This window comes from Phoenix dactylifera, chromosome 2, assembly GCF_051530095.1.
Source record: "Phoenix dactylifera cultivar Ajwa chromosome 2, Ajwa_hap1_PhDact_Kaust_v1.1, whole genome shotgun sequence".
NCBI classification, from domain to species: Eukaryota; Viridiplantae; Streptophyta; class Magnoliopsida; order Arecales; family Arecaceae; genus Phoenix; species Phoenix dactylifera.
The window spans coordinates 34,696,173-34,766,301 of NC_143191.1; the positions used below are offsets into that span (position 1 = coordinate 34,696,173).

The 70,129-nt window shown below is 37.8% G+C and overlaps 5 protein-coding genes and 3 non-coding genes across 12 annotated transcripts in view; 6 read left to right on the forward strand and 2 right to left on the reverse strand.

The window, feature by feature from the left end:
* LOC103701637 (putative DEAD-box ATP-dependent RNA helicase 29) overlaps window positions 1–13,809 on the reverse strand; it is an 18,676-nt gene extending 4,867 nt beyond the window's left edge. The window contains exons 1-7 of one of the 2 annotated variants that reach the window (XR_015975370.2): window positions 13,260–13,791; window positions 10,733–11,894; window positions 10,471–10,528; window positions 7,636–7,737; window positions 6,656–6,701; window positions 856–932; window positions 551–603 (exon numbers count right to left, since the gene is read on the reverse strand). Coding sequence is in view for 1 of the 2 variants with exons in the window: in XM_088716146.1 (XP_088572272.1) it covers window positions 551–603; window positions 856–932; window positions 6,656–6,701; window positions 7,636–7,737; window positions 10,471–10,528; window positions 10,733–11,894; window positions 13,260–13,749 (1,988 nt within the window). In the remaining variant the exon portion in view is untranslated. Of the gene's footprint in view, window positions 1–550; window positions 604–855; window positions 933–6,655; window positions 6,702–7,635; window positions 7,738–10,470; window positions 10,529–10,732; window positions 11,895–13,259 lie in introns of both variants that reach the window. The other variant, XM_088716146.1, reaches the window with a different exon arrangement.
* Window positions 13,810–26,308: 12,499 nt separating this feature from the next.
* LOC103701668 (RNA-binding motif protein 25) lies at window positions 26,309–40,984 on the reverse strand. Its single transcript, XM_008783820.5, has 7 exons — window positions 40,277–40,984; window positions 38,739–38,995; window positions 38,490–38,642; window positions 29,211–29,637; window positions 28,431–29,114; window positions 27,771–28,348; window positions 26,309–27,387 (listed from the first exon to the last, which is right to left on the reverse strand). The coding sequence occupies exons 1-7, from the start codon at window positions 40,827–40,829 to the stop codon at window positions 27,136–27,138; spliced, it is 2,904 nt and encodes a 967-aa protein (XP_008782042.1). The 5' UTR covers window positions 40,830–40,984; the 3' UTR covers window positions 26,309–27,135.
* A 5,104-nt stretch (window positions 40,985–46,088) lies between these two features.
* LOC103701669 (uncharacterized) lies at window positions 46,089–60,567 on the forward strand. Of its 4 annotated transcripts, none has more exons than XM_088716147.2 (2): window positions 46,089–52,288; window positions 52,436–60,567. In XM_088716147.2, the coding sequence occupies exon 2, from the start codon at window positions 56,211–56,213 to the stop codon at window positions 57,150–57,152; it is 942 nt and encodes a 313-aa protein (XP_088572273.1). In that variant the 5' UTR covers window positions 46,089–52,288; window positions 52,436–56,210; the 3' UTR covers window positions 57,153–60,567. The 4 variants fall into 4 exon arrangements, with proteins under 4 accessions (XP_088572273.1, XP_089785054.1, XP_008782044.2 ...); XM_089928928.1 differs by having other exon boundaries at window positions 46,089–52,076; window positions 52,171–60,567; XM_008783822.5 differs by having other exon boundaries at window positions 46,089–46,190; window positions 48,840–60,567.
* Window positions 46,278–46,399, forward strand: LOC113462374 (small nucleolar RNA SNORD14). Its single transcript, XR_003384632.1, has one exon. It is a non-coding gene; the product is annotated as a small nucleolar RNA SNORD14 (small nucleolar RNA).
* Window positions 46,543–46,668, forward strand: LOC113462375 (small nucleolar RNA SNORD14). The gene has a single exon (XR_003384633.1). It is a non-coding gene; the product is annotated as a small nucleolar RNA SNORD14 (small nucleolar RNA).
* LOC113462373 (small nucleolar RNA SNORD14) lies at window positions 47,270–47,392 on the forward strand. Its single transcript, XR_003384631.1, has one exon. It is a non-coding gene; the product is annotated as a small nucleolar RNA SNORD14 (small nucleolar RNA).
* Window positions 48,970–49,713, forward strand: LOC148714773 (uncharacterized). The gene has a single exon (XM_088714668.1). The coding sequence runs from the start codon at window positions 48,970–48,972 to the stop codon at window positions 49,711–49,713; it is 744 nt and encodes a 247-aa protein (XP_088570794.1).
* On the forward strand, window positions 58,307–58,672 carry LOC148714774 (uncharacterized). The gene has a single exon (XM_088714669.1). The coding sequence runs from the start codon at window positions 58,307–58,309 to the stop codon at window positions 58,670–58,672; it is 366 nt and encodes a 121-aa protein (XP_088570795.1).
* Window positions 60,568–70,129: the final 9,562 nt, after the last annotated feature.

A 70,129-nucleotide genomic window follows, 5' to 3' on the forward strand; every position in this document is an offset into this window, starting at 1 on the left:
CTATCAACTTGGCTGTTCAGTGCATCTCATTGCAGGATTCCATTGTTTAAATTACTTTTTCTTCGCATACTTGGAAATGCATTCATCTATTAATTCCTCAGTGGGACGACCTTTATTTTTTCACTCTCTTTAAATATTTTTTTCTAGAAAATGAGAAAGGAAAATATTGCTAGTTACCAATATAGGCATTTTAGGAGAAAAATATGTATGTGAAAAAAGGGGCAATAGTCTTTGCAACATTGGCTCAGTTATCTGAAGCAGGACCAAAGTGTGAGAGTGAACTTGGGTGCAGGAACATGGAAGTCAAGCCCTCAAAAACATTAACAAGGATGAGCCTTAGTAGCAGGTGCTGGATCCAGAATCCAAAGAGATTTCATAGCAGATGTAACTTCCTTGGTAGGAGGTTCTGTCTGCTAAGCTTTAATATCTGTTAGCAGCACATATTTAGTTGAATAGCTACTCTGTGTGATCTACTTCAATAACAAGCCAAAGGATATTGAAACTGATGAGTCCAAAAGGAAATATTTATTTATAAACAACTAAATTTTACCTGTTTGAACCAAAGCCCTCATTTCCCTTCACTGATAGCCCAGCCTCCATATGCTAAAACAACAGCAAAACTTAATCACTGTTACTCGATTCACAAGGCATACATTTGTATACAACATAGGAAGCAAACTCAAAAACTAACTAGAGGGACTATGTTCCTTGTAATGATGATTTGTGCATAAAATATAATTATTATTGTCAAGCATAAGAGAGAATTATTGTCATGAATGAACAGGTTGAGGGGCACAAAATTGCAATTATCAAGTGAACTGCAAGAACAACCAATATGAGTAAAAGTAAACATACTTGATTGGTGGGAACCGAACTTATATAGAATTCCTCATCCTTAAAACTTCCTGCCTTTCTTTTCACGCCGCAAATTTCTGGAGTGGGCGCAAAACATCAGTGAGGCAGAGTTGAAAAATGAGATTGGACTATAAAAATATGTTTTAATGTGAGTAAAGACATGTTGTATAGGTACTTTGAGTCCACTATAGAACAAAGCATGAAATTAGCGATGTTAAAATATACTGCATCTCTCTCTCTCTCTCTCATGCAAACACACAAAAGACACACACACAAAAAAAAAGAGAAAAAACTAAGTGATATTTAGCCATTCACACATAAGCAGATGAATCATGCAACTACGAATTGGATTTACATAATATTATGAGAATAAGAAACAAAAAACCACATCTAAATCATATTTAGCCACTGACAGATAAGTATGGGAATCATGTAACTATGAAATGGATTTAAGTAGCATTTATAGAACAAGATCTGCTTAATACACTATCCAACACTACATTCTCCAAAATGACACCACCATAATAAATCTATACTTCCTATATGAAAAAGAAAGTCAGTGGTCCTTTAGGTCTATCAATTTGCCCATGGATAGCATGTTATTTGATTGACAAACAAAACCTTATTATACCGGAAAAAAATCATTAACATCGATAGTTTCGAAAAGAAAAATAATTGATTAGCTAATTTCGATCCTGTCTCTTGCATTCAAATCCCACATCCTATAAGATCTCTTAATGTTCCAAAATTCCTCTTTATCTCTATCTTAACGAACTTCTTTTTCTCTATCCAACAAAATTATCCCTTCTATCTCTGTCTCTCTCTAACAAACTTATCACCCTGATCTTTATCTCCTATTTCAATCCCAATCTTCGATATCTAATCATCCCTCTCTAATCTTTCTTTTCAAAGTTTGAAATTTAATTTATTATTATTCTCTTCTATAAATTTATATGAATGATTAGGGAAAATACTTATTCAAGAATGAGATATATAATATATATATTTTAGACCCGGTTTGGGATTGATGTTGGTAGTAGAGCTTTTGTAAGCAGAGCTTTGGCTAGTAGAGCTTTTACCAAAAATTGTTTGCTCTTTAGTAACTACATTTCTAAAGTGACGTTGAACTTATACATATGTTTGGTAAGGAAATTAAGAAGGTGCTTTTATTATTACAAAATGACAAAGTGCATTGCATAATATTGTATAGTATCACATATTATTACATAGTATAATGTCATTATAACATAATATAATATCATAATATAATGTAATATAATATTATATAGTATAATAAAATAATATATGATATGATATGATATAATATGACATAGTAATGTATCATTACATATTAAAATATTGTTATGTTGTTTAATATTATTGTAATGTAATATAATATTGTAATATAATGTACTATTATATTATATTATAATACAATTGTAATATAATGTAATATATACAAATATTATATAGCATAGTAAAATAATATAATAAGAAATGATATAATATGATACAACATAATATAATATAATATAATATAGATGCAATACAATACAATATGTTAGCATAAGTACTTTGGGTATTATGAAAATTTAATTAAACCAAAAACAGCTTCCCAATGTCAGCCAAGTAGAGCTTTTGCGGGGTTCCATTAAATGGAGCTTCTCCCAAACAGATGTTTTTTAGCTTTTTGGGGATCCAGAAAGCACTTTCATTTTTTTTTATCAAACTGGCTCAAAAATATTTTGGAAGAGCCAAAAAGTAGTTGCTGGCCCTCCAAAAGTGTTTCCAAACAAGCCCATAAGCAGAGTTGATCAAACATCGAACCGGGCTGAGCTCTACAATACAAGTTAGGCCCGATGCATATGCCCAAGCCTAGCTTGACTCGAACATTGGGCTTCCATTTTTGCCCAAGCCCGGCCCAATCTTGAAGAAGCAATCTTAGGCCCAATTTCCTCTTACCCCCACTATTATGGGCTAAGTGCAATATAAGTTTGCAATGCAAATTAACATCTAAACAATACACTTTAGCCAAACAATAGAATTTTATTCCCTCAACCTTTTTTCATATTGCAATAATCAGTACATTTAAGCTAACCAAAAATTTAAGCCAACTAAAAAATGATTTGTACATTCAAGCCGATACAAAGAATATATATATATATACATATATATGCGTGTGTGTGTGTGTCGGACCGAGCCAAGCCATTTTTTAATTTTCATAGGCTCAGCCCAATTTTTAGATCGGGCCTACTTTTTTGCCCATGCCCGTTCCACGGGCCTAGTTTTAGCGCCCAAGCCCACTATATTCCGGGCTGGGCTAGGTGGACTAGGCAAGCCACCAAGCCCGTGATCAACTCTAGCCATAATGTATATTTTTCTTAGAATCATATATCCAAAATATAATTCCACTACATGCCAGTGTGCTAATTTAGACAAAATCATTAGCATGTTATCCAAGAGAATTAATTCCTCTTTTCTAATAAGTAGAATGTAACTTTTATGCATGCTAGGATGAGTAAAAACAACATAGAAGTTCATATTGTGGCACAGCAAAGGAGCATGTATGTACTAATTAGCAATGCATCACAAGAAGAATCAAAGGATAAAAAACCCATACCACAAAATCAAGAAAGATGCTCGAGCAATGATTTCACCATTCTATCAAGTATGTCACTGCAAATTAATTATGGATCCCACTTTGGGTATGTTGTTTTCATGGTAAGAAATCTACATTGTGTCAAACCCAGCTACTCCAAGGGAGCAAGAAGTAATATATTAGGACTCAATAAATAATCGAAATGGGATGCTAATGATTTATGTCTGCATTTTTTTTAAAAAAAAAATGTATAGGATAAAAGGTCAGAAAAACACTGTATAGACCAAGAATATGGTATATAAGGCCATCTATATAGTTCATGAATCCACTACAAAGGACTAGGAATTATATGAAAATTTATAATTTCGGTTACCAAAGAAAAGGCAGCAGATTAAAGTGTTTTAGCATAAAAAACAAGAAACAATAAGTAAAACGGACATGAACATTTATATGACCGCACATTAACATTCTTAATTTTCACTTGGAATATCCAAATAGGCATTATATAACTTAAAAATCATTTTCATATGGAAGCATCGTGATTTAGCAAAAAGCTAGTTGACAGCAAGATGAGTGAAGAGGTTTAGAATTTATTTGGATTATTTTCATATCCTCATTAAATTACAATGATAGTTTTGAAGGGCCATAACTTTAAGATCCAAATGTCCATTTCAACTAGATTACATAGTACCTTGAAGAAACTCATCTCATGGATGGAACTAATACACCTAGGGCTCTTTTAGACCAAGTGGCCTCAAAGTAGGGGTAGCAATTGTGTTGGTTCGGACAAGATACGGGTCAAGTCAGATACAAGATAGATCAAAAATCTGTCAACCCGAACCCGACCTATTTATTAAATTGGCCAAAAATCTAGAACCAAACATGATAATTTTATTAAATTACCAATAATCTAACCCAATCTACAACGAGTTGAAATAAGTTAAGCGGGTTCAACGGTTAAGCATTACCACCTATAATTGAAAGGGCTAAAATAAGATTAGAGATATAAGCACCTCCTTATTGTTTACTTTAGTCATAAAAATTGGTTTAAGCTTAAGAATAAGTTTGATAAAAATGGCTTAGATAAACTGTAAGTTGCACTATCTTAAAATCATACTTAACCATGGCTATGCATGTGGAAGTATGTTACCTGGACCCTTTGATAAAGCCCAAAGAACCAGCACACCTACTTAAATACGAACATGGGCATGGCACTTGGATGTGGCTTGATAAGAAGTTCTTAGATATTGAAAAGGATCTCACACCTAGACGCGCGTCAAGACCCAACATATAAAATTGCTACCCTGAGTCTGTATATCAAGGATGTAGAGCCAAGAGATTGAAGAATTAATTCTAGTTTTCTTTTTGCATTTTTTTCCAACCCTGTTCTTTTCTGTTGCTTGAAAAGTCACCTCCAAGATATCAATTTGTTCGGTCCCACAAACTTTCTACATAAACCTGAAATTATTTTATTTTTTCCTTGCTACAGCACAGAAATAAATGAGAGATCTCAACTTTGTGCAGATACTGTCAACCACCTTAACCTAACAGTGGACTGAAATTTATTCAAAACCTATCATACCTAAAAAGATCTAAACAATTTTAGATTTATGATAGAAAATTGTGTCACGGTGTCCACATTGAGCCAATTCCTTAAACAGAAAAAAAAAAAAGAGGGGAATGGAAGATAGAAATGAGTCAAATTTATAATATCTCCAACATGGCCTCTCCCTCAGCTTGTTAATGGAAACCCTGAGAAACCTAAACCTAAACTTCATTAAAAGGCTGATTTAAACTTCAGCAAGAGACTGATTTATCTAATCGTCGGTCTTAAATCAAACTAATGATTAAAGACAACTATGAAAAGGCATCTATATCCCTAATCCCCTTTTTTCCAAAGGATGGTTTTCCTTGAGACACTCCTAAATCATGCATAATTTAGTTGAAATGGGTGACCGGATCTCAAGTTACGACTTACACCCCCTACAAAGCATTGTAATTAAACCTGGATATAGAAAAAAAAAAAAATCTAAATACATGGGTTTACCTAAGCCTAAATTGCTAACCAACTCAAATGTACATCACGTAACCAACTCAAGTCTACATCACGTAACCAGCATATGTGTCAGTTAGCTTCAATCTCTTTTTTTTATTTTCTATTTTTAGAGCTTCCTGGCACCTAGATTCTTGTTTTGGTACAAATCCATCCCGGCAAGGACTTCAACCCAGCCAACGCCCCAGGAGTAGCAGGATGTCCAAACACCTAGTTTTATTATGGAGATCTAGTGGGATAATGTTTATGAAAATGGTATGATATATCTGCAACATGAATATTTAAGTTTTTCACCCTGCCTTAGGTTAATGATGAATCAACAACAGACTAAGCATAGGCTGGATTAAGAGCTCAATGTCGTATGCATCCAGTAGGTTAGTGTTTATGAAAATGGCAATGGTATATCTGCAATATGCAGATTCAAGTTCTTGATCCTACCTTAGGCTCAACAATGAATCAACATTAGACTAATAATATAGTTTAAATATTCTTGACTTCTTTGAAAAGACTTCAGTCTACCAGAACTACAAATTGACAATGAGAATAATTGGAAAAAAGTTTATCTGAATCTAATGAAGCTGTAGAAACCTTGTCAGTTTGTTTCCATTGCCGTTGCTGTCTCCTATTTAGATTCTTCTTGTGTCTTCGTGAGAAAGAATACATCTCAACTGGAACTCTGAGCCTTAGATAATTTTCATTGATTAAACTCTAGTTTTCATCAAACTAGATGTCAAACCAGCCTCTCTTTCTAATCTTTTTTCTCTTTTCATCATGAAATCATATCTGATATTTTTTAGGTTAATTCTGTCTGAGATGCAGTCCTAAAATTCCTAATGTAAACTGACTTATAACCCTAATGGTACATAAAACCTTATGTTCCCTCAAGCTTTATCAATTCTATACAAAAGGAGACTTCCATAGCGAAAATGTTGATTTATTGATCTGTCATATCAAGTTAATAGATGACAATGTAGAAATATCGATAAAATAGACTTCATTTTTATTGTACAAACATGAGAGGGGAAGCATTAAACTTGGTTTGATCACCTGACGTCATAGTTTCAGTGGTTTTCTAAACAGCGCAATGCTGGGAAACTGACAAACTGAAACAAGAGAATTAACGGGAATAAATCAAGAGAGGAGAAAACCTTTTTTATCCCAATCTGTTGAAAATGTGCTTTCTACCTCCACTTCCTGCATTAAAAGGAGCACCTAGTGATATTACAAAGAAACAACACACAAGGAAATAAAACATTTTCTCTACCATGCAGGTGGGTAGGTACATATCTACCAAAAAAGGACTTAGATATATGAATATATATCCAGCAATATTACAACAATATGTCTAAGAATTGAATGCACAATCATAATTTTATAAAGTTGACCTAATTAGTGATAAAGTTAATGGATCAACTTGTTTAGTTGCAAGATAAATAATAATAATAAAACAAATTTTATCACATCCAAATATGGCTTCTTGTTATCCAAATTATTAGGCCATTACCCAGTTATGTTCGCAAAATCTTGGGTCCTGGAGCGACAGGCTGGGGACAGACCCAAAGTGGCTGCTCCAAGATGGGGACTTGAACCTATGCCACACTATGCTTGTCAGCCCATGTCTTTACCACTGCATCAAGAAATGGCCCCCTCTTATTATCCAGATTATTAAACTAAATAAAACCATCCCTCAACTTGGACCATCAGGCTGCCAACCAAGTTGTTGTAGATGATGAAACTTCAAGGTACATACTTGCAATGCTTTTTCTGCAATTTTGGTGCAAATTATCTCTATAGGTTGCATACGAAGGCTCCATATTGCAACAGTCTGATTGGCAGGACTTAGCAGGTCATGCTGTTGTTGCATAAAACTTTTGCCAGTCACCGCCATTACACTATCTCATGACAGTGCAAAAGCACCTTACCAGTTTTACGAAAATACAATCTCGAAGTAAGATTTATTGCTTATCACTTGACTGTTGATTGTAGTCGTACTATGAAAAGTTGGTGTATGAAAAGAATTAGGTCAGATTATCTCTGTAACAGGAAAAACTCTTCACAATGACGTTATAAAAAGGTAATAAGTCAAAACATGTAGCCTCGTGGGCCACTCAACCAGTAGAAAGGTTACCTTTGGTGCCTGATCAACAGAACGCTTTTCGTGTACCAAATTGATCACTTCCTCATGAACAGCTCTTTTTTTCCTCATCACCTCAAGCCACTGATTTGTGCCCTATTATGCAAAAGCCAAATTCTGTACAAATTAGTATTGCTATATATCAAAAAGATTATTAGCAAGACACTTACGTAGCCTAACTTTGAGACCATGGATTGACTCCTGAAGGACCATTAATATCAATTGTAATGCCACAAACTCTTGAAGAGAACGTAAAAGAGAGACAGTGACAAAAAAAGGCAATGAAGAGATGCAGTTGTTCACTAATATACACATATGGAGCTCTCAATTGTTAATTCCTTTACAAATACTAGAGAATTTTAAGTTTTCAGACAACATGAAAAATCTAAAGAAAATTAAAAGAAAAAAGAAAGTAAAAGAAAAGAAAAGTTAGACAATCCACTGAAAAACTTAATTTGAAGGTTGCATCAGGACAATTGGAAAGACATGTAAAAAACAGAGCACGCCATTGAAAATTACATGTATTAATCTACATAATAAATTCAGCTAGAATAGCATGAATTTAAAGCAGAGAATCATACTGATGTTGTCTACTTTCAAGACACCATAGGATTGCAACTAACTTCAAAATATAACAAGGAATGACCTATTTGGAAACAAAAGTTGATTGACAAGATGATTATCAATATAACTCATGATCATTCTTGCATCAAAGTGGCCTATCATTGTTCCATATTGTGTTACAGTTATATTGCAAGGTGCAACCTCATGTGTGCACAAAAAACAGTGGAATATGCATTTGGTTGCAAGGATAATAACAGTTGCAGATCCATTTAGTCTCATAGCTTAACAAGTAGCATTTTATCTTTTTAGCTTTCTGAAGTACCATAGAGATACACACTAGATTACATGCATAAAGGAAGATGGAACCCTTAAGAAATGTTAATTCATAGAAAAAAGGTGATGTCAAGATTTGTTGAATGTGGACCAAACTTACGGTATGGAACGATTTAGATTTAAAATTGGAATAACATCAGATATGGGCCTAAATAAGATACTTGGTGAAAGAGGATCCATAAAGCCAGCCCTAGATAACTGGGAAAAAGGCTAGATGCTTATGGTAATGGTAAGGATTCACATAGAAGATTGATGGAAGGGAAAGAGGCTTAGGCAATGAAGATTGCTGAGATTTAGCAAGGATGAACATGATAAAGATTGAGGACAGGGGGTATTGAACATAGTTGTTTTAGTAAGATCCTGGAAATTATATTCATGACAAAGCTAAGTGAAAGAACAATGCAACTAATTAAAAATACCAGAGAATCGAAGCTGTATCATTCACCATAGAAGAAAACTTATAAATGATTTTACAGAATTCGAGATATCAAAAGTCAAAAAAAATCTGCATTAGATTGTTCTGGTCAATGGCCTCCTATTCTCCAGAATGAGGTTTCCAGGAAAAATATTCCATGCGTATGGGTGGACCCAGTAATTCTTGAGAGTATGGGACAATTTATTCCACAGAACTTTCTCGATTCTAGCATATTCCATCTTAAGGCAACCAAATACAATGCACAGTTATAACATGGCCAAGACCAATACTTAGAAATAGGAATAGTTATCCCAGGTTTTACTTTCCTAAAACCAATCAGGGTTAAGATATGTATCACGACTATAAAAGATACCAAGGTTCAATACTCCAAAGGAAATAGGTTGCTCATTATCACTTTGTCAGGAATTAGCAAGACAAGAGATTCAATTAATAGTGGTCTGGTGTAAGATTTGAACCATACTGAACCCATTTACTTCAGGTGGAGTTCTGTCGAATTTCATATATTTTTTTCAGGTGATCCATAAATTTATCAGCCAGAACCAAAACTGGAATCCCATCATCATCGCCATTATAATCCATAACAAAGGCACTCAGCATTACGTCCCATCTTAATGGAAACCCACATCTCATTTCTAATATATTCCATTGCTTTCTCTATCAAGAAACAAACCTGTGACTAACACCCATCCTTAAGCAGGTCCACTTCTCATCAGATCCTTGAGCAAGTTGCTCAATAAAGGTCTTGGTATAGGATTTGAACGATGATAGAACCATTTACTCCAAGTGGACCCTTATCTAATTTCATATCTGTGCTTAGGTGAGATCCAAATTTATCAGCTAGACCCAACATTATCCCATCATCATCACCATTGTTATATAAACAAAAGGAATTCACCATTATATTTCATCTTACTAGCACTCCACTTCACAAATTTCCAAGAAAATCCATTTCTTTCCTCATTATGTAACAAACTTGTGACTCTGGAACAGGATTTCTAATGTAATTTTTAAAAGATGTACATGTATCTCATTTAAAAACCAATGCCAGAACATGTTTCAACCTCAACCTACCACATTATTCCTGCTTTGAAAACCATGAGCATAAAGAGGCAGAGTGAACATATATTAGGCCCATGTAGGTATATATCACTTGTCATACATGATATTGCGCATGATGCACAAATGAAACTGCCAGAAAAATCACAAAGCATAGCTAGAGATGTGATTTTCCCAGGTAAATTAAAAACTAAATGAAAAATCTAGAAAGTTCTCAAGATCTCCGTACACTGACTACAGTTTGATTTTATAAAATTTACAATAATGATTATGACAAAATAATAACAGCATGAAACAGAAAATGGAACATAAGCAGTAACACCAAGTCTGCAAATATGGTACCACCATCCAAGTAGTACCATCTAAAATAAAGCAAAAGCAGCAGTTTTGAACAAGCAAATCTTTGATAATGCAAAAGCGATCAAAGAAAGTAGTGTTACTTGTGAATTTTTTGATTTTGCAGCTTCCCCTTCAGCCTCTAAAATGGTCTGCTTTGGTCTGTTATGCATTTACCCAGTATGAATAAAACAAGATTAGTCATTAACCCATAGAACAAGAAGCAATTTCATTTTTTTCACAATAAGATGTCAAATAGAGGAAAATAAAGCCAAGAATAAGCAACTTGGATGCCTGACACCATGCAATTAAACAAAAGAAGGCACAACCCAATGATAAAGCTCGGTAAACTCAAGTGGCACTGACCTATATGCTTTCAAACGTTCAGAAAATGCAAGTGCTGTCAGTTCATTGGACCCCAGTGAATTTATAAAAATTGGATGCAGACCTTCACGAGGTAAATCCTTTATTCTTCTAATAGATTCTCTTGAAGGTAAAGGCTTGGTCTTTGAATACAAGCGAAATGCATTAGCACATGTCTTTTGCAAACATATCAGTTCTGCGGATCCATTAATAATCTCACGAACTCTATCAGAAACGAGATCTAATACTGGCTGGGGAAAGCGCCCATATACAGTTTCGCCATTAGCAAGTGCTTGATCAATTCTTGTATGCACTCCCTCCATGTCATTAACTACTTCCTCCTCCGTTGGGGAAGGTCTAAGAGGCTTTGAAAGAAATAGATGAAGGTCTAACAGATAAGGCATATCCTCCGATGTGACAAATGAATAAGCAGTACCTGTTCGACCTGCCCGAGCTGCACGGCCCACTCTATGAACAAAAATTTTAGGCTTTGGAGGAAAGTCCCAGTTCACCACATTATCAAGCAAAGGAATATCTAAGCCCCTTGCAGCAACATCTGTCACAATCAGCAGCATGGTCTTCCTTGCTCTGAACTTTGAAAGATGAATTTTTCGAGCATCCTGATCCATATCACCATAAGAAATGGAAGGCTTAATACCCTCTTCTCTGAAAAGAACGTTTAGAAACTCCACATGATGCTTTGTTGAAACAAATATCAAAGTCTGCTGATCAGAACTTATCTGCTCTCTAATTAAATATAGCAAAGCAGCAAGCTTCTCTTCATGGCGCAATGTGAAGAAGATCGGCTTAAGATCTGGGCTAATCTTAGTCTCCAGATCCAGCCGCACTAGCTGTGGATCACGGAGACCAGCCTTGGCAAACTCAGCAAGGGCTTTTGGCAAGGTAGCACTAAAAAGCAAGGTTTGGCGAGTCTCACTTAGCTGTGAAAGAATTTTGTGCAACTGTTCAGCAAAGCCCATGCCAAATAGGCTGTCAGCTTCATCAAACACTACATATTCTACTGTACGTAGAGACATGCCCTCAACCTCTGACAAATGATGCATAAGTCGACCAGGCGTTGCAATTATAATATCAGGGCTTTGAGCTAATTCTTCAAATTGATTTTCCATGCTATCTCCGCCAACCAATAGACTAGTGCGGATGTCTGTAGAAATTTCATAGGTCAAAATATAATAGTAGATATAAAGAATATCCGAATAGGATTGCTCAAAATTGTAACTACAACCACAGGCATAAACCTTAGTACCTCATTAGTCTGAAGAAGTAGAAACCGCATGGTGGAATGTCAAGTTGAATTAAAGATTGTTGTAAACAAGGAAATGAAACATAGACTAGCAGATTTTCTGATTCTATTTCATGGTCTCAAATCATCAGATGGGAGATGGCTATGTAACTTTGAAACTAAAAAGTCTTTGATCAAATGAACTTTCTTCCTTTTGAGATAAATCAGTTGAAAAAAAATTCATCTCTAGTTTTTTTTGTAGCTCCAAAATTATTTTTAGAAGACTATATACATCTCAAGTCATGCTCTTATCGTATTAAATTTTAAATAGTCAGTCATATTAATTTAATATTTGAAAGAAAAACTAAATTTGCAAGGAGCTAGCTGAAACCAGCCATTTGTAGACAAACCAAGCACCTTAGAAGACTGTTATAGGTGACAGCTAGTTCTAAAACATTAAAAAAAAAAACAAGGTATAGATGAAACATGATCGGAGATGAAGAAGGAAAAGAATAATCCTTTGTCCCCTGATTGATATTAGAATCTTAATATGCACTGGAAATACTAATTATTGGTGCAGCACATGTACAGGAATCAAGACTAAGTGAAATAACAGCTTTACATTGAGTAATAAGATTTTGACATGCACTACATTTCCTTTTCAGTGTTTGATACTCTTTTCTTAGTACAATTCAAAGGGTTTCACGGGGCAACACAAAGCAAAATAACCTAAGAATATCCAATAACCTCTGGATTCATGCTGTGCAAATGTGTATATGAAATTAAAGGAATGTAAGAAACTTATAATACACTTGTCTAAGATGGGGAATGCAGTTTCAAGCAAGCTGTAGTCCAATTAATCAGTGGCGGACCAAAACCCGGAATAACGGGCATATTGAGGAAAGGAAAAAAGAGACGTAGAGAAGAAACTCCTGATGATCAAAGAACGATAACTCATAACAGCCACAGGCCACAACAACTCTCAGATCGAGTCTTTTGCACCGCCACAACCATCGAAGCCATCGTCAAAACTCAGGTCAAAGGTGTCTAAAAAGGCATCTTATTCAATACCCAGGAGCTCCCGGTTTGAAGAATTAGCAAAAAGATTAGATCTACTCAAATCATCTAATGGCTCAGGAATTATTTAGTTGGAATCCAGCCGCTTTTCTTCTTTCAATCTCAAATTATATTTCAGCAAGCAAACTTTACCTCATATTATATAACCACGCCAAAAAATATGACAGATAGAACTCATATCAAGAAAAAGCGAGAGATGGAAACCCTAACCGGTGTATCTGCCAAGTTCCTTGGTGAACTTTAGGGTTTGGAGGGCGAGGTCCCGGGTAGGAGAAAGGATGAGGGCGCGGATGCCAGCCTGGGGGACGTGCTGGCGGAGCTTCTGGAGCATAGGGATGAGGAAGGCGGCGGTCTTGCCGGATCCGGTGCGGGCCATAGCGACGACGTCAGCGCCCGAGAGGATAAGGGGCATCGTCTTGCGCTGGATCGGGGTGGGGACGCGGTAGCCCTTGCGCTTGACACCGCGGTAGACCTCCAGGCAGAGTCCCAGCGACTCGAACCCGCCGGACTTCGCCTTCTTGTTCTCCTTCTTCCGCCGCTTCAGCTCCGCCTTCGAGCTCACGCCCATCGGTACCTCCTCTTCGTCCTCCACCTCCTCTTCTCGGTCTTTTACTTCTTCTTTTTCGACCGGCCTCTTCTTCCCCATGGTGGGCTTGGGTTCCCTCCGTCTTCTTGGGGCTCTTTCCACCGCCTTCGCCATGGAAAAGTGATTAAAGGACGTGAGAAGCGGAGGTCAGGGCTTTTGGAGCCGTTCGCCCTTTAACTAGGGCGGCCGGATGGGATCCCCGGTTTAGGTCGCCGTCCAGATTTATCCCGGTTCGTCGATCGACCGGCTTTTGGTGCATTAGAACCCGGTTCGACAACCAGGCTCGATGAGGCTCTGTAATTAAATTTTGAGACCTCAACCTGGCCCAAAAGACAATCAAGTCCATTGGTGAGAAAAGGTGATATAGAATACCAAGGTGCTTCTCGGATGTTATCAGTAAACTTAACACTATATCTTTGAGGCAATACAGATACCAAATAAAGGCCAATGTAAACGTTACACAACTCATGCATATGGTAGTGTCCAAGTATTTAGGACTTAACCCATGCTTGCAACTCAAGTAGGTTTTTGTTTTACGAGTTTTTCACATGAATAACTTCCTAAATATCAAATTTTGCATAAATACCCTTCCAAATTAATATTTACATACATACCCTCGTCAAACTTTTATTTTGCCGTTCTACCTTTTTTATCCTTATTTTTGCATATGTACCCATACCATCTAATGCCATTAAAAACATTAATAGGTTCAAATTAAAATAACTAAAATATTCTTAATAGATAGATGTAAGAAAAAAAAAGCATTTATAAGATGATCGCGATGGAAAACAAAAAAGTAATTTCAAAATTTTATTTTATTTTTAATTAAAATAAATATGGTTTTTATTTCTATGCTATTGTGTTCACTAAATTTAAAATACTGAGTTAAATGGTGATATTATGGAATGTCTTGAGAATGGACAAAGGGCAACCTTTCATGGGGCCTCATGAATCATGGATGAATTTACTTTGAGCTATTACTCACTAGTATTTAGGATTTAACATGTCCATTTCACAAGGTTATTGAGGAGAGGAAACATTTAGCGGATAGCTATGATACCTTAAATTAACATATTAGACAGTATACTTCTTGTTTAATTACATGTTTTTCTACTCTCTTTTTATCATTTTAGAGTAGATACAAAAGATATATTATATTTGTTAATAGTTAATACAAAGGATAAATTTACTAAGAAAAGAGCGACTATAAAAGGTAGGGAAGCTCAATTACATATTGTAACTATCTCTGGAGAGTCAAAGTATAGACAAAAAAGACATCTAGGGAGGGGGTTATCATTATGTCTGGCTTGAGTTATTTTAATTCTTGAAGCAACTATGTGCTAAGAGAAATGTTAATTGTTTCCAACTAGTTTTGGATACTCCAAACAAAATAATATCTTTTAGCAGTGAGGAAAGAGAAATTGAATTGGGTGAAGCAGAGCCACCAAGATTGTTATTAAGCTAAAAGGTTTGCTTGGTAGATGAAGGGTTGGAGTAGATGAGATAGATATGATTGAGTGGATGGTGGAGATAGAGATTTGGCTAGGGCCAGCTAAGGTGGCCAAGGGTCTACCATGGACAGAGGAAGAAGTGGATGGAGGGAGGGAAGTCAAAGATCCTTGTTGCCCAATAGACAACCTAAGAGGAGGGGTGAATTAGGTTTTGAATGAAGACTTTGGTTTCTTTTCGAAATATCAAATAAGATTATGAAAGCTTTCTTGATTTTAATCTAAGAGATAAATCTTAACTATAAAGAAAGCAGTGGAAACGAGATACTCAAGGAACCACAACACAAACACAACAAGTTTTATAGTGGTTCAGAGCCAACCTTGCTCCTACGTCCACTCCCCAAATCCTTTTGGGAATTCCACTATAATCTCCTTGATTATAGTCAGTTGTTTTACAAGCTCCCAACCTAACTTGTTGTTTTCACGAGATCACAACGAATTCGGTCGGTTTTCACAGGATCACCGACTACAACCAAACTAATTGTTTTACTTGAGATCACAATCTAACCCAGTTAGTTTTTCTTAATTTACCAACCACAACCTATCTTGCTGGTTTTACACTGGCTCACCAACTAACCTTGTTTTCCTTAATTCAATCTCCTAATTGAATCAAGTATAATAACAAAATATAAAAGTTATATAGTTACGGCACACTATAGACAATATTAAAGGGAAGAAGCTCTCAAACAGATTTTATGTTGAAGTAAGATGTGGCTTCTTCTCTTCTAAATCCTCTCTTGAATATGCTGGTGGTTGAGGATCAGATAATCAAGCCTTGAATGAGAGTACTTCTAAATTTAATGTTGGGGCAATTACTCCTCTTTTTGCTTTGAGAAAGGCTCCAATCCTTTTTGGTGGATGTAAACTTAAATGCTCTTTAATGGATACTTTGTTCTTGTTTTCTTTATCTTTTTAAACACTTTTCAGAGCCTTCTTTTTCGAAAACTAGCCGTTACAAAAGGTGAAAGAGCCGTTCCGACTCAACTGTGCAACTTGACAATATGACCGTTGAGATTGGAGTCGACTCGCACGACTTAGAGATGGCTCGACTGTGGCTGGAGTCGACTCGTGTTCTTCATGTGACGACTTTCTCACTTTATTTTTAAAAGTACTTACCCGACTATCCTTTAGGAGTCGACTCGTGACATTTCAGAGTCGACTCGCCAAAAGCGGAAGACAGCTTACGTCTTTCAAGTGTCGACTTGATCTTAGAGTGCCAGAAACTAATCTTTCTGCCTTTTCTTATCGGAGTCGACTCGCGTCATCTGGTATCGGCTCGCCAAAAGTTGGAGGTGGCTCGTGATCTTTAGGAGTCAACTCGATCTCAATCTCGTAGAAAAATACTCTTCTGTTTTTCTTGCAACTCTACCTTTCTTGGTTCTCCTTGGCCAAAACCATACAATTGGCTTCATGTTTTTTGAAAAAAAATCATGTTTTTGTCGAAAAAAGAGTCGGAGAATGTAAAAATTAAAGCATTTTTGATTGATTTATGATAGAATAATAAACATCTAAAAATGTCGGAGAATAAGATGCTAGTGCCGGAGGTACCCTAGGAAACATGTCGGAGTTCCGCCGAAAGAAAAATCTGTAAAGCCGAGCGGCTTGCTGTCTGTATGTGGTAGGGCCTAGTCAACTGCCCGGCCACCTCTTTAGCTCATCTCTTGTCAACGGCGCTCCCTTCCCCACCCTAGCCCTCCTTCCTTCGCTTCAGATGGCAGAGCTACCGCACAACATTCCATTGCTTGTGTGTATAAGGCCTATGTTATAGAGTATATAACTTGCTAACTGCACGTCTTTCAGCAGCTCACTATTTCTGAGTTGACTCGATAACAGTTGGGTTGTAATGAGTCTTCTGTCTTCTCTCTGGAGTCGACTCAATCTCAGTTGGAGTCAACTCGCGCTCTGTACTCGATAATTATGCTTTCAACCAATCTATCAGGAGTCGACTCGCCCAACCTGGGTATCGACTCGAGGTCGTGCTAGATACAATCTTTTGTGCCAAAGTCGACTCGAGAAACCTTAGAGTCGACTCGAGTGTAGGGCAAGATAAAAATGGTTCCAAACATTATAATAACTAATCTTAATAATCCTGATCCATTTTCTAAGTCATCCTAATGTATATAGCAGTATATTCCCTAAAACACTCACTTGAATTCATTAGTATAATATAAAATATACTCAAGTGTTTTGGGCTCATCAAAAAATCAAATGAGGGAACAACAATCACTCAACAGTCCTGCTAAAATTATTGAAAGAATAGATGGATTGGTTACAGAAGGAATTGAAGGGGGGAAGAGATGCTGAGGTCGGCATTGAAGGTTTTGTTGATGAAACAAGGGGGTGACGAAGCAAGAGGGGTAGGAAATGGAGAGTTCGAGGATTTGATGAGATAAGAGTAGATGTATTCAGGCTAGCTTCCATCCTTGAGGACAAAGTTTTAGAAAGAGTTGGTATAGAGAGCAGAAGAGAGGCTTTGAGAGTAAAAGACGAGGTAGGGGTCAAGGAGCAAAGAAGATTAGGTCTTGGGGAAAGGGAAGGGGATATGTGGGTGTTTGTGGTGGCAGGGCATTTTGGGAGAGAAGGGTAGGGAGGGAGGAAGACAACCCTCGTTTCTTTGACAGTTTTCAAACATGGCATGAGTTTTAATGGTTTATTAGTTTCAGTTATTACACACATATAAAATACATATACTGATTGCTAGTGTTACCAATCGTAATTGCAACATTTTTTGAGACAAGCCTTGTGAGAGTCATGTGAATTTCATTATCAAGGCATTATTTTTTTTAATTAGAGATTACAAAGGGTATTAAATGTATATATCTTTAAATCTAGCTCCCAGTTATTCCATGAGAATTATTGATAAAGTAATAATTCATCTAGTGACTTTCATCTCTACTTGGATGGAAATGGCCAGTTAGTTATAGACATTATCTTGTTATAGGATGGATTTTAATAAAACTTTAGATTAATGAACATTCACCACTTACATGAAAAGTTTCAAATGGTGAGGGTAGCAGTCTTGGCGAACTAGAAACAAGTGAGGGTTATGAACCTCTATTTAGGAAGAGGTCAAAGTAGTTTGGGATCGAATTTGGGATTAGAATCCCTAGGTGCATGAGTGGCGGTCGATGACAAAAAGTACCAATTCACTACAAACTAACCACCCCCCAACTTCCAATCTAATGGACGTTGAGGAAAGCAAGAGAGGGGAAGCTCAATTAGAATCAACTAACAAGGGAGAGAAGCTGAGGAGGCAAAAGACCATCACAGTCTCTAGTGTAGCTGAATACTTTCTCGATCAATAAGGGAGAAAGGATAGAGGTCGTTGAAGCATAATGGTTATTACAGTTGTCAGAATCATGTACAATCTCGTCTATTATAGTATGTACGATATTGGATATCATAGCTGTCATATATTACATGCACGATCTTGGTATATCAGCTCAGATCGATCTCCAAAAATTATGGAATCTGATTGTCATACTTAAATTTAGTATTTGTATCAAATTATAAGATTTTGCTATTGTATTATACTATATGTAGTCCCTAAGATCTTTTCCGTAATCATAGAATTTGATTGTTGTATTCTACTATATCTAGGGGCTCAACTTGTATATAAAATACACCAGTACCTTGAACAAAGCAAACAATTCAAGTCTTATTTCTAATACAAATTTCTCATGGTATCAAAGTAGGTTTTTTCTTGATCAGTCGACCCTTTTTTTCTTGTTCTCCTATCATCCTCTTGATGTTTGTTTTCCTTGGCCCTCTATTCTCCATTTGATAATCATAGCCTCTTCTACTGTTATTTCTAATTCTAGTACTGATATAATGTTAACGTTCTTTCTCCACCACTCAAATAACCTAAGCATGGTCCTGGTCTCTCAAGTCCTCACTGGTGACAATTATCCTCTATAGAGACATGTCATGAAGGCTGCTCTCTTAGCCAAGAATAATTTTGGTTTTATTGATGGCTTGCTAAAGAAGCCTGTTCAGCAACACTTGATGTATAGCAACATTGCAACACTATGATGCTTTCCTGAATTTGAAATACAATCCAAAAAGATCTTGTGAACGGCATAGTCTATTATGAAACTACAAAGAAGGCATGAAAAATCTGGAGGAGCGTTTTTCTCATGGTAAGGCTGTCCAAATTTATCATATCAAGCGAGATATCTTAACGTATAATCAAGATAAATCTTCTATTGCTTTTTATTTTACCACACTCAAAGCATATTGTGTTGAAATCAATAAATGATGTCCACTTCTTACTTGCACCTGCAGTGTAATGAAAGCGTTGAACCGGATCTCTCAAGATGAAACTATTTTTCAATTCCTTATGTAGCTCAATGACTCCTTTTCAATTGTTTGAAGCCAAATACTCACCATTGAGCCACTACCTATAGTAAATAAAACTTTTTCTCTAATTTTGCAGGAGAAGAAACAGAAGGCAATGCAAGTCAAACTGATGTAGTCTCTTGAAGGCGTTAGTATGGCTACTTCACATTTTGACAACCATGATTCTAGTCACTTCGATAACTAACAAGGAGGTCGTGGCCATGAAGGTTGTGGCGGTCGATGACGACCACATAGTGATTACTGCAATAATCTTGGTCATACACGTGATGCTTATTACAAATTACATGGTTACTCGAACCACCGTGGAGGAATCAAAACCCTTACTCCTGCTGCAAATCATGTTGCTAATAGTGAAAATCCTCTTAGCCCATCTATTATGCCCTAGCTCATGCTAGAGCAGTATATCCAATTGCTATCCATATTAAACATCGACAAAACCACCACTTTCATCAACATGATAGGTATTTCTTCCAAGTCACAACTTGTGACATGGGTAATTATCATAGGTGCTTTTGACCACATGATCTCCAACTCTAATCTTTTTTTTTTAGCATTTGAACCTTTACCAACTCGTCAATCCATTAAACTACTTACTGGAGATTAATCTTGGAGTTAACAGATAATCCAAACAATTATGCCAAAGACTCAACTAGGTGCAATAAACTGTAAAAGTAGAAAAATTGGACCCTTATCATAGTAAAGACCATTCTTTTCTTCACCTAGACCAATCAGTTTTCTCGTTGACAAGTTCTGAAAAACATAGAAGTCAGAAAAAAAGATGGCAACACAATTATGTATTTTACTAAACTCAATAATGGATAATAAATTTAAATTAAAAGTGGGTACATAAAGAATATTTTTAAACTCAAGAGAAGGGGACATTTTAATAGTCCCATTTTAACTATCGCTTATCTTATTAACTGACTTTCTTCTCCTAAATCTCCTCATGAAATGCTTTTTGATAAAAAAAAATTTCTTACCACCATTTACGTACTTCGGATGTCTTTGTTTTGCTTATATCCAAGCCAAAACTAAATTTGGACCTCGCACATGTAAATGCATTTTTGTAGCATATCCCTATGGCCAAAAAGGCTACCATATGTATGATCTACTTAAGAAAAAATATTCACTAGTAGAGATGTCATTTTTAATGAATCAATTTTTCTATTTGCCAATATTTCTCGCATTTCTCCTTCTTCCCAATCACCAAATCTTCCTCATATTGCTAATAATGGTGATGAACCCATTCTTTCTACTCCTTCAATTCATCTTCCATCTTCACCTGCTTGACCTTCTTTTACTTCTAATCAAGATTTCATTGAACCAATTAATCTTTCTGAACATCCATCGATTCACTTTCAAAATGCTCGACAAGGATCTGACATCCTCCCTAGTGGGCTCCAGATTTTCGGTGCTCTCAAGTTTCATCCTTTTCTTGCCCGTACCAAAACAATCTTGTAACAAGTACTAAATATCCACTCCAAAATCATCTTTTCTTTGATAAATTCTCTAGCTCTCACCATGCTTTTCTAGCTTTTATTTTCTTTTCTGAGGAACCCAAGTCTTTTTTCTTGGCAATGAAACACGCTCATTGGCATCATGCTATGGCCAATGAAATTCAAGCCTTAGAGTTTAATCATACTTGGACTGTGATGCCACTTCCACCGGGCAAATATGCTATCGGATGAAAATGGGTATATAAGATCAAATACAAGTCCGATGATAGTATTGAATGGTATAAAAAACAAGGCTTCTTACTAAAGGCTACCCTCAAGCTGAAGGCCTAGATTACCATAAAACATTTGCACCTATTGCCAAATTGGTCATGGTTCATAATTTTATTGTCATTGCAACTGCTAAACAATGACATATATACCAGCTTGTTGTCAATAATGCCTTCCTCTATGGTGATTTAAATGAAGAAGTTTACATACAACTACTACCAGATTTTTTCAAAAGGGAGAGAAAGGAGAACCGTTAATCTGCCACCTCAGCAAATCCTTATATGGTCTTAAACAAGCCTCCCATAATTAGTTTTTTAAATTCTCCACTATACTGGTTTCACTCAATCAGTTGCCGATTATTCACTCTTTATCCTGAAATCCAAGGGTAACATCACCATTGTGCTTGTTTATGTTGATGATATCATTACTGGCAGTGATCCTTCTTCCATTGCTTTCATTAAATTTTTCTTCCGAGATCAATTTCGAATTAAAAATTTTGGCACACTTAAATACATTCTGGGCATTGAAGTTGCACACTTCAGTAAAAATAAGGCTGTAAATGGGTTGGGTTGACCCATGATCTAACCCGACCCGGCCCGATTAGACCCAAATTGGAGGACCCGTAGGGCCGGATCGGGTCCTAAAATTAGACCCGTTCTATTTTTGGGTCGGATCTAGATTTACTGAATTCAAAACCGACCTGACCTAAGTGATCCATATATAAAGTATTAAAGTATTACTATAAATAATAAATAAATTTGTTTTCAAAAATATGCTATTTAGCGCTAGTTCCAACACACGTAATGTAATAAATGTTATGGGTATGGGTAGAAAGAGAGACCATAGCCGGCCCTTCGAGAGACAGCTAGTGCGACATGTCAGTGTTTGCTCTCAAAGACATGAGAGATGGGCAGGTGACAGAATAGACGTGAGAGATAGGCAGGCGACACGCATATCATCCTCACACACCCCGATCTCGCCGCATTTGCTTGGTAGCGTGCACCCGCTCAGCCTCCCAATCTCGTCCGAGAAGAAGGCGATGGTCTCCTCCCACACCCGATAGTCCATCGAGTCATAGTAGGTGTACACCGCCATGTTTCCATCCACTGGACTCTAGCACAAGGATGTATCTCCGGTGGTGGATTTTCGGCTGACGAGCTTTGTCGGCCCACTGACATATAAGGACTAGCCAACCAAAAGGGTGTCGGTGGGGTGGTCGAAGCTCTGCCACAGGAACTGGCCCTCGGCGTTGTAGAGCATGATGTTGCCGCTAGGGAGGAGCTTGAGGTCGACGACGCCTTTATTGTCGATGCCGATGGACCAGACGATTCGGCATTCGACATTGGCAAGGATGAGGTTGCCGTCGGATAGGAGGGAGAACATGGCGTTCTCACTGATGGCGCGGCTGTGGTTAGCCTCCCAGACCCAACGGAAGGTGGACTCGGAGCGGGTGCTGTAGAGGGTGGTAGAAGGCGTTAGGGGTGGTGTTGTAGAGGGTGGTGTTGTAGAAGGCCATTTAGAAGGGGGAGGAGGCTATGGGGAGCATGCAGCTAGCGTCATATTCGGTTATGATCTGGCAGTCGTGGGATGAGCACTTTTGGTTATGGGTAGAGAGAGAGAAACCATATACAGGCCAAGCTTTGGAAAGGGTGGCAAGGAAAAGGACTGAGGATTGAGTGATGCATCGAACTCGAACAAGCGGACCCAAACTAGACCCACATTTTTTGGGTTGTGACCGAGTTATATATGGACCCGATCTAACCCGAATGACCCGTTGGTTTTGCTGTGGACCCGATCCGATTTTCTATTGGGTTGGGTTTGGGTCCAAAATTAGGACCCGAACAAAAAACCAGGTTGGGTCGGGGTCACTCAAGACCTGGTTCAACCCAACCCATTTGCACCCCTAAGTAAAGGTATTTTTCTCCCTCAATAGAAATATACCTTAGATATTCTTGAAGATACATCTGTTCTAGGTGCTAAACTAGCACACACTCCAATAGAGCAAAATTTAAAATTATCTCCTAATGTTGGACAACCTTTGCATAATCCTGGATCATACAAACGGCTGATAGGTCGTTTAATCTATCTCACAATCACTCATCTAGACATTATCTTTGTTGTCGATCTTCTTAGTTAGTTTATGCAGGCACCACACCAACCCCATATGGATGTTGCTCTTCGAGTCTTAAGATACCTTAAAAAATGCTCTAGCTTTAGTATCCTCGTGCCTGCTTCAAATAACTTTCATCTCACTGTTGATTGTGATACTGATTGGGCGACTTGTTCCACTACTCACCATTCTATCACAGGTTATTGCAGCTTTCTTGGTGATAGTGTATCTCATGGCACACAAAAAAAAGTATTGTCTTTCGCTCCACCATTGAAGTTAAGTATCAATCAATGGCCTTTAGTTTAGCTCAAAATTTTACCCTCTGATTTGGCTATTCACCACCCTCAACCTACTTCTCTCAATTGTGATAATCAAGCAACACTTCATATTGCTTGCAACCTTGTATTCCATGAGCAAACAAAATACATAGAAATAGAATCTTATGTCGTTCGGGAAAAACTATAAGCAGGCACAATCCAGCCCAAGTTTCTTCAAAGTGGCAACCAGTATGTCAATATTTTTATCAAGGCTTTAGACCGTGATTGATTTTTTTATCTACTACGCAAGGTGGGTGTTACGGATCTACACACACCAACTTGAGGGGGAGTATTATAGTTGTTAGAATAATACACAATCTCGCCTATTATATTATGTTTGATATTGGATATCACAGCTGCCACATATTGCATGCACAATCTTCGTATATCAGCCAGCTCAATCTCCAAAAATTATGAAATCTAATTGTCATATTCAAATTTAGTATTTATACCAAATCATAAGATTTTATTATTATATTATACTATATCTAGTCCCTAAGATTATACTATTTCTAGTCCCTGAGATTATACTATATCTAGTCCCTAAGATCTTTTCCATAATCATAAGATTTTATTGTTGTATTCTACTATATCTGGGGGCTCAACTTGTATATAAAGCACACCAGTGCCACGAGCAAAGCAAACAATTCAAATCTTATTTACAATACAAATTTCTTAGTTTGTAGAGGAGAAAAAGAGGATGAAGGTTGGAGTAGAGAATGGTCTATGGGATAGAGGTTGGAGCTAGGAAGACCTAGAATCATAAATGTTGGACACTTTGGTTTCAAGTCCAACCAAGGCCGGTGAGGAACTCAAAGGTTGGTTGCTATCAGTAGTGGGCTTCGATTCTAAATGGCACTCGAGACAGAATAAAGAAATAGAGAGATCGGAATCTCTAGGATCAATCTCTAATGAAAGATAAAAAGAAAAAGGATTGGGAAGGGGATTGAATTTAAGCCACATATAGAGACTTTTAGATTTAGAGATCAGGTTTGAAGGGCTAGAAGAGTTTTAGTTCAATTTTATTTCCTTTTTCGGTACTAAGCCAACCATGAGGTCCATGGTGACAAAAGCTAAGGTGAGGTCTACACTGTGGGTGAATGGACCAAATAGTGTAACAAGTTTGGCTCTAATGGCAAATTTGATGCATGCTAGCCGCACAAGTTTATATAATTGATGGAAGCAAATCACGCCAAGTCCTTAAAAGTCTTCGACCTCATACATTCAATCTCTCCAGAGAAAGCTCAAAACTTTTAACCCTGTTCTAGTCACCTCTCGCATGATTGTGGTCTCACACCACAGCATACAAGAAATCACTCCAAACAAGAAATTAAAGAACTTCAAAAACTTTATTAATTACTAATTGATGTTAAAAGAGTACAACTATGACCTATTTATAGGTTATAAGTTAACCTTACATGAATTCTAATAAAAGAAGAAAAGGTTTTAAAGTTTATTATAACAATAACTTTTTTTATAGGATATAGGTCAACCCATACACTAATTTTAAGGAAAAAAAACAACTCTAAAAAAAAAAAGTCTTTAAAAAGTTTTATTTATAGGTTTCCAGCTCAATTTAGATTCTTTCTCCTTCGACTTCCATGCTACATCAAACCAAAAACTCACATCATAAAAAGTAGAACAACATAATAATAGTAACCCCTCTTAGATGATTGGAAAGAAGATTAAATAATTTTTAACTATTGATTTTTGGCAATCCCAACACTTTTACTCAGTTAGGATTTTCACGATGAAAGTATACCTCAAGAATATTATTTGATCTACATAGCATGCAATGTGTTATTTGAGCATGAGCATGGACATACTTCTTTAAATTACATATTAGAATTATTAAAAAATGCCAAACTTTGTTTAAAAATACAGAGATATAACTAAAAATAATTAGTGTGACAAGAGGACTGCTCTCTAGTTTAACTATGGTCGTATGGGTTTTATTTTTATTTTTTCATTTTTTTGGGCCTAGCCAGTAGATACATGCGGATTGATAGCATGAATTATATTCATAGTTAATTGTATAGCCAGCTTTATGCTTGAATGGCGCACCTCAACTTGGTTTGAATAGATTTGCCTCTAGATACAGTTTGATTTGATTTGTGCTGTAACAATCATTACTCTTTTGGACCTGAAAGGCTTCAACACCAATTTGCACCTTATGATAACAAGTATCTAGCTAATTCACAGCTCTGGAAATCCCACAATCCACTCAAAAATTGGCCAATTAACCATCAATACAACTTCAGTACATGATACACGAAAGGTTGATTCTCAACGACCAAATAAATCTCATATTCAGGTCCACCATTCAGAACAGCTGAATTGTGAAAATAAAACTACCGATCCTTTTTTGCTTCTTCTGAATTGTTGCTCATATACCACAAACATAAAAAAGATATGAAATAGGGGGAGAACAACGGAATGACCTTATTTTGTTTGGCTTACAGGAAGTGGTGATGGCTTTCTAATCGAACTGATAAAATGGAGCAACAAGGATGAAAAATCATTTACAACTTTGATGTGCTGAATTGTGTTTTCTCATGATCCACCATGTATTTTTGCCTTAAGTAATGAATGAAATGGTTGAAATTAAAAACATCCATGCAATAACTGCTGGACTAGCAGATGCTCCACCTGCAATTACAAATAGGCATACATAGAATGCAATACCAGAGTTGATTAGTAAATCCTCTACATGTCCAAATAACACTATTTGATCATTTGAGCAAAATAATAAATTACAACAGAAACAATCTAGTTCTATTTAGAAGACAGATCAGAAGCATTATGATTCATCTCCTCCCAATATTACCTAGATACGGGCAGCTGTACAATCTGTAATGTTATCTGTGGGGCTGTGAATAAGGCTTCTCACTCCATATCACACAATAGATAATACACAATTTGGTCAATATGACCCTAAACAAACCTATTGGATTTGGACTTCAGTAGTTTGCCATCTGCATGACAAGCTTGAAATAAGTAAGGGCTGGATAACATACCATCAAGCTGTTTGATGGTCTACTGAGTACATAATATATTGGAAGATTTGAATGAAGCAAGCAAAGTAAAGCAAACCCTTCCATAGTACTTGTAGTTAATGGAATACCTATCAGTATCGCTGAGATCTGTCATCTCACAAGAAATTGCTCTTCTTATTCACAGAAACACTGCAAAAATTGAACTTTGAATGTACTACAAGGCCCTCCTTGATCATCTCCGAGGCGATAAGGAGAATCACAGGTCAAAGGAACTAGAGAACCAATGCAAACCCTTCATGAATCAGGCAAAAATGCTGGGATGCGATTGCTAGAGATTGATCAGTACCACATACACAAGCACTTGGTGAAAATGGCTGTTTACAGTTCCTGTTCTCTCCAATACTATAACAATAGGTTGACAAAGTAAGACCAATGCATGAAACAGATAAGGACTTAAAGACAAGAAAAGGAAATGTAACCTTGCAGTCAGGCCCTTGGTTTCACCTGTAGACCTGTCTCAACTTTCTTGATTTCAAAAATTAACATCCTCCACATCTTGAGGACAAACATTTCTGCCTCATCATCCAAGATGGATGAAAGCAGTTCTAGCAATTTTGAAGCCCGCATGTGATCTTTGGTACAGGATACAATGTAGTCCACCAATGTTGCTTCCTCCTCTCCAAGAAATTCAGTTATTTTCTTGGAAATCCACGGTCTCATTCTCTCATGCAACTCGTGCTGTTAAAAATAGTGCATTATACAACATGATAAACATAAATGGATAAAAAATAAGTAAATAAACAATAAGCAGCTGAACCAAAATGTATAAATTGTATGGTAGGAATTTTCAGCTTAGACATTTGCTGTATTATTTTTCATGAAGTTACCATTCTGCACCTCTAAGTTTTCAAAGAAAATAGTAGATGGAACCTATGAAATACCAACAATAGCAAACTAGACAAATAATTAGCATTGTTTATTTATAATCACGCAAGAAAGTACCTCAAGCATGTAAAATAGCCAATAAGATGCACTATCTGTTCTAATTTCATATATGTAGCAGATGCTAATAAAAGGAAAAAAAAGACAATCACAGCTAAAAAAGGGAAAAATTTCCTCACCTTGTCATATATATCCCAATTAATTTCATAAATAAAGAGCTCTTCTTTAGTCTTTGGGATCATGTCGATCAATTGTTTTGCATCCAAAAGCTTCCTGTTTTCTGTTTTCAACTTATCGTCTCGATCCCTTTCCTGATCATGCATCTTCTTGCTCTCATCCTTGCCACGGGTACTCTCCTCGTCATTTCTATCTCGCTCTCTCTGACTCAATCTGTCACTAGATCTTCTACTTCTTTCCTTTTCCATTTCAGCTTTCTCTTCTTTAGGGTTAGTGGTAGAGATGCGCTTGGCAAATTCAGCAGCTGCTGCCAGATTTGCTGGTGCCCCAGAAGCATTATTCTGGACAGCCTGCAGTTCCTCAGTAGAATAATCAATAGGCACAAGTGGTCTCATCTTTTTCTCATCCACATCTTCATCATCCTCTTCATGAAAAACAGAAGGTACAGTTGTTCGTTTTCCTGAACCTATAAGACCAAAACCTAGCTTCCTAGTTGGAGCATTGTTATTCTGCTTCACGTCTGTTGTTGCAGCCCCCATGGTATGTTCATCACTACTGCCATTTCTGCAGATTCCATCACCTGTAATAATGAAAATCCATATGATATAAGAAAAAAAGCCAATGCAGAGCAATCTGTCATAATAAATGCCCAGAAAACTTACCAGGGGTATCACCATTACCAGAAACACCTTCATAAGCCTGCTCTGGAGCAATTTGTGTACCTTCAACAGTTTTTCCTTCTTCTTGCATTACAGGTTTTTCACTCTCAATAATCATATTGCTAGGAGGCTTCGAGTCATTTTTAGATGGCTGCTCTTCAATTGCCCTCCTCTTTGCTTCAGCAATTTCTTCCTCTTCTTTTAATCTATCAGTCAAGTCCTCATCCTTCTCCCTCTGTCTCTTTCTCCTCTTCTCCTCAAGGGCACTACTCCTACGCCTTCTTTTCCTTGAATCATCATCATCGCTGTCATCTTCCTGCTTCAGGATCTCTCTGCGGCGTTCCCGTTCTTTTTCCTTCTCCCTTTCCTTCTCATACTGCCGCTGGTACTCTTTCTCTCTTTCTCTACCTTCCCACTCCTTAAGACGTTCTTTATACAATCGCTCAGCCTCTCTCAATTTCAACTCTCTCTCCCTCTCCCTCCTAACTCTCTCGCGCTCTCGTTCACGCTCATATCTCTCCAGTTCCCTTTCCTTCTCCCGTTTCAAATCACGCTCCCTGTCTCGATCTTTGCTCTTACTGTCATGCTTCCTGCTCTTATCAGGTGAGCCAGCCTCAGGCTTTTCATGATCAGTTGCTGGCTTATTTTCACTTGTTGTCTCATCATCATTCTTATCTTCAGCAGCATCTGCAACAATAGAATAAAATGTCATAAAACGACAGAAATGCAAATAAAATAGCATGCCAAATTATTTTTTAAAAAATATAATGGAAATTGACTTGCCGCTTTTCATAATATCCACATCTGAATCCCCATCTCTTGATTTTGAAGGAACTTCAGAGTTTGATTTAGCAGAACCATCAGCAGGGGTCTGTGCTGGTGGTGGTGGGGGAGGCAGAGGTTTAGTTTTTAATCTTTCCTCTATCATATTTGTCAGTTTCTCCAGGGCATCTCTATCAGCCTCACGATCTTCATCCGTAACGATACCAAATTTTTCGGTGTTCTCTTGATTTGATTTGCCCATGGAATCTTCTGAATCCTTTTCCTTTTCTTCTACAACTGACTTTGGAGGCTCTTGCTTTTCAACACCTGCTGCACTTTCACTGTCTTTATCAGCAGCTCCAGCTTCAGTTTCTTTGAGCTTTTCTCTTTCAGTTTTCTTTTCAACATAAAGCTCAAGATATTTGCTGGTTGCTTCCGTAACTTTTAGCTGAAAGTGCATCAAATTTTATTCCTTGATCAAACCATGATAAATGGCAAACAGTATGAGATGGATAACAAATATAAAGAACAAGTCTAATTCATCAATTTGAGGAGGATATGATGCACAAAAATTGCAAATTAAATGTGAAGTAGCAAGTCCAAATGTAACAAAGTTATCAATTTCAAGCCTTATATTTCGATCAAGTATGAGAAGTACTGCACTAAATGGCCAACAATGCTTTTCTATGAGAAATTAAGCAATGTTCAACCACCCAATCACTTGTCCTTCACTGCGTATGAATTGGGTCCAACTCTTGGATGAATTACTTGTCAATCACCCAAATGTAGAAAATGTGTATATAACTTTTGTTAATGCATCAAAATGAAATTTTAATCAAAGATTTGCTCATCAAGTTACTAATCAAAGTAGCTGTTTCCAAATCATGAACTATTGCAACCTGTTTTGGAGATAAAACAATGAGCTCAAAGTTCTTGTAGCAATGAGAAGATTATTTAACACTATAAGATCAAAGACTAGCACAATTGGAGGAAAACAACAAAAGAGAATCCAACATGAATGTGCATGCACATATGCAAGTGTTTAATTTCAGTTATCAGATAATACCATGACTATTGCATTCCCAATACTACTATAAAAGGTCTCAATAACATTATTAATGTGTTACTGCTTAATTTTGTATCTTTCAATTATTCATACACCCTGGTATCAGAAAATAATAGTGCTGATAATGCAGCACCAGCCACAAAAGTTAGTGACTCAGCACTGAGAACAGTCTACATTAAACTTAGAACTTGAATACAAAGAAGCACCATACAAATTACCACAAAACATACAGACCACCACCATCAAGACAAAGCGCACTCTAGGTTTAAATTATCTGAAATGATTGGATACAGCATGTCTAGTATGTGTATACATACGAGTGCATAGTACCTTCCTATAATTCAAGTTATACAGCATACAAGATACCATTTTACCAGTGAAGGTAATACTTCAATTTTACAAAAGGTACCAAAAGCTATGCATAACTTCAACATCGCTTTCTGCATGTTTTCTGTGTGCATATAATGATAAAATGGTGCTCATATTTAATTTCTATGCTCTACCCAAGATATCCAGTAATGCTCCTTAAGGTTGTGTGTGGTTGCAGAATAGGTTAAACCAGAGCAGATGGATGAACCACTTTATCCTGGAATAATCTCACCATGCAAGATGGAGTAGTATTCTAGGTTAAGTGGAAAAGGTAGTTTGAAACGCCCACTTTGTCCTCAGATAGATAGCATGTGTTTCTAGCATTTGGCTGCTTAAAGTGAAATGAGCAGAGAAAAAGGGTCCTTGATCCACTTAACCCCAAACAAAACACAGCCTAAAAGTAGCCTTCACAAGGTCTATCTAATGTCATTAAGCAAACAACGATCAAGATCCACACTATCATGTACCAAAACATAAGTTAACCTCAATCTTAATTCATTGAAAGGATTCCTATAGGCATTTCAAATAGATATTCACATGTTAAACATATAAAAGCGGTAAATCAAAAGCCTAAACATTTTGAATCAACTAAAAAATATTATCAAGACAATCCCATCATTGTTTGGACCATAAGGGAATAAAAGCATATATAGATTGACATAGAACAGCCTAAGGGTGAGGAACTAAGATTTGCCGTACTGGTCGGTACTGATGCATACCGGCCGTACCATATTATAGCGGTACCGAATCAGTACGCAGTATGAGGGGCATACCGACATTCGGTATGCCAATCCAGGTACCATACAGGGCGTTTTGACACTATACTAGGATGGTACAAGTACAGGTCCAGTACCGAGACAGCGAACCTTGTGAGAAAGAATATAAGGTTGAAGGGGCTCTAGGAAACTATTGGTTAGCTGGATTTTCTAAGTTCAGATCTAAGATTTTGGGCTAAGATCAAATAAAAAGGAAAGAAAAAAGGAGAAGCGTAGAAAACTAGTAAATTAGATAGGAAAAAAAAAAGCCGAAGGGATGAAATGTAGACTCACTCTAGGGTGGTCTCACACTACCACTAAGCCTCACGCTTAAGAGAAGATATGGATACCAGGACTCTCTGGAGAGCCTCACCCAACCTCACTCACATGAGAAAGTCAAAGAGAGAAGATTCCTTTCATTATTCCATTTTATAGCTTAGGGAATGACCACTGCTTATAGATCACCTGAAAGTGGCTTGTGGCCAAAATAACCCCCACCCCCAACACCCTCAACCCCTTAAACACCCCCCACAATAAATAAATAAATAAATCAAATTACAAGTCAGCCTTACCTCATGCCCAAATAACTTCTTGACCAAGTAAGATGACATGTTAATTAGTAAACATGAAATGATGGCCAACTACGTTGATAAAAATAGAAAATTTCACAGATCAAACAAGTTGCTCAAATAATAAAAAAAAAGTTAACACTAATTAGACTCGAAAGGCTCAATTAAATTACCACAATAAATTCAACTAAAGCAATAGATTGGCACTTGAAGATATTGAATCATGTCATTCAAAACCCTGACTTTGACAACTTCATCATAGAATGATGCAGGACTGCAAGAACAATTAACCATCCCATTTTGAAGCATCCAATGGACCAAGAGTAAGTTCAAGAAGACATAGTAAAGAAACTTTATTATATAGTTAGTAGTTGATCTTTAAGATAATACTTTGATGTGACTTAGATTATCTACATGGCTCCTACAAAATTAAATCTTCTTTGGACCTATATTAAGACAATGGCAACTTGTTAACAATTAAGTTGTTAGTGCTTGTAGACGGAACTTGTGCTATATCATCGCTAAATAAGTAGAAATATGAAATATGAACTTATCATTTTATATGATAACTTGCTTATGTTGATGTTTATTCAATCATGCAGTGAATTCCACTCAATATCTCCTTTCTTCTCATGATATGGTAAAATCATCTACTCCTAATTCAAGACATAGAACTTTCGCACCCCCTTAGACCTTCAAAACCCCCATGATTGGAAGACTTAAAGATGTTTATGAATCTATTGATCCTAGCCCTTAAGACTTTGATAAGCGGGCTAAGACTTGAAGTTCTACAATTTAAAAGAAAATGGAAATTAAAGCTCTTATTGATAAGATTTGATACACTGAACCTTCTCATGAACGTGATAATGGAAAAAGGCCTCATGTTATGTGACATGGCTAATGCTGTTTCTTGTAGGATTACATTACATGGGGGTTATCGAAAGCCAAAAGATCAAATTGATACATATATAAACCAAGCAAGCTCAAAAAAAAAAAAAGGTCCGCACTAAAGCATCAAATGCAAGAGCTATCAACCAGCCCACTTTAAAGTAGCCCATAGGCCTAACCCAAGTTGAGGAAGTCAAGCACTACCTATTAATTATTTAAAAATCGGTAGCTACGTTATTAATACTTTGTCTGCTCATTTAGACCATCTAAATCGGTTTTAGGGAATCAACGTTGTTAAAAGCAGATGCCCAGTGGGATAATTTGGCTAGGCTGCCTAGGCCAAGCCTGCTTGAACCCTACTTTTAAGGGTTTGTTCTCCCATTTTCTTTCCTTAGTTAAGCTCCATGGGACACGTGGGAGGGTAGTGAAGCTACCGCCAACATGGTAATAGATAGTGGGTTGATCAACAGTTAGCCAACAGTGATGAGTAGCAGTGGCAGCCATAGTGACCGGCACACCTCTTCTGAATCCAGTCATTCTTCCACTTTTTCCCTTAAATTTTCCCTTTTAGTATGCTTGCTAGCCTCTAGTCTAGTTCTCTCGTCCTCCTTCCGCTTCTTGCTAAGTGTTGGCTATCTGTCTATTTTCTGCAGCTTGCTAGATAACCTGCGAGCTACAAGAGCGAGCCTCATAGCTTAGCTGCTGCTGGTACAACATAAGCAAAGGCTTCTAAGTCAGTTGGCTCGGCATCGCCATCATCCATCGGCATCACAATCGGAATATTTTGAATCGGAAGCGACCTCTGTTACTACTATTCTTTTTTATTTTGATATCTGGACTTTTTAAGTGTGAAAATTAAGCCCGTGATTCATATATATGGTGAAAAAAGAAGCATATAAAATGTATGCATATGCTCCTTTCTTCATGAATATTAAAATTATATGAAATAGAAGCTTGGATAGCCTTCCTCCCTGGGCAGCTGCCTAAACACATAGGTGCCTACCTAGGCCATAAAAGGTGTCCACCTCCGAGCCTCAGGCAATTTGACAATTTTGTAGGGAGATGCTCTTAATAATTACATGTAGATGCATAAGTTCGAATTTGTGCCATTCAATACCAATTTAACAGAATAGGATCTGGGCATGATGAACGGTTTGAGAACTTGATTTATATTCTAAGTTTATTTCAAACCAGTTGATGGATTCTACTAATTATCTCCTTTCTTCTTCTTCTCCAATATAGGCTTCACTATCTTCCTCTAGCAAGTTGAGCTTATGAAGAGGAGGCATATAATATATAAAACACATATTGAAAAAAAAATCAATTAACCTTTTTACTGAAAATTATAAATGATTATTAAGTTATTATCTTATAACAAAGACCAAATCCTACAATATATGATAGGGGGCAGAGATCATCCAATTACTCACTAATCAAATTTTTGAAAAAAAAATAGTATTTTCTCATTGCCGGATATGATTCTACACAGACCGCTACAATTCAATTCAGCTTATATTTTTACACACTAAACACAAAAATAAAGAATAAATTATAGAAAATTACATATATTATAAGTTTCAAAATTGCTTATATTTTTTATGCAACAAATGCAAAAAAAAATTAATGAGAAATTACATATATATATATATATGGATCATTTGTCAAAATGCTAATAAAAATGTTTTCTACTTATAAGTATTAAGTTGGAGAAAACTTTTGATAAAAGATGATGATTAACCATATAAATTTTCAATAACACAGAATTTTGTTTCTAGGCCACATGTATCTCTTTTAAAACATTAATACAACATTAGGATAGACCTCCTAGCTCAATGAATATTCTCCATCACAAGTTTACTCCATATCAAAAAAAATACTCATTTTTCTTCTCTACTTATATGAAGTACTTGCCTACCATATCAGGCACAATTAGGCAATAACTTCACAAACACCTTTCAGGTGTACTGCAAATGCCCCATTTTGTATGGCACCTCTTGTAGACATCAAGGCATTCCTTTAAGTGCCTCACGATGCAAGGCAACTCCAAATTGCATGCCTTATTTGAATTTTGATAAGCATCTGGGTACAGCTACAATAAATGTCAGATGCTTATTTAAAGTATGCCATTTCTAAAGTTGTGTAAGGCTCCATATATTTGCCCATTATGCCAAGAAACTTCCCAAAGTGGGGAGGGTTACTTTTTTTTTGTTCCATGAATGACGACTCATTAATGATGCGCATGATGAATAGTTAATTTAGACTTTGTGATGTTTATTAGATGGAATATAATCTATGGTCTATGGGTTTGAATGATGAATAATTGAATTGCAGAGATTTGATGCTACTGTATAGAGTAATGAATAAATTGAGTTGCTGGGTTTTGATGCCATCCTATAGAGTATGGACAATGTACTATGATAATCTACTAACTTTATGAATTTCATGTATGTAAAAAAAATATACATGTGCATATATGGTTGTGTCCCAACTGTAACTTATACTGTATTTTCACGATTCTCTGTGCCAGCATATCCATATCATCTTGTACCCATATGTCATATCTATGTCCATGCTTCATAGACCTAAAAACAAATTCATTACATCGGGCATGACTCAGATGAAAATCAAAAAAATACATCTGCATATAATATGATGACCAGAATTTTTTAAATCTTAGTTCAATAAAATCCATAGTTTTTATTTGTGGTATTGAAATCATATTTGTGTAACTAAGTTGTAGCTACTTATAATATGTCGCAGTCATTTCCTATTATTGTCTTAAAATAATATTTGAAGGTGTATTTATTGATGTTTTTTAGAGAACCATATCAGTCCATCATCATTGAATAATGTGGACTGGGTTACTTCTCAACCAAAAATCCAGGAAAACTCATTAAAACTTCTAGCCCAAATGGTTCACCATTCAAGCTCCTCTGCGTGGTACTCCAAACTTGCATCATGTTCATACATGCCAAATTAAAAAGGTTAAGGCCCCTCATCACAAGCTTTACTTCATCCGCCAAACCATCAAATGTACCTCCCTTTTCTATCCTTGAACCCTTTAGCCATTGTTGTCAAACACCGAGAAGTGGTTGTTGATTCAATACATGAAAAAATGGTTGAAGAGAAGTTTCTATCTTAAATTGTATTGAATAATAGAACTTTGGTATAATTGCTGGTTTGTTATGAAAGTATATGAATCAACTGTACTAAAAAAAGGGCATCCCGGTGCGCGAAGCTCCTACAATTGTGGTGTCCGAGGAGAGTTAGATGTATGGAGCCTTGTCTCAAAGCCATGACACCTACGTCACAATCGAGCAACCTGACCGTTGTGCCAAGGCCAACCCTCTATATGAACCAACCATACTCCAACTTATTAGTTTTGACTAAAAACCTGCAACAGGTCTTTTATACTACTCCACAACTAAAGTAGAGGAAGCATCATTAATTCTCAACTAGATTAGTATTTAGATAGGAGCACTTATGATGAGGCATTACTTGAACCGAATATCCAACATGATTTGAAAATGTACTCATCAAGAAATCAAGAAATACGTCCATGACTCCTATCATGATTTCCTATCAAGAAATCATGATAGCTATCATGGATGTAATGGAAGAAACTATCACTAGAAGTGATGTATGGCAACTTTTAGGAAGTCATGGCTAAATAACTCGATAAGTTCTTTGCTTCTAAGTAAGATATCAAGTTGCTTTTTATGGATTTCATTTAAATAGTTTAAGTTTTTTATACTTTTGGTTGGACTATTTTCCAAAGTGGATCAATTGTAAAAACACCATGGTTCTAGAACTTTGTTGCTCAAAAAATAAAACATGATTCTAGAACTCTACAATCTGGAGAAAATAGATTGAGTCCTTGGATAAACATGTGGCTAATCCATGTGCAAACACAATCAGTCATTTAAACAGGTATATACCAAAATTGAAATATATGGAGCATAAAAAAGCTCAATGATCTAATCTTCATTGACTGAGACTTGCATCTAAAGGAGAGATAGACCTCAATCTTATAATCATATCAATCATTATATACAACTTGGTTCATTTACTAGACTACTAACTATATGATTTATTGTACAATCTAAAACTAAATAAAATAGGGGCAAGCTAAAGATGATCAGATTAAAGTGCTTGATGATAATGGTACAGGGGAAGAAAAAGAAAAAAAACTCCATGATACTTGATATGGCTGTGATGGAGCACATTATCTTAGGAGAGTTTGAATTGCCAAGGACACCATCCCAATGTCACAAGAGGATAGAAATTGAAAAAGTTAATCGTAATAAACTATGGTTCTTTAAACCATTGTTTAAACTAAAGTTGAAAAATTCATGATATCCTAGCAAATGAATCTATTAATTTATGAATGATCCATGGGATGTGATGATAAATCTTTTTTCTTTATTTATGGTTTCTGAAAATAATATTTTGATGAATTCTACATTTGTAGACAATTGTAACCATCTTTTTTTCTCTTCCATAGGCTTCAAAAAGTTTGAATTTTTGAATTTGTGCAATCAGCTTTAAGGAATTAAATATACTTTAACATAAGCATTCAAACTTTGTCATTCTTCGTCCTTCCTTCTCCCTTTTCCTGATTCTGAAATTTATAGGCATGACTTCAATCTGGCTGTTTGTGTCAAACAGTGTTCGAGAAAGTAGTCCATGAGTATCAGAGCTTCTAAGTTTTGCATAAATACACATTAAATAAAAAAATTAAACAAACAAACAAAAACTAGCATATAAGTTTGGAAATATGAACGTGATAAAACTTGTCTTCTCTATGAGTATGAGAATCCAGGATATGCCCCATGTTAGAACACAATCAAGCGGTTAAATGAAATGGATTCGATTTATTATGACAAAATGCATGATCAATTATAAGATATTACAACAGGAAACAATCATTTGAAAGAAACAAATAAACAATAATATGAGCCAAACCTAAATAAACAAGAATATGCAAATTTACAACTAAAGCATTTCAAATAATATATCATAACTTGTAATTAAATTGCATTAGTAAGGAGTTAGGTCATACAAATCCAATAAGCATGTTCAAGGAAAACAGTTTTTTTGTCTTTATAAAGCTAAAATTGAAATCTAGAAAAGTAGCCAAAAAAAAAAAAGAATAACTGTATTTGCATTACCAACAAAAAAATAGACTCCTAAAAGACTCATCATACCTCCTCACCATTTATGTTGACTGTTATGAGAAAATCCATGTTTGAAAAATGACAAGGGCAATCGTACTAAATCAACTGAACAAACTAAATAACTAAAAACAAAAAATCAGGCATTTGGTTCATTTTGGCCCAAATATAGTGACAAGGATCAACATTTTGTGGTCAAATTGCTTCTGGGTATAGAGAGAGGGAGGCAGAAAATTAGTTGACATGCCATCAAAATTAGATTAAATGTACCAAGAATAGAACTGTGCAAGTATACAGCATATAGAGAAACGAACAAATGAAATGAATTCCTAGTGACAATTTTTTTCCTCTAGGTATCAAATGAGCTTTTCTTGAAAATGGTTTTTCATACACGTCATCAGCAGTGAATAATTGAAAAAACAATTTCCCATGATATCCACAAGGTAGTATCTAAAAATATGATAGAAGGGAAAAAATACCATCAACTCCTGTCCATCAATGTTCAGTTTACTCAGCAAGCGCAATGCTCGAAGAACCCCTTCAGCAGACTCAAATTCACAAAACCCAAAGCCCTTAGGAGTTCCATCAGAGGGATCTTGAGCACGTTTCAAATTCTTCACTGGCCCGCAAAGCTTGAAAAAAAAAGACAAAAATGACAGATCAAATAAGTTCAAACTTATACTACGCATTTATTTCTACAACATATAGTAGTAAGACAATAAACTCACCCGAAGAACGGACAGCAGAAACTCATTGTCTACTGTAGGCGCAATCTTGCCAATATAAACTGTCGTTTGTGGCTTTTCTGTTGGTGGTACGATGGGGACGACTGGCCTAACCATGGGGGTAACAATAGGAGGAACACCACGAATCCCTGGAACAGGAGGTCGTGGAAGTTGAGGTATCACACCAACTGGTGGAATGGGGCGGGGAGGAAAGCCGGGACGAATCATAGCTGGGTATGGCCCAGGATAACGGAGCACCCCTGCAGAAACACAAAAAACATCTATGCAAACTTGTCAGACAGAATCCATAGGCTTACCAAACAGTAAGTAAAAACATTCATAGCAGATTTGTTACTTTTCCAAGGAAAAATGGAAGTATAGAGAAGAATGATTAAAACACTGTTACCAACAACATAAGCATAAAAGAGATGCGCAGCACAGGTATGGCAACTATCGCCAGCTGAAAAGACAACCTGAGGGGACATGCACAAAAATAGCATCTGTTTCATAAAACTAGAGATATGTAAATTTGGGCTTACCTTGTCTACATTCTTGAACACAATCTTCAGGACTTATCCCAGGTACTAAAGAGTGAATTTGAGCATTGGTGAGATTTGTCAAGGTCACATCATGGCAATACATTATTCAATTGTGACAGCACTAGAAAGGTATCACTGTTTCTAAGCTTCTTATAAAATGAAAGTAGCACAAAATTACAAACAGGAAGAATGATAGGGAAAGGAAGATAAAGAGTTGTATATAATATGTAATCAAAGAAGACTATTGTACCTCAGAACATTAGTGCAACGAGCAGTCAGATGCTAACATGATCCACTCTTGAAAAAATTATGCATCCATGAAAGCCGTGACGAAAAAGGTGTCCTTTGGACTCATTAACTGGTAGCATACTATATTAGTAAAAGTAGCAATCTACCAGAGTCAGTTTTTCTTTCCACATGCATAACCTAACCAGTAGTTCACAAGACAAAGGTGCTATAAATTCAATGAAACCAGCAGAATTAAAGCATACCAAACATATAGTGGAAGTGATCTTTTAAGAACTGCAAGAGGAAGCCTGCCGATCTTTCTCACCATGAACCATGGGACGATGCTGTAGGAGAAAATATCCAGTCATCGATATCAAAAGCATCCCTTAATCTAACCAACCAATAGGTTTTCTTCTTTTCCCCATGTTCCTCCATACCCCATCACCCATTCCAACTAAATCCAATAACCCATTCGCTATAGCACAATCCCCAATTAACACCCAAAGGATATACTTATAGAATCCTACAGTAGCGATCCCTCTATACCACCAATGCAATGTTCTCTTGCTTATACGAATAAACAAATATGCCACAATAAGCCCAAGAGACTGAACTATAAAAGATGAAAGGTAGCTATAATCATAAGTTGTAAATACTAAAGCTAAAGCACATATAATAAGCTGGCGTCTACTTTAAAAGAGAACCGACAAAGATGCTTAATTAAAGAGAATCCTCACGCCAGAACATCGGCACAATAAATTCAAGAAAACCCACCAGGTGGAGGAATCGCTGCCGGAGCCTGTGGAGAAGGCGCAGGAACTCCCATGTATCCATTGTGAAGCTGCCCATAGGGCATCGGAGCAGAATGGGGGGGCTGGACCGGGTACGCGCCGCCAGGCTGCATGGGCGAAACGGAGACCGTCACAGCTCCGGCGCCGCTCGCCGCCCCGGGAAGCACGATCGAGACCGGCCCCGAGACCCCCGGAGGCTGGATGCCGGGGTTTTGGGCCATGGGGCCCTGGTAGCTGGGATTCGGGATGGAGTACGGGGGGGCCGGGGGGGCGCCCAGGGGCCGGAACGACGGGGCTAAGACCGGAACGGACGGAGGCGGCGGTGTCACGACAGCGGGGTTCCGATTGAGGTTGGGGTTATGACTAGGGTTCGGAGGTGGATTGGGGTTAGGGTTTTCGGCGGTGGCGGCTGCCGCGGTGGTGGAGGGATGTGGGAGGGAGGAAGGATCTTGGGGAGCAGATTGGGGGTTTTCGGGCTCGTATTTGTCGGATCTTGATTCTAGGTTTTCGGGGGAGGAAGGGGGGACGACCGCCATGACAGCAGCTTGACAGAGAGGACGAGAGGGGAGCAGAGAGAGTAGGTTCGGTCAGCTTCGGGCAATCCTAAGTTATTTGTGGTGTTTTATTTCTTTCGAGCCCTAGCGAATGATCGTATCAGGTTGATGAGATCGAGCGCGAGGCGGAAGAATTTGATGAAAACTCGGGGTCCGATTTGGCTTAAATACAACGCAACGAGTACCTGAACCGTAACTCGATGCGGGCACCAAACGGGAAGCAAAATTGCGGTTGATGCGATTAAAAATATTTTCTATAACTTGTAAAACAAAAATAATAATAATAATGTATAAAAAGTGCTTCAACGGAGAATAAAAGCTAGAAAAATATAGATGCCTTTTTACTTTTACAAAATTTGAGTTTTTCATAAAAGCTTATGGTTTCGGATGATGCATTTATCATCTCCGTAAAAGCTGATTCTTTGGTATATTATATTTAAAAAAAATATATATTTAGTGAACATTAAAAAATGATATAAAAATACACCTTCCAATATAATTTACATTTGGTTGAACATCTATTTTTTTAGAACATATATATATATATATATATATAATATTTTAATATTTTTAATAAATTGATTACAATAAGAAAAAATATAAGCTACTAAGATTAAGAGTATTTTTGGAAAAAAAAGAAAGATTTTATCTTGATTTCCAGCCTATGTGTCCCATATGGATTCCTATTTTTCATAGAAGGTAGAAAACTTATGCCTATTAAAAAGCTACATTTCCATTCTTATTTAAAACTACTTTTCCATTTATCATTTAAAACCTTCAACCAAGCCTAAGCCATTTTGTCATCTTTTCCGTTAACTACGTTTTCTCCCCTTCTTTTCCCACAAACCAAACAAGTCCTATGAGCGGTGTCGATGGTTTAAATGAATTTTCAATGACAAAACGACTTTGAAGTTGAAATTTGAATCTATATTTTAAAATTTGAGTTAAATCGTACGTAACACGCAGCCTAACTAATAATAAAGAACAAGACCTAATCCACTGATAGCTCAAAAGTAAGAGTTGGTGTAAGAGATGGAAAAAAAAGATAGAGCCTTGTTCGACTTAAAATAGAAGACCAAAAAAAAAAAAAGATCAGACTTGAAGTAGGAGATAGAAAACAAAGGATAGAGCCCTATTCAACTTGGAGTAAGAGATGTACTGCTCCTCCAACCTAATTCTCTACGATGGCTAGAAAATCTAGCCTCCAGCAACTATTTAAAGACCCCAAACCCTCTTTCACCCCAATGCCGACAAATTTTGCCAATCACCACTGCTAAACTGCCACTAGATTCTTTCTCCTCCTCTTTTTGACCTCCAACGGTCTTGACTTACGATGCTTACCGGAGATTTTAGTTGAGCACTCATCAATCTTAAGTTCTAAGAGAGATTTTCGACTATGTATCGATATTCTGCCAATGAAGGTTATATACTAGTATATCGATACCTTGCCAATTAAGGTTATACACATGCATATCGACACCCTATCAGTCGGAGTTATGCGATGGTACATCAATACCCCACCAGTAAAGGTTATGTGCTAGTACATCGATATCCTTTCAGTGAGGGTTATACATTGGCACATTACTAGTAGAAGTTATACATTGGCACATTGCCAGTGATGGTTATACGTTGGCATATCGGTATCCTACCATGGAATTTATATATTGGCAATTTCATTATTACTACCTTATATTCTTGCCCAGCAACAGAGGATAAATGTGGTCATAATTCATGGCTGCCGAGATAAATTTTATGATTCGAAAGAATTTAGATTGATGAAGAAAATTTAATTTTGAGAAAGATTAAATTTCATATACGTAAAGTTTTGATAATACTGCATATCTGGATTTGGTTTTGAATTGGTGAATTTCTTATGTTTATTTTGGTAAATAATTATTTAATTTATTGCTCGATCAATTTTGTTAAAAAGTTCATTAATTATTGGGCTCCTAGCTTATCATTCCATAACTTACTATTATTACATATTCGAGAACTAAAATGGCACATGGTTATGATCGAAAGAGTGACTAGAGGTCGAATTTGATATCTTTATTTAGATCAAAATTTGATTGGAGTTTGTTTTAAGATATTTTAAATATTGTTAGTTCTATATGATAATAAAATTGGATTATAGTTAAAAAAAATAAAATTTAAATATTGTTTATTTAAATTTGTTCTACTATTTGTATATGATATCATGCTCAGATATGTTGCATACCTATGAGAAGAGTTTTCTATGAGTATACGGTAGTTGCTGGAACTCCCGACTCGTAATCTCGGGTTGGGAGGCGTGATATTGTAGCAGCGAAGGGGTTTGAAGTTTTAATTGTAGAAGTTAGTCTTGGATGATATCTGTTTTCTCTCTCCTTTTATATATCATCTCCCTAGTCGTCTTAAGGATGTATAGGGTTGCTGCTACTTCCCTTCTCTAAAAAGAGAAGCTAGAAAGCCTAGCTCGAGCTTCTTTTATCTTCTCTTCTCACAAAGTAAAAATAACACCAAACACACCGTCGAAGCTCTGCTAGCCATTTGATGCTACTCAGACCATTTGATGGTGGTCTTATGCAACACGAGCCCTTGAATCAAGCATTGAGACGTTTAAAGAATCGACAAATGAATGTAGAATACTAGAAACTATATTTTTATATACTAGTATGTTGCACTTGCCATGCGCATAAAGAATCCTTCAATCCATATCTTACTCCATGAAAAATAATTACTCACGAACTGTCTGAAGCAAATTGGAATCCAATACGGCCAAGGGTTTTTTTTTAATTTAAGAGTTCCAACAAACCAATTGGAGGTTCCGAAAGAATCAGAGGAGGGCCTATATATAAATAGAAGTAGAAGAACGAGAGGCTACAATTAAAGAGGGATTAGTGGGTGGGTGGGGGGAGGATAAATGGGGATGTGGGATATTAGGTCCTTTGATCTCGTTTAAAATATGGACACTGATTAGAAGATGGCACAAATGATCTATTTAAGTAGAAAGGGTATACTAAAAAAGATATTGACACCTCATTACTAGAATTTGAAACGAGGACAATTTCAAAATAATAAAGACATAATACAATTCATAACTAACATATTATATTTTTATATGCGAGTATAATTGATTAATGATTACATATTAATATGTCAATTAATAAAAGGATAATTTGGACAATTCTATAAGGATGACCAAAATATAAGGACCGCTAAAATCCAGATTATCTGCTTTAAGCATATTATGGATTTGATGCATGATCCAAAGGTCTACCTTATATTAGAAAATCAAATGGTACAATGAGTATCTGATCTAACATTTTTTTTGCAGCATTCAGGCACTAACCAATGTCAATCTCCATATTGTTATAGTTTTTTTTTTTTTAAGGGATATGAGAGCAGATGAGACATCATCACTTTTTGAGAAAAATATATCCCATAGAACCCATTAACCAATGTCAACATCTCTAATATTGTCGCTGGCAAGAAGATTTACTAGGTAGTTGCTTTCTTGGAAGATGTAAGAGATCAACTCCTAAAAGGGATGAGATAAACGGTAACAAGACATTGGCGACACAAAAAAAATAAAATAAAATCCAGCGCACCTTCTCCTCCCCCAACTCCAAAAAAATTATATTGCTCGGGCAAATCATGATAACACAATCTCTCCCAAATTATTGTCAAATTTGCTACTAGCGAACTTTATAAAGACTCCTGCTCTATTTGTCAATGATTATGTTATACCCTTTTCCTCGAAATATCCCATGATGCTTTTTTTAATATCAAGTATTGTTTAGTTTCAAATAGATTTTTCTACTAAACAAAAATGAAGACTATTAACAACACACAATTCCAGTGGACTACAAGTAATCAAAGAATTAAAAATATATAGACCGGGGCATGCTTGGTATCACATAAGCCCCCTTATAAGTTTCAAAGAAAAACTCATAGTAATTAAAAGTTTGAAGTATCATACGAGAAATACTCAGACAAGTAGTAAAGGTTGGAGAAAATTATTTTGGAAAATCTAGACCGAGGCATGCTTGGTATCATATAAGCCCTCTTATAAGTTTCAAAGAAAAAACTCATAATAACTAAAAGTTTGTAGTATCATATGAGAAATGCTCAGACAAGTAGTAAGGTTTGAGAAAATTATTTTGCAAAATCTAGTTTCTCAAGTCTCCCATGATATTGTCACTTATTTTCATACATGGCAGGTCCATCTATTTTTATGAAATTCCTAAAACCTGTGATTGTTGCATGCCCTAGATGTACGTATGTATATATTGACGTATGCATGCAAGTATATATGAGTATCCTCTTTGTAAAAATTCAATAAATATTTTTTGGGAAATAATATATAACAACACTAAACACATATATAACATTTCATGGTCTGATATTTCTATTTATTTGGCAGAGCTTGTGTAGTATTAAAGCTTAATGATTTGAGGAATTAAAAATACAAAATCATTTAATTTCTTGGCATCACAGAATTGTTGAATCTATCTGCAAGTAGTAAAAATCAGCGCACAGAAATTATAAGAATAATGTTATTCCAATCACCAAACAATTGGTATTTCCTAGTAAAACCCACCCCAAGAACAATATATATTTTTTTTGTAAATGATAAAAATATTTTAAAGTCACATTTTATAGCTTAAAAGCAATCAATCTCCTACTGCCATTTTTCACATCGACCACGGTTACATGCTTAGCCTTAGGTGTCATTTTTTGCTGCTTTTGAATTCATTTTTTTTTGGCAAATTCTAGAACTCACTTTCATTTGCGAAACTTATGAAAAAGCATATGAAAAAACTCAGTGAAAATACATGAAAAAAGAAAAGCTCATCCACCAAAGTGCCAACTGCCAAGTCATCAGTGAGGGAGAGCCCCCTTCCAAAAAAAAAGGAAAAAATGAAAAAAAAAACACTAGAAGCAGCTTCAGTTAAACTTTATTTCAACCACACACCTGCAGGTCTCCCTTCAGAATTCAGATAGCGGAAATCTATTTCATTATCATTATTTGAAAGAAAATCTTGAACGGTACGTGAAGCCATGCTCCCTGCAAACCAACCAGTTTAGTGCGTAAGTGGAGGTTCCGAGGTTGAAACTTGAAGCCCAGCCCACACACGGGCCAACCAAAAGCCCAGCCGAAGTCCTCTAGTCCACGGACTTTATATGGCCCATTGGAAGCTTCTAGAGCTACGCCAACAAGCGCTATATATAGCCCATTACACCCGAGCCAACGTCCATGGCGTGCCCTAAACCCTAAATCCGAACTGCGCCGTCCATCGCTGTAGCAGCTTGAAACCCTCGGCTCCCTTCAATCTCCTCCACTGCTGGAGACGGTAAAAGGTCTTTTTTCTTTTTCTTGTCCGTTTACTTGTTTCTTTCTTCATCCTAGGATTCTTTATGGATTCTGAGATGGATTTTCCCCGGAGGAATTGAGGATGACAAACCCAAGGGCTTGTTTCTCAAAATATTCGCAGTGGCCGGCTGAGGGCTTTCGCCTCGCCGGGCTTGAGAGCCTTTGCTGCTCGATCCTTCCTTGGATGTCTGAGATCGCGTCCCCAACTTGGAATACCTTTCTTATGCTTCCGTGTCTATTTTAGATTCTTCTCCCGTCCGTTTGAACGGCTTTTTTTTGTCTATTTATGGTTTCTTGTTATTATAGATCGCGTTTATCTTTGTGATGGTTTTTTTTAGTTGCTACTGATTATATTTCCAAAGGCTTGTTTCTCAAAACATTCGCAGTGGCCGCCTGAGAGCTTTCGCCTCGCCAGGTTTGAGAGCTTGTGCTGCTCAACTCGTCCTTCCTTGGATATCTGAAGCTAAATTATATTTAACTAAGTTTTTATCATAGATTTTAGTATCTTTTTTATACAATCCTAGTCGTTTTTGTATTGAAAACCTGGAACTGTTCGCATTTTCCATTAGAAGATGCTATTCAACGATCAAAGTGTGTTTTTCCGAAAGCATGATGCATACTGATAAATGCAGTGTTTTGTACCACTATATTTTCAGTTTAACTGTGTGTTTTACCCCTTTCTTTTGTTTAGACGAGGATGTCGATATTGATAAGTCTTGGGCTTGAGTGCTACTGTTGCTTCTCTTTTTCTTGGGTGTTTTCTGATTCTATTTGAAAGTTTGCTGCTCATTAATTCATTTTTATAGTTCGAATGGTAAAGAAGATGACGACTTGATGTTCCCCAGAAAATGGTGGTAATAAACTCTCAATCATTTTTTTGATTCCATTCAAGTAGTTGTCGTTACATAAGATCCATCATGATTGGTTTTTTTTTGGCTTGATTTTTGTTGTATTTCTTTTATATTCTCTGAATATTTTACTATCTTCTATTATTATTTTGTCAACTGGAAATTAGCATTTTGCCTGACTTTTTTGTTTGGAGGTCAAAATGAGTTTTCAAATGGAATGCCAATGATGACAAAGTTAAAGGCTTGTTTCTCAAAACATTCGCAGTGGCCGCCTGAGAGCTTTCGCCTCGCCGGGCTTGAGAGCTTGTGCTGCTTAAACTTTTCCTTGGATGTCTGAGGCTATATTATAAGAAGTCTCATATCTTCTTTCATGTTGGTAGGATTGGTGCTTTTATAGACTTGCCTTAGTTGCATGGTGCTGCGGCTTATTTCGTGAAAGGGTTATCTTCTATCTTCTATTACGTGACATTGGCTGAATGAACTATATTCTTCTTGCGTGAGAAAAACCATGATTTCTTTAAAGCAATATTTTATCAATGAATTAAGAATACATGATTTAATGCATCACAACCGTGAAGGTGGGAAATTTATTTTTGGATGAAGCTAGAAAATTTAGTTTCGAAGTTAATTGTTTTTAGATTTACATGGTAAATCTATCTAATTTTAAAAAATCCCTAGTGATGGTTTCATAGGTCAAAAAGTATCCATTTACTTTTCTAATTTTGTTACCTAATGTTTTGGTGCTACCATATGATGTTCTGTGGTTTAATAACGTTCTCTATTGGTCGAGTTGGTGCACTATTATTGCTTACTTGTTTTAAAAATTAAAAATTACAATCTCATTGAATTTCTTGAACTTCAAAAAGGGTAGAACAAGTGCATTGTAACCATGTGGTTGGTTATACTATTATAATGAACAACTGGAATTTTTGCCAGTTAAATACATGATATGATATAAATTCTTCAAATTTACATTTTATGGTTCAACAGCAATCAATCTCATGCGCTTTTTCCATCTTAACAAAGTTGCATTGCTAGCCTTACCAGTCATTTTTGTTGCTTTTAAAATGAGTCAAGTGGAAATTAGCAATTTGGCTCTTTATTGTGTTGGGTGGTCAAAATGGGATATGTATTGATGGATGAATGATAGAGTTGGGAGTGATTTGAGATACGTGCAATTTGTGATCTAATGGTTGACATCTCCATTTCTCAAAACATTCTCTTAGGCTGTATGTGTGTATGCTACGCATGGAGTTTGTTCTTCCATGTTACCCAGCTCTTACATCAAAAGATTTTGTCTCGTCGCTTGAGGAAAAACATGATATCTATATCGTAATCTATTCATAGTAAATATAGTTGATGACAAGTATATAACAATACAAGTTATGCTACAAGTTTTAAAGAAAATATGTCTTGAGAAATGTTTTGATAAGCGGTCATGGTGAGAGAATTGTTTTGAAATATGCTATATGATCTAGTTTCTAACCTATTCATCTTATAAATTCATCTATTTTAAAAAAATTCTGTAAGTATGCGAACGTTGTGGGCCACGTGTCTTTTTATATAAAGATTGATGTGATATAATTCTAAAGAATATATATATATATATATAAGAAGCAGCATCAAATACATCCGCCCAAAAGTTGGAGGTTTAAAACTTAGTTTTACGTGTTGATAGCCTTTACTATATTAATGCTGCGCAGCATTAGAGCTTATTTATTTGGATAATTAGAAATTATAAAATCATTGAATTTTTGGGAATCTTAGAATTGTTGAATATTTATACAGGAGTGAAAACCAATATACATGAGTTGGATAAGGTTGATGCCTTGTGCGAACTGATTGATTGTTGCTGCTTCAATCTTTGTGCACTCAGTGGAGCCTTTCATCGATTGGGATAGAAGAGAGACCTGAAGGGATGGAGTTTGGTGAGGGTTGCAGGGCACATGCCCCTTCCCGGTTGGTGGCTTGGACCAGCAACAATCGAATATCGGAGGAGGAGCTTAAGGAGCTCCAAAGTCGTTTCTCTGAGGTAGTGGAAATTTCGCCGGAGAGATTGAGGAGGGCTCGGAGCGCCTGGGCACCGACGTCAGTGATGATTCGGAGCTTGGGGAGGAGGGTGCCGGCGGACTGGGTGGCTCGGGAGCTGCGGGCTCAGGGAAAGTTGAGTTACGATGTTGAGGTCTTCATAATGGCGGCAGGGTTTCTCACCGTTCGCTTTAGGAGCCAGGAGGATCGGGATGCTGCTCTTGAGAACGGGCCATGGCTGGTTGCGGGTCAACTGCTGGCCATGGAGCAGTGGAAAGCAAACTTTGTCCTTGGGGTCAACACAGTCAGTCGGACGGTGGTTTGGATTCGGTTGCCTTGCTTGCCTTTGGAGTATTGGGAGCGAGAGTCCATACTTGACATTGCGGCAGCAGCGGGCCGGCCGCTGGCCGTCGACTACTGCACCGCCCAACTCCAAAAGTTGGGATATGCTCGGGTGAAGGTTGAGATCAACGCTATTACCCTCCTCAAGCTAGGGACCTTTATCCAAAGGGAGGAGCAGAGGTTTTGGCAGGCTTTTGTGTATGAAAACTTACCGGCCTTCTGCTTCTCCTGTGCTCGGATAGGCCACTTAGAGAGCAGCTGCCAATTTGCGGTGGAGGGGCCAATTGGATAACCGGCCCAACCAGAGGAGGAGGGCGGAGGCGAAATGGGTCGTGGGGAGGTGTTTGGCCCCTCTCTGGCCACCCGTCGCATTCGCCACTTTAAATCAAAGACGAGGAGGTAGCCCACTATAAAGCATCAAATGCAAGAGCTATCAACCAGCCCCACTTGAAAGTAGCCCATTGGCCGAACCCAAGTTGAGGAAGTCAAGCACTACCTATTAATTATTTAAAAATCGGTAGCCAGGTTATTAATACTTTGTTTGCTCATTTAGACCATCTAAATCGTTTTTGGGGAATCAATGTTGGTAAATGCAGCTAACTGCCTAGGGGCATAATTTGGCTAGGCTGCCTAGGCCAAGCCTGCTTGAACCCTACTTTTATGGGTTTGTTCTCCCATTTTCTTTCCTTAGTTATGCCCCTTGGGACTCATGGGAGGGTAGTGAAGCTACCGCCAACATGGTAATAGATGGTGGGATGATCAACGGTAGCCAACCTTGATGAGTAGCAGTGGCAGCGACGGTGACCGGCACACCTCTTTTGAATATGGTTTTTCTTCGACTTTTTTCCTTCAATTTTTCCTTTTAGTCTAGATCTCTCGTTGTCTTTCCACTTCTTGCTAGGTGATGGCTAAATGTCTTTTTGATTCTGATATCTAGACTTTTTAAGAGTGAAAAATTGGCCTATGATCATATATATGGTGAAAAAAGGAGTATATATAATGTATGCACATGCTCCTTTCTTTATGAATACGATTAAAATTATATGAAATTGGAGCTTGGATAGCCTTCCTCTCTGGGCAGCTGCCTAAATGCATAGGTGCCTGCCCAGGCCATAGTACGTGCCCACTTCCGAGCCTCAGGCAATTTGACGGCTTTGCAGGGAGATGCTTTTAATAATTACATGTGGATGCATGAGCTCGAATTAGTTCCATTCAATATTAATTCAATAGAATAGGATCTGGGCATGATGAACGGTTTGAGAGCTTGATATATATTATAAGTTTATTTCAAACCAGTTTATGGATTCTAGTAATTATTTCCTTTCTTCTTCACTATCTGCCATTTGCAAGTTGAGCTTATGAAGAGAAGGCATATCATATATAAAACACATTGAAAAAACAATTCAATTAACCTTTTTACTGAAAATTATAAATGATTATTAAGTTCTTATCTTATAACAAAGTCCAAATCCTACAATATATGATAGGTGGCAGAGATCGTCCGATTGCTCACTAATCAAATTATTGATTTTTTTTTTAGTATTTTCTCATTGCTGGATGTGGTTCTACACGGACCACTGCAATTCAATTCAGCTTATAATTTTGCACAATAAACACAAAAATAAAGAGTAAATTGTAGAAAATTACATATCTTATAAGTTTCAATACTGCTTCTATTTTTTTTATGCAACAAATACAAAAAAAATAATGAGAAAATACAAATGAAGATTAACCATATCAATTTTCAATGACACAGAATTTTGTTTCTAGGCCACATGGATCTCTTTTAAAACATTAATAGAACATTAGGAGAGACCTCCTAGCTCACTGAATATTCTCCATCACAGGTTTACTCCGTATCAAAAAAAAAATACTCATTTTTCTTCTGTACTTATATGAAGTACTTGCCTACCATATCAGGCACAATTAGGCACTAGCTTCACAAACACCTTTCAGGTGTACTGCAAATGCCCCATTTTGTAGGGCAGTTCTTGTAGACATCAAGGCATTCCTTTAAGTGCCTCACGATGCAAGGCAACTCCAAATTGCATGCCTTATTTGCATTTGATAAGCATCTGGGTACAGCTACGATAAATGTCAGATGCTTATTTAAAGTATGCCATGTTTAAAGTTGTGTAAGGCTCCATTTATTTGCCCATTATGCCAAGAAACTTCCCAAAGCGGGGAGGGTTGCTTTTTTTTTTTTTGTTCAATGAATGACGACTCATTAATGATGTGCATGATGAATAGTGAATTTAGACTTTGTCATGCTTATTGGATGGAATATAATCTATGCTCTATGGATTTAAATGATGAATAAATTGAGTTTCAGAGATTTGATGCTATTGTATAGAGTAATGAATAAATGGAGTTGCTGGGTTTTGATGCTATCCTATAGAGTATGGACAATGTACTATGATAATCTACTAACTTTATGAATTTCTTGTATGGAAAAATTATATGTATACGTATGTATTTATGGTTGTGTCCCAAGTGTAACTTATACTGTATTTTCACGATTCTCTGTGCCAGCATATCCATATCATGTTGTACCCATATGTCATATCTCTGTCCATGCTTCATGGGATTAGGCCTGTTAAGCGGGGACGCCAGGCCGGCCCAGCCTTTGTGCCTACTTTCCATGTTCGAAGGCTGGTACTTGCTCGAGCTTCAAGCTTCAATCCGAATCTCAGGCTTTCTTAACCTTTTATTTTCAACTTAAAAAATGAAAACAAGTAGGGTCTTTCAGGAGACTATCTCGTTGCGGAATTTCGTCTAACAGCTTGCGAGCATTTGCGAGGCCGTTGCATTTGGAGTTAGATGTGAGGACGTTGCTCCAAGAGTATGTTTGGAGGACCGAAGATGAGGTACGTTATGAATTACAAGCAGATCCATGGCTTCATTTCTTCTCCTTCTTAAGTTCCTAACCAATGCCTAGACAGGAAGGTCACTATAGCATTTTGGGTTGTCTCTTAAGTGGACGTTGGATCGAGTGAGTCTTGTTCTCTTGTCAGGCTTTACCACCTCCTTCTTGAGTTCTTGGCCTTCCATACCACCTCCATGGGCCATCCAACCACGCTGCGATAGCTGCGATGGGAGAAGAAAAGGAAGAGAGGCACCACCACAGGCCATCCAACCATAGCTGCAACAACTGCAATGGGAGAAGAAATGGAGGAGAGCGGTGGCTGTCAGAGGCGATTGCAGAAGAAAGAAGAGGCCGATCTTCTCAAAAAGGAGAATAGGACTCCTCTCAATTCGGGAACAAGAAAGGCAGCAAACCAGTGAACCGGCCTCTAACTTTTTTTTTTTAAGCCAACCAAAGTTCGTCGTACCGGTACCACACTAGCATAATATCGATATCGTACGATATGAATTTTTTTTGGCGTATCGAGGGTCGATATGCCACTAATACCAATTCCGATATTGAACCAGTACGGTACAGTATGTCCGATACGGTACGGTACAACATATCGTAGAACCAACCTACCTACTTAGCATATTATTTATAATTTAGGCCAAACTTTAACACGTAAAATCTGAGTTCAGATGAGCTCATTGTTTTCAGGCCTGGCCCGAGCCGCTAGACCTAATATCCAAGCCCAAGCCTGCGCAAAAGACTTCGGACTTGAGCAGGCAGATCAGGAAACCTAACCTATGAACAGGTCCACACAAGATCACTATTTTTTAACTATTAAAAGTAAATATGATATATTGAATAGATTAATAATAATTCAAACAATAATTTTTGAATGTATAATTAGAATTATTGATAACAATAACTAACAATTGGTTCTTACTACTTAGTAGTTAGTACCTAAAACCCATATCAGGACTAATCACCATTCTAAACCCGCATCAATTGCGCAAAACTATGTAAGAGTAAGCTATATGTCTAGCTCCAAACTGCTGAACTGGGCTTACATATGCAGTCATACATATGCAAGCTATATATATATAGCCACAAAATACTTGGCGGGCCACCTTTACAATTCATATGCATTACCATACACCGTATTTTAAAAACTAGTATTCATCTTGTTGTTATTGTTATTATTAGTCTGACTTTTATCATCTTCTTTAATATTGTTGTTTTCTTAATATTGTCACCTTCTTCTTCTTCTTGCCACCAACCTAGCTCATCTAAATCGATTACCATTGTTGGAGAGGTCAACTAGCTACAACCAACCACAAATTTGACAATTAGGGATTGTTGCTGGAAATTGGACCCGGGGGCGGCCGTCGGCTGAGAGGGTGGAGCTCCGGCGAGAACTGGCGGGTGGCGATCCGTCGGCGGGCGGCGTCCACCGTGGAGCCTGCAAAAAGCCAGTGGCTAGGGTTTCCGGTGTCGGCCCTCCGATGTCTAAGTCAGAGGGGGCAAATGTATAAGAGGAGATATATGTCCAGAGTTTCAGCGTCCAGCCCCCTTTAAGGTGGGAGCGTTTTTCTTTTATAGAGGGGTACTGGATTACCTATGATATGACGGGGCAGAGTTACTGTATGATTGAGCATGTCGTATGAATTAATGTACGATCGTGTGAATTAACACCTTGCCGTAGGAGATCAGGCCGGGGCCAAGAAGTTGTCATGGATGATCAGACGCAGCCAAGCAGATTTGCCGTGGAGGGCTTGAGATCCGTAGATAGCAGGAGCCATGCGTATTAATTGTTGAGTAAGCCAGAGGTCTGCAGAGACCATACGCATTAATTGTTGAGTAAGCCGGAGGTCTGCAGAGACCATGCGCATTAATTGTTAGCGGCGGTGGCAGGGTATGGTCTCTGGTCGAGCTGCAGAAGGATGTGACCGCGGCGGGTGGATGGTGAGGTCGGGCTTTCGAGGTCGAGAGCTCCCAAGTCGGGTGCCAGGTCGGGCGTTTTGAGGTCGAGCGTCTGAGGTCGGGCATCCGAGGTAGGGCGCTTCCGAGGTCGGGTGCTTCTGATTACGTGCCGGTGATGTGCTCACATGCTTTGGGGGGACTTGTATTTCCTTCAATATTACCCCCTGACTTCCGAGTTCGAGCTGTTCGCGAGTTCGGACGTGGGAAGTAGTTGCTTTTATTGCAGTGGTGGGGGCCAGGGAGGCTTAAATTATGCCAGCGCTCCGCGCGTTTCGGGGCGCTTTTAATGAGAGGAGAGGGGGCGACGCCCTTTCGTCCTTCGAGGTCGCCTCGTATAGTGGGCTCATGATGGGGCTCCAAGATCCGACGGGATACCGTCTCAATTCCGTATTCAAGGCACCAGCGCAGAATGAATGCGTTGCTTCGGCTTTCGGGGCCGACACATGGCGCAATCTGGACGGAAGGCGGGATCCAGCCCTACCGATCTGGGCCGTCGGGAAAGTTTATATAAACCCTTCAATCTAGCCCTAAAAAGGTCTCGCTTGGCAGCTTCCCTCTCTTCCGTCGTTTCTATTCTCCTGTTCTCCTTTCTCAGTCGTAACAGAGCCTCCCCGGCGGTGCCCCAGGGCGATTCCCGACGATCCCCCTCATAGGTCACCTCCCCACATTAGTTACGGGGTTCTCTTTCTTCTTCTTTGTTTTTTCTTCGTCTTTTGCTTTCCTTTTTCTCTTCTTTTTCTTTCTTTTAAAATGGGTTCTGGTCCGAATGAGGTCGGATCCAGTCTGTCGGGGGAGGAACTGGAGCTGCTCCGTACTCGGTTCTTTTTTCGGCCCGAGTTTCATCTCGAACCTGTGGGGCCGGAGGACAGGGTGACGCGACCACCTCCAGGTCGGATCGGAGTGCATGTCGAGACACTCTGGGCCGGCCTGCGGTTCCCCCTCCACAAGTTCGTGAATGACTTGCTGGTGGAGTACCAACTCGTCCCAGCACAGCTCGCTCCGAACTCGTGGAGGACCATTATCGGGTTTTTGTTCCTTTGCCTTGCGCATGGGATTCCGACTTTGGTGAGCGTCTTCCGCCGGTGTTTCTTGTTGAAGACGAACCCAACGGACGGAGAGTGGCTATACTTCGTATTTCGGGGCGGTATGTCACTTTTCCGAGGTGCCCCTTCCTCTATCCATGAGTGGAAGGGAAAATTTTTCTTTCTTGCGTCCGAGGCGTCGTGGGGATTCGACCCGAGGTGGGGGCATCCCCGGCTGAAGGCCCTCAATAGGCTCTCCGAGCTCACGACGGACGAGCAGAGGGTTCTCGACGCTCTGCGGGGTCTCGGGAAGGACATCAACCAAACCGACCTCCTAAAAGAGGAGACCTTGGTGAACGTCGGCCTGAGCTCGGCGCGCCCCAAGGGTAAGAGCGGTCGTATTGCTTTGTTTTTTTCGTCTTATTTGTTTCTTTCTTCGCTTACTTAGAGTTTTTCTTCTTTTGTTTGTTTCAGATATTTCCCACATGCCGACCAGCAACACATCTCTCTTCTCCCGGTTGAAGAGGAGGGCGGCCGAGGCCGGTGGGACTTTTCCCGAGCCCCGAAAGAGGGCCAGACCGGCTGCTACATCTGCCCCTGCCGAGGTCAGGGGCTCTGGGGCCGGAGCATCGGGGTCTGCTCGGGAGAGGGTCCCAGTCACCGAGCGTACGAGCTCGGGTTCCGGGGGGGCGTCAGACTCGGTGCGTTCAACATATTCCGCCCCCATCTCTCAACGAGCAGGCCGGCCAATTGTCCGTCTGCGATGCTCGGGGCCTGAGCCGAGCAGGGGCCCCGGGGTCCCGAGCGCGTCCCGCCCCGTCGTCACGAGCTCGGGCGGGCCGAGTTCTTCAGGAGCCGGAGGACGCTCTGGGAGGGAGTCGTCCAACCCAGAGTCTCCGATCCGCGAGGGCAGCTCAGCCTTCCGGGACGGCGATGTCGCAACGCTGTTCGGGTAAGCTGCCTTCTCATTTTGTCTTTAGTCATCGGTATTCTCTTCATTTTTACTTATCGTTGTTTTTCCTGCAGCATATTCACGAAATCGACACTTTGGTATTCATTGCCTCGGAATGTCAGAATGAGTCTCGGCGATTCCACAAACAACTGGAGTCGGCCAAAAAGAGGCTTGCTGAGTCGAAGGCCGCGTTGGCGGAAGCTATTGCGCGGAGGGAGGCCTCCGAGGCCGGGCGGCGAGCAATCGTCGACGAGCTCAAAGAGGAGAGGGCCGCGCATGCTTTGGCAAGATCAGAGCTACGCGCCTCCGAGGCGCGCCTTGCTAAGGCTCGTTCTGAAGCCGCCGGCCACAAGTACGAGGGCGGAGTTCTCCGCCTGAAGGTCGAGCAGATCGAGGCCCGAGAGAAGAGGGCACTCGAGCAAGCCGAAAATGTCGTGGAGCTCTTCAAGGAGTCGAAAGAGTTCCACGACATGCTGGAGAAGGAGACCGTGGATGGGTTCCTCCGGGGCTTTGAAAATTTTCGGAGGCAGATGGCGCGATACTGCCCCCAGCTCGACCTTTCGGGGATCCGGCCAAGATCGGGGTTCGGCGAGGAGAGCGAGTTCGACCTGCCCTCGGCGCTTGAGGACGAGGGAGAGGCTGCCGAGACCGAGGTCGAGGGAGAAGTCGCCAAGACCGAGGCCGCCGAGGGAGAGGTTGCCGGGACCGAGGCCGCCGAGGGAGAGGTTGCCGGGACCGAGGCTGCCGAGGCCGAGCGATCGGCTCAGGCAGCTCCCGCTGGGGAGGTTACCGGGGGAGTTTCTGAGACTACTGGCGGTGTTTCATCTGAGCCCGCCGCGGAAGGTCCCGAGCCGATTCCGGCCGAAGACCCCCAAGTAATCATCGTGGACGATCCCTGTACCGATGAAGTCGCAGCCTCCTAAGACTTGTTATCTTTTTTGTCTTTTCCTTTTGTTCTTCTTTTGTTGTAAGCGAGATCGGCCTCCAAATTTGTTGTATAGCCGATCCTTAATTTTGTACTTCAGCCTTCGGGCTTTTATTAATGAAAGAACTTCCTTTGTAAATTCATGTTTACCTTTCTTTTCTTTGCGTAATGGGTAAGCCTTTACTTTAATCGTTCGAGTTGAATCTTTTCCAGCGAATTTCTCTAAGTGTTCGAGCTCGGCTAAGCTCATAGACTTAGTTTGGATCATGTTTGCTAAATTGTCAAGCTTAGGTCCGATAAGGATGGTATTTAGGCGCCGGGCTCAGACCTTAGGAAAATTCACTGAGTCTTTGAGCTCGGCCAGGTTCGTAGACTTAAATTCCGCAGACTTGAGTTCCAACCACGTTCGCTAAATCAAATTCTGTTCAGTGAATTTTTTTAAGTCTTTGGACTCGGCTAAGTTCGTAGACTTGGATTTCGTAGACTTAGGTTTCGACCGCGCTCGCTAGGGAAGGCTCTAAGCTCAAACTTTAGGAAAATTCATCAAGTTCCAGGGCTCTTTTGCTTTCTTTTTATCTTCTCCAGAAGCTATTGGCATATAACTAGGCAGGATGTGACGACGACAGTTTTGCAGTTCTTCACCACCTCCATGATGCCTCAGGACTGGAAGGAGACATTCATTACTCTGATCCCGAAGAGACAGGATCCTAAGAAGCTATGCCACCCTCGTTTGATCAGTCTCTGCAATACTCTGTATAAATTCATTGGGAAGATCCTGGTGCACAGGTTGAGGGGCATCCTGCCCAGAATCATTAGCCCTGAATATGGGCTTTTGGTTGGGAGCGCTGCATCTTCGACAACGTGCTGATCGCTCACGAGTTCATGGTAGACCTCCAGCGGGCACTGGGAGGAAGGAGTTTGATGGGAATCAAGCTGGACATGAAGAAAGCTTATGATAGGGTGAGATAGAGATTTGTGGTCCACTCTCTAAAGTCCTTCGATTTTCAGCCAGTGTGGATCAGTTGGATCTTGTGATGCATTCAGTCCCCTTCTTTCGCCATCCTTGTGAATGGCTCCCCCACATGCTACTTCGAGTCCTTGGTGGGGTTGAGATAGGGGTGCCCGACACTGTCGAGAGCGCTTCGGCATGCCATGGAGACTCAGGCTATGGAGGCGTACAGCTTGACAATAGGAACAATTCAGGTTTCACACTTGCTCTTTGCCGATGACTGCATGCTGCTAGCCCGTGTGACGAGACGTTCTGCTCAGACGATCCGAAGGATTCTTATAGAGTATTATGAGGCATCTAGGCAGCCTGTGAACCTAGCCAAGTCGGCTATTCGATTCAGCCTGAAGATCAAGCCGAGGGTGAGGTTTGCCATCATGGAGATCCTGGGTGTGAGGGAGCAGGAGGGCACCTTAATGTTCCTTGGGGTGCTGATTACTGGGCATCGATTACGTAGAGGAGAGTGTGCCATCTGGGAGCAGGGCATTAGGCATATGTTGGAGGGGTGGTAGATGAGTTCTCTACCTATGATGGGCAGAGTTATTCTAGTGCAGTCGGTCCTCAATTCGATCCCAATATATCTCTTCTCCAACACCATTATGCCCCTTCACCACTGAGGGCCATGGAGCAGCTGTTCAGGAGCTTCATTTGGAGCCGTCGAGGAAGAGCGAGAGGCGTCCATTTGCTAGCATGGGACATGATATGTCAGCCGACTAGTAGTGGTGGTCTGGGGATTCACTTCTTATTAGAGCAACGGGAGGTTCTTGTTACCAAGTTTCTCCCCAAATCGGACAATTTTTGGGAATCTGTGATGAGGGCCAAGTACGGGGCTCCGACTGGGGTGTTTGCCTTCTGCAGTAGGCACCACATCTCTTTCATTTGGAGAGAGATCTGCGCTTGGGGCCCTTCGGTCCTCGCTACGATCAGGTGGGAGATTGGTGACGGGCAGGCGATTGAAATCCTCGAGGATAGATAGTTGGCTGAGATGCTGCTGAGTGGGTGGCCCATATTACTCAATCTAGGGTGTCTGGCAGGGCATACAGTCTGTGATCTCTTTGTTCTAGGAGAGCGGACGTGGGATGAGGGCCTTATTCGGCAAGCCTTTTGGGAGGCCCTCGCTGAGAGAGTCTTGGCTCTGCTAATACTCTTGGAGAAGAGAGCAGACAAGAGGGTCTGGAGTGGCTCTGGGAGGTCGAGAGTGTACTCTCGAGACTTCCAGGGCCTGGTGACTAGGACCCTGACTCAGCAGTTAGAGGGGATTTGGATCTGGAGGCTGCGCATCCACCCCTGTGTTGCCTTATTCATCTGGAAGGTAGCTTGGGGTGTCTGCCGACTGGGAGGGTATTGGCTAGCAGAGGGGTGAGGGTCTCCCCAGCATGTGCGGCTTGCTCGGAGGTGGAGTCCATTTGCCATGTCCTTTTTTGCTGTCCGCGAGCGGCCCAGATTGTGTTGTACGCGGGATCGTTCCTGGCTTCAGGCAATGCACGACCCCAACGAAGGACTTTCTGGCTTGTTTGTGGGCATCTTCAAGGAGGCCCGACATGGTAGAGTGGGGGTCAGATGTGCCTACCTGGCCTATCATACATGGCTGAATAGGAACACCCGGATCTTCAAGGACAGATGGGTTCATCCAAGGGTTGTGGCAGATAGAGCACTACATCACGCATCCGAGGTCATCAGTACTGCATCATCCTGTTCTCCTGAGATGACTAGGGATATTTGGGTCTCCCACTTAGCTGATTCAGCGACCAAGTTAGCCTTTATTGCCTGGGATTCTCTACCCTTTAGTTTTCTTAAGGTGAATTTCGATGACAGTGTAGCTGAGAGAAGAGGTAGTGGTGGAGTGGGCTTTGTCATTAGATACCACCACTCCAGACTTGTGGCGGCTGGTGAACGGTGGATCTTTGATATCGCTGTCATTGGAGCTCAGCTAATAGCGGCTTGGGAGGGCATCTCTTGTGCGAGGCATGCTCTGGGTGCGGTTTGCATCCACCTCGAAGGGGACACGACTACGGTGATCGAGTGAATTCAAGGTCAGCATACTATGACGGACGAGTAGTTTCTGCTCCACGTCATTCGGAGGCTGCGGGGGGATGTGGCTCCTTCCGGGCTACCTATGTTTATCGGAAGGCAAATAGTGCAGCTAACTAGATGGTCTCCTTTGCGGCGCATCTGGTGTGTTCTTCTGGGTGAACCAAGCGGATGTTCCTTACTCTCTTTGCGAGCTTCTTTTTTTTTGACTTTGTTGGTTATACTCATATGCATGTCGTGTGAAGCGTCGGTGTACCAAAGAAAACTCAGTATATAGAAGTAATTATGCTGCTATTATTCCAATGATAGGATTTAGTAATCAATCTTCTACCGTCTTTTTCCAATATCGGCCATGGATGGTGTCATTCTGTTGCTTTCAAATTCATTTTCAACCGTGCAAATTTGAGAGCTTACTTCCTTTTCCGAAACATATGAAAAAGCTTAGTCAAAAAATATGCAAAATAAAAAGCTGATCATGGACAAGGAGAAATAGAGCTTTTAGAAGTAGAGTTTTCGAAAAATAGAGTTTTTATAAAATGCTATTGGATGTTTGGTAACTATATTTTAAAATATTGTGAAGCTTTAAGTAATCATAATAAAAAAGTACTTTTAATATTATAAAATGACTATAAATATATTGCATAATATTGTATAATGGAGTATAATATAATATAATATATTAAAATATTATTATAATATAGTATAATATAATATTAAATACAATAGCATAATAATGAAATATAATATTATTATAATTATAACATAATATATAATATAATATTATACAATAATATTATAATGTAATATAATAATATAATATAATATAACATATTAGAATCTAATCTAAAAAATATTATATTTTATTTAGTATAACAAATAATATAATATTATTATTAAGTATTATTATATTAGTTTGTATTATTGTAATATAACATAATATAATATTATATTGCATATTTATATTATAATAATATTATACAAAATAATAATATTTTAATATAATATAACTACTATAATTATAATAATATAATATTATGAGTGCAATAATATATTATATTATGTTTATAATATAATATAAAAATATATTCTATTATAATTATGTATTACTATAATAATATAATATATTATACTATTATAATGTAATAATAAAATATAAATAACAAAATATTTTATTAATTTACTATTATATTATATTATATTTATAGTATAATAATATATTCTAATATGATATAATATAAGATGTAATCATGAGATTTTTTTTTGGATATTTTGGTTATCAAAATCTTTTTATTAAAACCAAAACAATTTTCTGACATTGGCTAGAAAGCACTTATAGGGAGAAGCTCGAAAGTAGAGTTTTTTTTTCAAATAGATGTTTTATACTTTTTGCCAAAGCTAAAACAACTTTATGATTTTTGTATCAAACACTATTATACTATTCCAAAATGCTTTTGGAGAGCGAGAAAGTACTTTCTAAACCACCAAATGCTTTGCCAAACAAGACCCACTAGCCTAGTGAGTTGGTGGAAGTATAGAGGTTGGGATGAGTAGAAATAAAGCAACCATGGGATTACAGCCAGACAATCATGTGCACCTAAATGTTGCATTGAAAGAGCAGCCAACTAGGTCCATAGTGGATCATTAATAAATTTATCCTAGTGCATGTTGCTATTACACATAAAAAGAAGAAAGAGAAGGAAAAAGAGATTGCTATTACATGTGTTGCTGTGCTTTCTTGTCGGATTGGTTGATTGCCAAGATGGCTTCTGAATAGGATCGATCAGATGCATTGTGCCGTTTTTTGGATGGGAGACAATAAAGTTAGTGGCTTTTATTGCTTGATGAATTGAGATGTTTATAGATTTAAAGAGAAGGGGGATTGGGTATTAAAAATGTTAATCAAACGAATCTTGCTTTTCTTGCAAAATGGGCCTAGAAGTTCTTGCATGATAGTAATTCTACTTTGTAGAAAATTATTCAAAGAGCTTACTATCGAAGGAAGAAAAACTTTAGATGAGGGTGAGGAAAAGCATCAAACAACTCTCATTGATTTGAAAGGATATTAAGGAATCACTCAAAGCCTTTTGTAATTGCTTATCTTTTAAGTTGGAAAATGGCTTGTCAATCCATTTCTAGGAAAATTGCTGGTTGGGGCCTTGGAAACTCTTTTATCTATTTAAAAACCTCTATGACAGTGCATCAAGGCTTTGAAACAGTGTACATACTAAACAGGGTCTCATCCAAGGCTGTGTCCAAGACACTTTTTGAAATATGGAAAGAATGAAAACCTAGTTTAAGTCATGTATATGTATGTGGTTGTCCAGCTGAAGTGAGGATTTACAATCCTTCCATAAAGAAATTAAATTCAAGGACAACCAGTGTTTTTTTATTGGCTATCTAGTAAACTCCAAAAATACATATTTTATTGTCTCTCTCACAGCCCTAGAATTGTTGAATCAATGAATGCAAGGTTTCTTGAGGATGTTGAACCTAGTGGGAGTGTTTATCCTTGCAGGATTGAATTTGAGGAAACACAAGAATAAGTTGTACTACCTTCTATTGGAGAGCCTTTGGTTGTAATAAGAGAAAATAGATCTAATGATCATGAGGTACAATCCAATTTAGTACAACTTGTTCATCAAGAAGGGGTTCAACCTGATATAAATCAGCCATTACAGTCTGAGCCAATTGAGTCATCTCAAAGTGGTGAAAATGTAGCTTTAAGATGGTCCACAAGAATAAGAAAAATTGCTATTCTTGATGATTACATAGTATATACCTCACAAAGTCTAATTTTGATGTCGGACCTAAAAAAAGATCCAATTATGTTTTCACAAGCCATGAATGGAGAACACTCCACACTCTGGTTAGATGCCATGAAGGATGAGTTATCTATGGCCAGTTACAAAGCCTAGGATCTCGTCGAATTACCTGAAGGGGCAGTGGCAATTGGCTGCAAATGGGTGTATGAAACCAAAAAAGATACTTCAAGTAATGTCGAGCGATTTAAGGCCAGGCTTGTTGCTAAGGGTTTTACTCAAAAAGAAGGCATCAATTATCATAAAACTTTCTCTCCAGTTTCAAAGAAAGATTTTGTAAGGATAATCATAGCTTTAGTAGCTCATATTGATCTAGAGCTACATCAAATTAATGGATGTGCAAACGGTTTTTCTAAATTGGGATCTTGAAGAGGAAGTGTATATGAGGCAACCTGAGGGTTTTGATGATGACAGTTAGAAGGTTTGCAAGTTAAAGAAGTCTATATATGGATCAAAACATGCATTCTGGTAATGGTATTTAAAGTTTCACGAGGTTATTTCTTTATGGGCTCGTTTGGTTCGCAGGAAAAGGAGGGGGGAAAGTGTGGTCAACGGGAAAGTAATGAAATGCCTCTTGTTTGGTTGGAGTTTTCAAAGGAGAGAGATGGGAAAGTTGTATTCCCATGGGAATATGATTCCCACATTTCATGGGAAAGTCTTTCCCATGAGAAACATGGGAAAGTTACTTTCCCATGAGATGGGAATCACTCCTTTTTTATTTTTTCCCAAAAAGACCCTTCAGCATTAAAGAAGCATTAAAGAGGCATTAAAGACCTAATTTTTATTAAGGGCATAATAGGAATTATACATAACTTTCCTAGAAAAATGGATAGTCAACCAAACATAAGCACTTTGGAAATTTGTCACTTTCCCATGGTTAACCAAACATGCCAAAAGTACTTTCCTAGGTATCCTCTTCCTAGGAATCCTCTTCCCAGGAATCATATTCCTAGGAGGAAAAATACTTCCCGCGAACCAAACGAGCCCTATATGGTTTTGTTGAGAATCTTGTTGATCAATGTATATACCTTAAGGACAATGGGAGCAAAATTATTTTCTTAATCCTATATGTAGATGATATTCTTCTTGCAAGCAATGATTTGGGTATGCTACATGAGACAAAACAATTTCTTTCAAAACTTTTAAATGAAGGATTTGGGTAAAGCCTCTTATATCATTGGCTTAGAGATTCACAGAGACAGAAACCAAAGAGTTTTGGAACTATCTCAGAAGGCCTACATTAAAAATTTTTTGGAGAGATTTGGCATACAAGGTTGTATTATTAAAGGGGATAAATTTAATCAATCCCCTTAAAATGCATTGGAACAAGAATGGATGAAAAATATCCCTTATGCATCCATGGTTGGCAGTTTAATGTATGCTCAGATTTGCACTAGACCTGACATATGTATGGTAGTTGAGTTATTGGGGTGCTACAAAGCAATCCAGATTTCCAACACTCGGTAGCTGCAAAAAAAGTAATATGGTATTTGCAAAGAACCAAAGGCTACAAATTAACATTTAAGCATACTCACCAGTTGGAAGTGGTTAGTTATTCGGATTCTGATTTTGCTGGCTGGAGGAGCTATATCCTAGAAGAGCACTAAACAAACTAATATTGCTACCTCTACTATGGAGGCAGAATTTATTGGGTGCTATGAGGCAACCATACATACATTATGGTTAAAGAATTTCATAAATGGTCTCCAGGTTGTCAATACTATAAAGAGACCAATGAAGATTTTTTATGATAACACTGTTGCAGTGTTCTTCTCCAAGAACAATAAAACATATCGACATCAAGTATCTCAGCATAAGAGAGAACATCAAGCAAAATATGATGATTTTTGAGCACACCAATACATACTTGATGATTGCAAATCTCATGACAAAAAGGATTATCGATAAATCAATTTAAGGGTCATATGGATAGTATGAGCTTATGTAGTTAATTTTCTCTCTTGCTGTATTTGTATCTTTTGATTTGCAGAGAATGATAATGAATTCAATTTCAGTATTACACAATAAAGTAGTGAATTCATTTAATCCATCGGAATGATCAAGTAGGACCCAAATGATAATTGTTAGTCATTTATAAAGCTTTACTCATAAAGTGCTTATTTAAGAGATAAAGTGCATCGTGACATGTGGAAGGGAAGACTCATAATATTGGAGCATTACCGCTATAGTTCGTGCATAATATTTCTTTAGTAAGTGGGAGTATCCACAATTTAAAGGAATATAAAATTATTTGGCCATATTGAGGTTACCATTTTTTTATATAGATTTTAATGTGCTATGTAGACCAAGTGGGAGAATGTAAAAAATTATTTAATTTCATAAAGATAATTTCTCTAAAGTGGTCTACATTATCACATTTTATTTTATCCATTTAAAATTTTTTTATTAGGCTATTAAAGATTTGGTAAATATTTATTTATGGAGTTAATGTGGATTTAAGTATATATTTAATTCTGCACAAAAATGTTTCATATTCCTTGATGGATCGAATATGTATGGATTATTCTAGAAAGTGAAGGTCCCTAGTCTTGCCTATATGTACAAGGGCTTGTGTATTTTCATTGTACATCCCAATCCAAAAAAAGGCAAAAGACTAGAAGTCTCTCTCTTAGTTAAATTTTTTTTTCTTTCACTACCTTGTCTTCTTGTGGGCAGATTTAAAATCAGTCAGATATCATGGCAGGAGGTAAATAAATCATTTTTGCTGTTTCTATGAATTTATATATATATTGTATGGCTATCATTTCTTTCATCTTCAACTGAAAATATTTATGTTCTGCCAATCTTGTATCCTTGGCACCTCACTCCATTGCTAGATCTCGTTTTGCAGTAGGACCAGCTGATACAAGCACCGTGTGATAATGGAAGACTATCTATTTCCATACTTGGATAGATGCCCAATTTTTGGTGGTCTATTTTCTCAGCGCTGAAGAACTCTGCCATTACGTCTTGATGTTGATGTTTGAAGGATGATCTAAACTTGTTCTACTAAATTCTTGGTGGAATATCATATTTGCCTGACAACTGCTTGTATTCTATTCCTCTTTTGTAATCCAATCTAGCTGTAAATTAACTCTGTAAGCTTTTTTACAATTAAAACTAGGTGGCTTTGCCTCTCTTTTCATCGTCACATGGTGGATTTGGTCTAACTAATAAAATTTTCTTTAAAATATTAGAGGAATAATTTTTGCCTACCAAAAAAAATTGCTTTTTTTTTTTTCCTTGAGCCTATGAGGGCGTTTGGTAACCCCAACAGGATCACCACGGTAATCCGAATGCTGGGATGATTTGATCCCCGGTGATTTAAGATCAATGTGTTTGGTAGGCCACGGTCCAGTAATTAAAAATCTCTAGATATCCATGAGTAACTTGTTTGGTATAGTACGGAGATCCAAGATCACCGACTACATAATACCACAAATACCCTTGATATATCTTAGATTGTTTTTTTATATATTTTTAATTCTCATGAATTAAAAATATAAGTCAATATACTAATTCTTATAATAGCTCCATAATTTTGTCACGTATTCTACTTTTAGTAGCCCTTATCATATATTTATTAACCATATAAAATATATTATAATAAAATTTTAATATATTTATCAATATATTAATTATTAATATATTCTATAAAAATATATTTATTACTCCTATAAATTATTAATCTTATAAAAATATGTTATTTTTCATTATAGAATTAATATTTTTATTTATACTTATAATAGATTTTTTAATACTAATAATTATTTTGATTAGAAAAATAAGGTAAATAGGAGTAATATAGTAATATATTAAATATTTTTATTATATAAATATAAAATATAATAATATATTTCTACAAGAATTTAAAATTATACTTCAATAATAATAGGATAATAATATGATTAGTAATATATTATAATATAATATATATCATTAATATAATATATAATATCAACATAATATATATATATATATATATATATATATATATTATATAATATAACATTGATATAATATATTGATGGTATATTGATATATCATTTTTTCTGCTAACTTGAGGGATATTTTTGTCTTTAACTTTCAACCCAGGATCACTGCCCTAGGATAATCTTGAATTTCAGACCTCAAGAATGGATATCCCATCACCGAGTTGGGGATGATTTGAGGAGTGGAGGTGATTTAAAATCACCGCCACGTAGGATCACCATGGTGCAACCAAACGCGGTGATCTTATCACCTCCGCCTACATCACCCTTGATCCTAGGACGATCACCCCATACCAAACGCTCCCTATGGGGTTGTTTGGAAGTGAGTTCACTGGAACCATAAAAGTCGAATCACCTCTTGCATGATTAGCGGTAGCTATGCACTTTAATTAGCTGTGTACAAGCTAAGAAGCTCTCATTATATGCACGATTACATGGATCTTGGCGCTCTCATTATATGTACATGACTACATGGTAGTTTTTTTGCCATCTAGCATAAAGAGATTGGTGTAACCTGTGATCATGGAATTGTCAAATTAATATTTGTGGTTTCAATTAACTTTTGATATGCATACAATAGGCATTCTCCTTTATGCTGCGTGTGGCAAATAAATATTTTTCACGTATCTCTAACCGGCTCCAATATAGCCACCCAAGCTGGATTGTATTGTCTTCGCTGTCGGTGCCGTCCGTTGCTGAAGATTGGCGTCGGCTCCTCCCTTTCGGCGATTCTCAAAGACTTTTTGTTCGCTTGATGGAATACTTAGAAATGGACGTTTGGAGGGTGATGCAAAGGGGTGTGCAAAAAATCAAACGTACAATGAAATCGACCCAACGCGGTCTTCTTGGTTTGATTTATATGGTTTTTAGAAAAATTAAGTTTCTCATCAACTGAAATTGAAAAAATTTCGACTTAAATTTTCAAAAAATTAATCAGCCAATCCAAATCTCTCTCTCTCTCTCTCTCTCTCTCTCTCTCTCTCTCTCTCTCTATATATATATATATATATATATATATATATATATATATATATATATATATATATATATATATATATATATATATATATATATATATTATAAAATAAAATTTTTATGTTGACATTTAGCTTAGTTGTTTATCTAATTCATTGAACATCAATTTTATATAAAATAACTTTTATGTTTGGATTTAGCTCAGCTCATTTAGCCAAAATCATCAAACATCAACTTGATAAATCGAACTACCTAAACCAAAATTTTTGGACTAATTTCAAGCAAATTTTTCTAGACGGTTGGTTCATGTTCAATTTTAGTTTTAGAAGAAGGCCGATTTAAATTAGTTTGGTTGCAGATATACCTCTAAATTGATCCGACCCGGCACATATACTCCCATATGGTGATGTTGCTGCTGGAATCTTACTTTGACGAGATCGGCAATAATTTAGCTAAAAAATGTCAATTGAAAGGTTCATTATGTCAGATCGATTTCTCCGCACCTTACGAGTTTTTACTCGAATATGGAAAAGGAGTAAAGGTGAAGGAGTCCAGCATCTACTACTAACTGTGGCTGCCACCATCGGTTGCATGTCCAGTTTGGAGCTTCTATTAGTAGTAGTAGTGCGACAAAAGGATCTTGATCTACATGCCTGATATCCGATTAATTTGGTATGATGTTTGGGAACACGGTTTTGTTAATATTAGAATTGGCAAAAAAAATAATATTCTATTTATCATGTTTTATAGAAAATTTTATTAATCTTCTTCAGCTGGAAGCATTTATGTTCAGAGAAGCTGCTTCATCCTCATCTCAAACTTTGAAATAATTTTCCAATATTGACGCCACACATTGAGAGACATTAATCTATCCTTTAGAAAAAAAATTGACTCATATCAAGATACAAAGCTCATATAGTTGCACACTAAAGATACAAAAATTCTTCAAATCATTTATGAGATTGTTCAGCTTATTGAGATTTCTATTGCTTTTTTGTATTTTCTTTCTTACAAATCTTTTATAAATAGTTCCTGTAACCTTTTCCTTCTCTAATAAAGGTCAAATGGCTATGTCTCCCTCTTCATCAAAAAAAAAAGAAAGATATTAGAGTTGGCAAGAATTATTATAATGCGATCATATATGTGAAAATCTCTTGGCCTTGGGAAGTTTCTTGATATGTAGTAATGAGTCCTTACGATCTTTGGTCATCCTGGCTATACATGCTCTTGTTCAGCAAAGTTTGCTTACCAAAAATAAAATCTTCGGCTGTACTCAAGTAAGACATTGAACATTATTATTATTTTTTTTTCGAAAATAGAGGGTTTAGGTTCATCCATTTTGAATATATGTAATCACATTATTCTATCAGAATGATCAGCAACATAGGACGCCATTCGTTCCGCTGCCTCATTCTCTTCTATGTAAATATGTGAAGCACTAAAGGATACATATGTTCTAGAAAAGAATTAGATATCAATAAGCAATAGATGTTTCTCTATAATCTAGCTCTGCCTGGAGATCCAATCCACCATTGTTACTGAATCACCTTTTAAGAGAATATAGGTTGCTCCCAAAATCAACCTCCCACGCTCCTCTTAATTGTGCTCCTGGAACTATGGCGTCAAATAACTGTGCGCTATCCGCAGCCTATAAATTAGACTGATTTGGTCCAGAGGTCAGCAGCATTGTTCTTCTTTGCTTATCTATCTATATATATATATATATATATTCATTTTAAACAAACTTTTATTTGTTGATCAATAATATATTGTCATATTGGCATCATCGAACCGTGTTGTCGTTTTTGACATATTGTCATAATGGCAACATCTTTTGGTCATAATGTCATAATAGTGACTTGCTCTAGTTATTCAAATAAGACCGGAGGGACTATGGTGCTGCCATAGCAGTGCCCCAAGCCTATCACTCCGTAAGTTTAGGTTAGCCGCAAATAAAAATAAAAATGGGTCTGATAATATTTATTTAAATATATTTTTATATCCAAAACTTTTTAAGTGTGGATAAAAATTTGAACATCCTACTAACATCCGTATCTATATTCGTTAAAAAAAATGAATATGAATAGATATAGACAACTTTTCCATCCATATCCGAATATCTAATTCTATTTATAACTTTATTCACTTTTAT

Bases quoted from the DNA above. Each gene is read 5' to 3' on its own strand.
- LOC103701668 (XM_008783820.5), bottom strand. From the start codon at position 40,829: ATGGCGGTCGTCCCCCCTTCCTCCCCCGAAAACCTAGAATCAAGATCC. The intron at 29,115-29,210 runs GCAAGTCAATTT...CTATTGTTGCAG, and splicing joins TGTGGATATTATGAAAAGCG to ATGCTGCTGAAGATAAGAAT. The intron at 27,388-27,770 runs GTGAGGAAATTT...TATTTTTAACAG, and splicing joins ATTGGGATATATATGACAAG to CACGAGTTGCATGAGAGAAT.
- LOC148714773 (XM_088714668.1), top strand. From the start codon at position 48,970: ATGGAGTTTGGTGAGGGTTGCAGGGCACATGCCCCTTCCCGGTTGGTG.
- LOC103701669 (XM_088716147.2), top strand. From the start codon at position 56,211: ATGTCGCAACGCTGTTCGGGTAAGCTGCCTTCTCATTTTGTCTTTAGT.
- LOC148714774 (XM_088714669.1), top strand. From the start codon at position 58,307: ATGGAGACTCAGGCTATGGAGGCGTACAGCTTGACAATAGGAACAATT.